We start from the raw sequence: 72,089 nt of genomic DNA, 5'->3' as shown, positions 1-72,089 counted from the left end.
GCGAGTCTGACACAAGTTCTCCTGCCCTTCCTCCGCAAGTGCGCTCCATGAGCAGCCCTTCTTGCATTGAAAGCCCAATTGCCCTCCTGTTTCCCCAGTGTGGGACACACACACCACGGAAACGTGAAGACTGTCTCATGCTCCACGTGCTTCAGGTACTGTGGGCATGCAACAGACATTTGCTGAGCAGACAGAATAAAAACAATCATTCTTTTCAAACCTCCACCTGGACTGTGTGATTTTTCTTTTTTGATGTACCCTTGTATCTATAAAAGGAAAAAAAACCTCCCCAAAGCTAGGCATGTTAAATCACCATCTATATATTTGATACATATTTTCATTAAATGAATGAGTTGCATAAAATCAGACCTGTCTTGGGGCTTCCCTGGTGGCTCAGAGGGTAAAGTGTCTGCCTACAGTGCAGGAGACCAGGGTTTGATCCCTGGGTCAGGAAGATCCCCTGGAGAAGGAAACGGCAACCCACTCCAGTACTCTTGCCTGGAAAATCCCATGGACAGGGAAGCCTGGTAGACTACAGTCCATAGGATCACAAAGAGTCGGACACGACTGAGCGACTTCACAGACCTGTCTTGGCTTCAGGCAGCCATTTGTATAATAGGAGGAGATATCACCCTGTCTCAACTTAGTTTTGACCCTGCCACACTCACACTACACCCTCCTATCTTCTGAAAGCCTGAGATGGGGTGCTGCTGCAGCTAAAAGCGAAGTATAACAAGGGCTTTAAAGGAAACACACTTGTCAGTGTTAACAGCAATTGACTATTCTCTCATATCAATGTTCCTCATGAAACCATTTTTCCTTAGATCCAGCTTATAATTTAAGGCTTCTGAGATCATGCAGAAACCCAGACATAAATCCTACTAATGGATTCATCCCTAGAGAATTCCTTCAGTGGTCCACTAAGAATGCCTCCTCCTTTCTTCTCACAAGAAGCCTGGAATGACCCTTTCGGAAGCCACAAATTTCAAGTCCACTTGGCCCCTGAAATCCTGCAAGTTGCCTACCCCTGTTCTCAGAGTCTCAGTTGCCCTGAGGACAGAGATCTGGTCTGAGAAGACTACATGCTGGCCATGATCAAGCTGTCTGAGCACAGAACCACTCCGGAGAAGGGTCCCATATTTCAAATCATCACAGATATTTCTTGATCCTTTAAAACTTATTTTCAGAAGAAATGTTCATTGTTTTACCTTTTAAAACCTTGATTACAAAAACCTGCATGAAATTTGTACTTCCTTATATCAGTATACTGATTTAGAAATAACAAAGCACTTCTAAATCCTGGCCTTATGTAACACTCATGACTGTGTAGAAGGATAGATTCCATTGATGAGGAACTCAAGGTGCAGAGAGATTAAGATATTTGTCAAAGTAACTTGACTAGAAAGGGGTAAAACTTTAATGAAAGCACAGCATCGTTGATTTTGATTTTTTTTTAAGTATTACTGAACCCATTTTTTCCTGCTTTTCAGATGCCATTCAAAGGCAAAACTAGAAGTGAATACTGGAGGAGACTTCTGTTAAGGATGTTTCCACTCAACTGTTTGCTCTGGAAATATCTGCTGTCATTTTTTAAGTAGGTCTGTGAATTGAAGATTATAATTATTCTTTTTGCTTATCTGATAACTCACTTACTGAAACTATCAATTAGTCTGTGGAGCAGAAATCTTCAGAATCTGGCATATAAGTCAGCATACACTATAAGATCTTCCTGCCAAGTCTGTGTCAGTGTCAGAGTCTGAGCCCAAGTGAGAAGTCAGGGTATGATTACAAATGTATGTAGCATTGCTGTATTACCAGGAATAGGCATGGGAAAAAGTCAACAAAATCGATGTGAACTGATGGACTCATATACAGAAAGGATTTCGTTCTAAACGGCCTTAACTTACAACCATCTGGGAATGCATCATGAGAGTCAGTGTGCCATGTTGGTGCAGAAATGACTGAAGGGAAGATTCCCTGGACTTTCCCTATCTCCCTCCACCGGCCAGGTCTGAATTACATTCAATTCAATTTGCTCTGACCTTTCTTACTTCTTAAGAGCAAATACGCACATGTAATTCTTTCCTTGAGGGTAGACTGCTGAAAGAACAAGCAGTCATTCATGGCAAAGAAACACTCATGAAAGCCAACACTTCAGGAAAGGACTTGTAACCAGAGGCCCAGTGCTGTGAACTGTAAACTAACGTGTTGCTTCAGGACGGGTCGAATGGAGTGGGAGTCAGATCCTGGCTCTGCCTTGGCGGTCCCGGTTTATCCGAGCCTGCCTCAGGTCATTACTCCCGAGGTGAGAGTCTTGTAACTAAGGAGATGCTACAGGCCAGCGAGGCCTGTCGTGTTCCATCTACTCTCCGGGCCTCAGCCTGTGTCTGCAGGTGTTTCTCTGTATTGAATCTCTCTGGGGAATCCTTGGCTTCACAGCAAAAGCCGGCTGAAGTGAAAGTGATTTGATTTGGATCCTATTACAGGCACTTTACCTCTTCTATTTCCGTGATAATAGCAGATTGGAGTCGATTATTGTACTGGGAGGGGAGTTAATGTGATGTCGAGAAACATTGGGAAAACTGGCACAGGGAGAGAGGGAGAGATAAAACTTTGATGCAGATTGAAATCTGCAGCCCAGGCCAGGCTGGCCACTGGTTAAGCGTCCACTGCAACCCGCGTGGTGTTTGCAAAGGGTCGGGGTCATTTCCCTTGTTGGTGCTGGTTAAAGGACAACGGGCGCTTTGGCTCCCCAACTTAATGGAACCAGCCTCTCATGCCCTCCTAATCCCTGCCTTTTCCTCTGCAGCTTTTCCCCAGCCATGTTGCCCATTAGCCCGAGGACTGCAGGAACCCCAGCCCTTGTGGCCTCCAGCTCTTTTCCCAGGAAGGCAGAAGGCGCTAGCCTTAAGCAACTCACCTCTGATGGTCACACAAGCCACAAATAAATCTAGGCTTAATTTACAAGTACTGCTTTATGTTCATTCCCAAAACAGAGAAAAGAATCTCCAAATATTCCTGCTTGGGATCCAGGCTGCATCCAAAGGCATGCCTGTCAACACTCCTTCCCCGTGGTCCCCAAACTAGCATCAGAAGGAAGCAACTGTGGGTTAGAAAAATATTATGCAGCACATCAGTTACCCCTAATAGAATGAAAGAGCGATGCTGGACCAGCTAAAAACTGAATTTGTCAAAAAGTAAGTAAATATCCCAGTATGATTTATCCCTTGCATTATGATACCCATCTCTATTTATCCATTGCCTTATGATGATATATCACCATCATCACAATGATCTTACATTGAACACAGTCATATACATTATCTTAGACTTGAATTTTCATTCCTGAAAAGTGCCCACTTACAATCCTGCTTTCTGAATGTGCCATCCTAATAAGATGCATTATGCATTTGAAACTAGATTTCCATGTCTCTGCACTTCTATAAAAGGGACATGGCAATTGTTATTTCAAAGGGTAATAGAATAAGGTGGGCAAAGAGAATCTTTTTCACTTTTGCTTCTTTCTTGTTTAACTTTGAAGCATGATATACATACAAAACAGCCCATGTTTCTGAACATATCTGAACACACTGAACAAACTGAACATATCTGGATCAAGAAGCAGAAGTAGTCAAGAATTTCAGAAGCTACCCTCCTGCTCCTTACCTCCATCACCAAAGTCAGCCTCTGCCTTAACAGTCAAAAGCACAGGTTAGTTTGGTCTGTTTTTGAACATCAGTAGAATCATTCACCATGGATCCTTTTGTGCCTGGTTTCCTGCACAAACTTGCTTATGAGATGCATACAAAATGTATACAACTGTGGGTTGTTCATTCCCAAAGTATCTCTTGTATGAATATACCCCAATTTATTAATCTATCCTAATATTTTGGCCATGTGGATAGTGTCCAATATCCAGCCACAGTAAATAGTGCTGTTTTTGGGCAAACATATAAGAATTCTTTTTAAAAAAATTGATTATTTACAATGTTGTGTTAGCTTTTGCTGTACAAGAAAGTGCATCAGTTATACATATACCCATGAGTTTTTAGATTCTGTTCCCATTTAGGTCATTACAGAGTGATGAGTCGAGTTCCCTATGCTCTACAATAGGTGCTCATTAGTTATTAGTTTTATATCTAGTAGTGTGTATATGTCAGTCCCAGTCTCCCAATTTATCCCCCACTCCTGCTTTCCCCCTGGTAACCATAAGTTTGTTTTATACACCTGTGGCTCTATTTCTGTTTTGTAAATAAGTTCGTTTTTACCACTTTTTTAGATTCCACATACAGCCAGCACATGGAAGCAATCTAAATGTCCATTGACAGAGGTATGAATAAAGAAGCTGTGGCATATACATATATATGCATATATATATATGAATATTACTCAGCCATAAAAAGAACTAAATAATGCCATATATAGCAACATGGATGGACCTTGAGACTGTCGTACTGAGTGAAATAAGACACATAGACAAATATCATATGATATCGCTTATATAAGCATTCTTATTGGGTATAGTCTTAGCTGTGTGATTGCTGTCACAAAAGGTAGGCATATGTCCAGCTTTAATAGCTACTGCTAAACAGCCTTCCAAAGCAGTTGTATCAGTTTTAACTTCCACCAGTAGTGTCTAGTCAAATAGTTTGGCCAGTGTCTCTAGAACTTTGGCCACCTGTTGTGAAAAGCCAACTCACTGGAAAATGTCCAGATGCTGGGAAAGATTGAGGACAAGAGGAGAAGGCGGCAACAGAGGATGAGATGGTTGGATGGCATCACCGACTCAACAGACATGAGTTTGAGCAAACTCTGGGAGATAGTGAAAGACAGGGAAGCCTGGCGTGCTGCAGTCCATGGGGTCACGAAGAGTCACACACGACTTAGCGACTGAACAATAATAACAAAGCAGTGTCTGGTAGATAGTCTTACTTACTCCATTTCATCACCAATATTTAGTATTTTCTGCCTTATAACCTTTTCTATTATTCTTGGTGTGTATCATACCTCATGTGAAATTAATTCCCATTTCTCCTGATGATTAAAAATTTGTGTAACTTTTTGACATATTTATTGGTTATTTGAATATCCTCTTTTATTTAACATATATTCAGCTACTTTACCAATCTTTCATATTGAATTGTCTCTCACTGATTTGTATGAATTCTGTATATATTTTGGATGAGTTTTCTGTGTGAAGACTCTGGTTCGATCCCTGGGTCAGGAAGATCCCCTGGTGGAGGAAATGGCAATCCACTCCAGTATTCTTGCCTGGGAAATCCCATGGAAAAAAGAGCCTGGTGGGCTACAGTCCATGGAGTCGCAAAGAGTCAGACATACTGAGCATGCAGATGCAGATGTGTACTGCAGATGCAGAATGCCGAGTGCCGAAGAATTGATGCTTTTGAACTGTGTTGTTGGAGAAGACTCTTGAGAGTCCCTTGGACTACAAGGAGATCCAACCAGTCCATTCTAAAGGAAATCAGTCCTGAATATTCATTGGAAGGACTGATGTTGAAGCTGAAACTGCAATACTTTGGCCACCTGATACGAAGAACTGTCTCATTTGAAAAGACCCTGATGCTGGGAAAGATTGAAGGCAGGAGGAGAAGGGGATGGCAGAGGATGAGATTGTTGGATGGCATCACCAACTCAGTGGACATGAATTTGAGTAAGCTCCAGGAGTTGGTGATGGACAGGGAGGTCTGGCGTGCTGCACTCCATGGGGTCGTAAAGAGTCAGACACGACTGAGCAACTGAACTCTACTGGACTGAAGCGAAAGGACAGAATTTCCACTAACTGAGATTGAGAAGACTGTGAAAGAATGGATTCGAGAAGAAAGATCCAGAGGCCAGCTCCTCCCCTTTTTTGAGTATAACTGCTTTGCAATGCTGTGTTAGTTTCTGATAAACATTTCTATTGAGCTTGCCAGAACTGATGAATTCCTTTGTTTATTGACTTGTAAATGTGAGAATACAGGAAGTTCCATGTGATCTATATGAGGAATGGCAGATTAGTGAGGTGGTACTGTATTAAAAAAATTACTAATAATTGTGAAATGAACTATTGGATGAAACATTTCCAAAATAATAAAATCCAAGTTGATCATAATGTTTCTTAATTGTTACAGCTTCCCCCCTATCTATCCATAGAGAGAAATGTAAATGGCAGGATGCTCCATTTATTTAAAATACTATGAAGTTTTAGAGGGAGATAGCTTTGTCTCCTTCCATAGATGCATAGTCCAGTTGCTGTCTTATTTCCTAATTCAATAACTTCTATGAAAATGTCAATGTGGTACAAAGACATCGCTCTTCTGCAATCAGCTTTCGAATCTTTTTCATAACTAGGATTAAATACAGAACAATGTGTTACCATGCAATGTTGCTATGTGTGTGTCCCTGAGTATAGTATTGCTCTATGTGACTATCTTTACTGGATGGGATATATTTGAATGTGGAGAGTGTGACAGAGGCTTATCTAGAAAGATAAGCCTTTTGTCCAGTTTGAGTGAGATGCTCACTCATTACCATTCCTTGCTCCAACGCCCATGCAGACAGCCACACTCCATAACTATAGACAGAAAGCACTGCCCAGAGCTATGGCTGCCAGATGCATAAAGAGGTACAGAGCAATAAAAATTATTTTCCTTTGTCATTAAAGAATTATAGAAGTAAAGAGAATTTATATAAATGGATGACACATGGGGAAGAAGCCAGCAGGTGGAAATGGAGAGGAAGGGAACTGCAGGCAGAGCAATGGGTGAGAAGTAGAGTGAAATATCAAGTAACTCGATCAAGTTGGAGCTGGGTGCAGAAGGAGTGCTCAGCTTCAGGTGGTGGAGGTAACCACGGAGCATATCTTTGTCTCTGCTTGTCGTAGCTTCCAGTAAGATTCCTCGAAGAGGGAATAATGGCCAAGAAGAGAAAAGCGAGTCAGTGAAGGGACAGGGATACAGCCCAGAATCACTCAAGGCCAATTTATCAGTAGGAGACGACTAGAAGGACAGGTTGGCAAATGCCGATAAAGGGCTCAGCTACAAGCCTGGGATGATGAATGGCTGAGGATGACTTCATGGGACTTTTTAAAAATTAATTCAGCTGTCAAAGAAGAGGCTGGATGATGTAAGCTGTAAGAGTGGGGTAATTTATGAGATTTCGGAGAGTTTTTAGCTTGATTTTTCAGTAATATCTGTAAAGAAGGTCAAGGACAAAAACTCTATACATTTTTAAAATTAAATGGTTTCTTAAAAAAGAAGTTGGATGTGGTTGTTATAAATCAGCTGAGTAGCATAGTGGCATGATGTAGGGTGTTATTCGGGGCATATAAATAAATTTATTGGAATTCATGCTTAAATTTTGACTAGGTTCCATAGCATGTGATTGCATTATCATGAAACACTACTCAGCAAGGATAGAAGCTGAAAACCTTCTATCACTGACTTTGTTTTCTTCCATTTTAGAGTAGCTATGTACCTCTAATGCATCAGATACTGTGAACATTTATAGATATCACATTCTAACACAGATAGAAGGGAATGACTGGCCAAGTTAATATGTCTTTAATTATTCAGTAAAGTAAATATTATAAGCAGCTAAGTCAAAAGGCATACGATAAACCTGGGAAAATATTTTCAATATGAGAAATTGTTAACAGCAGCTGATTACTTTTTGGAATCAAGGGTGGAGATAAAGAGATATTTTATTTTAAACATATCTCTCTGAATTGATTCAATTTTCAATATAAACTTGGTTTACTTTTCTAAAAAAAATATTAGTAGGTAGTTTGGAAAAAATGGAAATAAATTACATAAAAAATGCATTGTGAGATTCCAAGAGACATAGTGTTTTTGACTTGAGAACCAGGAACACTTTTATGGAATAGACAGGGTTCAGACTGTTTTGCAGAATGGATAAGCTTAGATACTCAAGTGCATGGCAAATAAAAGTTGCTGTAGAGTGGAAACATCAGGATAAGCAAGGCTCCTGAGACAGATGGATGGTTGTCATTCAGAAGAATTTATGTGAGTGATAAATGTAGCTCCAATGGGTCTACAAGAGGCTGTTATAGAATCTAGACTGTACAGGTCCTGACTACGAGAGGACATCGATCAGGAGACAATTGTAGTTGTCCAGGTGAAAGCTAATAATGCTGTAGACAGGGTGTGATAATAGGTATGTTTCAAAGGACATGGGATGTATATTTATTAATGGACTGGATATGGACTGTAAAGAGTGGGAAGAGTCAAGAATGACTCTAAATTATTTTGGGCAAAATAACTGGAAAAAAGTTGATGTTATCTCTTGAGAAGAGGATGAATAAGGGTGAAGCATATTACATGAGAGAAATCAAAGGGTCAATACTGGCAACCTTAAGTTTGACACAGCTATTGGACAATCAAATGTAGATGCTGCATCTGGATTTAAATCAGAAGTCAAAAAAAGTTCAGTACCAGAAGGAAGAATTTGAAAATCAGCTTATACATTTTACTAACATTAAAATATTATACATGTTGTTATACATATTACGACATAATATACATGTTACTAACATTAACAGTTATACATGTTACTAACAACTCACAATCCCAGAAAACTAACCAAACTAATCACATGGACCACAGCCTTGTCTAACTCAATGAAACTATGAGCTATGTCATGTAGGACCACCCAAGACAGACGGGTCATGGTGGAGAGTTCTGACTAAACATGGTACACTGGAGAAGGCAATGGCAAACCGCTTCAGTATTCCTGCCTTGAGAATCCCATGAACAAGATATGAAAGACGAACGCACCAGGTCGGTAGGTTCCCAATATGCTACTGGAGAAGAGTGGAGAAATAACTCCAGAAAGAATGAAGAGACAGAGCCAAAGCAAAACAACGTTCAGTTATGGATGTGATTGGTGATGAAAATAAAGTCCGATGCTGTAAAGAACAATATTTCATAGGAACCTGGAATGTTAAGTCCATGAATCAAGGCAAATTGGAAGTGGTCAAACAGGAGATGGCAGGAGTGAACATTGATATTTTAGTAATCAGTGAACTAAAATAAACTGGAATGGGTGAATTTAATTCAGATGACCATTATATCTGCTACTGTGGGCAAGAATCCCTTAGAAGAAATGGAGTAGACTTCACAGTCAACAAAAGAGTCTGAAATGCAGTACTTGGGAGCAATCTCAAAAACAACATAATGATCTCTGTTCATTTCCAAGGCAAACCATTCAAGATCAGAGTAATCCAAGTCTATGCCCCAACAACTAATCCCAAAGATGCTGAAGCTAAACCATTCTATGATGACCTACAAGATCTTCTAGAACTAACACCAAAGAAAAGATGTCCTTTGCATCATAGCGGACTGGAACGCAAAAGCAGGAAGTCAAGAAATACCTGGAGTAACAGGCAAGTTTGGCCTTGGAGTACAAAATGAAGCAGGGCAGAGGCTAACAGAACTTTCCCAAGAGAACACACTGGTCATAGCAAACACCCTCTTCCAACAACATAAGAGACAGCTCTATACATGGACATCATTAGATGGTCAGTACTAAAATCAGACTGATTATATTCTTTGCAGCTGAAGATGGAGAAGCTCTATACAGTCAGCAAAAACAAGACTGGAGCTGACTGTGGCTCAGATCATGAACTCCTTATTGCAAAATTCAGGCTTAAATTGAAGAAAGTGGGGAAAACCACTAGCCCATTCAAGTATGACCTAAATCAAATCACTTATGATTATATAGTTCAGTTCAGTCGCTCAGTTGTGTCCGAATCTTGGAGACCCCATGGACTGCAGCACTCCAGGCCTCCCTGTCCATCACCAACTCCCAGAGTCTACTCAAACTCAGGTCCATTGATTCGGTGATGCCATCCAACCATCTCATCCTCTGCCGCCCCCTCCTTATGTATTGTATTATACAGTGGAAGTGATAAATAGATTCCAGGGATTAGATCTGATAGACAAAGGGCCTGAAGAACTATGGACAGAGGTTTGTGACATTGTACAGGAGGCAGTGATCAAGATCATTCTAAAGAAAAAGAAAGGCAAAATGGTTGTCTGAGGAGGCCTTACAAATAGCTGAGAAAGAAGAGAAGCTAAAAGCAAAGAAGGAAAGGAAAGATATACCCATCTGAATGCAGAGTTCCAACGAATAGCAAGGAGAGATAAGAAAGATTTCCTCAGTGATCAATGCAAAGAAACAGAGGAAAACAATAGAATGGGAAAGACCAGAGATCTCTTCAAGAAAATTAGAGATACCAAGGGGACATTTCATGCAAAGATGGTTACAATAAAGGACAGAAATGGTATGGACCCAACAGAAGCAGAAGACATTAAGAAAAGGTGGTAAGAATACACAGAAGAACTGTACAAAAAAGATCTTCAGGATCCAGATAACCATGATGGTGTGATCACTCACCTAGAGTCAGATATCCTGGAATGCGAAGTCAAGAGGGCCTTAGGAAGCATCACTACGAACAAAGCTAGTGGAGGTGATGGAATTCCAGCTGAGTTATTTCAAGTCCTAAAAGATGATGCTGTTAAAGTGCTGCACTCAACATGCCAGCAAATTTGGAAAACTCAGCAGTGGCCACAGGACTGGAAAAAGTCAGTGTTCATTCCAATCCCAAAGAAAGACAATGCCAAAGAATGTTCAAACTACCACACAATTGCACTCATGTCACACGCTAGCAATGTAATGCTCAAAATTCTCCAAGCTAGCATGCAACAATACATGAACCGTGAAATTCCAGATGTTCAAGCTGGATTTAGAAAAGGCAGAGGAACCAGAGATCAAATTGCCAACATCTGTTGCATCATTGAAAAAGTAAGAAAGTTTCAGAAAAACATCTATTTCTGCTTTATTGACTATGCCAAAGCCTTTGACTGTGTGGATCACAACAAACTGTGGAAAATTCTTAAGGAGATGGGAATACCAGACCACCTGACCTGCCTCCTCAGAAATCTGTAGACAGGTCAAGAAGCAACAGTTAGAACCAGACATGGAACAACAGACTGGTTCCAAATTGGGAAACAAGTACATCAAGGCTGCATATTGTCACCCTGCTTATTTTACTTTTATGCAGATTACATCATGAGAAATGCCACCTGGATGAAGCACAAGCTGGAATCAAGATTGCCAGAAGAAATATCAATAACCTCAGATATGCAGATGATACCACCCTTATGGGAGAAAGCGAAGAGGAACTGAAGAGCCTCTTGATCAAAGTGGAAGAGGAGAGTGAAAAAGCTGGCTTAAAGCTCAACATTCAAAAAAACTAGGATCATGGCATCTGGTCCCATCACTTCAGGGCAAATAGATGGGGAAACACTGGAAACAGTGACAGACTTTATTTTCGTCGTCTCCAAAATCACCACAGATGGTGACTGCAGCCATGAAATTAAAAGATGCTTGCTCCTTGGAAGGAAAGCTATGACCAACCTACACAGCATATTAAAAAGTAGAGACATTACTTTGCTGACAAAGGTCCATCTAGTCAAGGCTATGGTTTTTCCAGTGGTCATGTAGAGATGTGAGAGTTGGGCCGTAAAGAAAGCTTAGCACTGAAGAATTGATGGTTTTGAACTGTGGTGTTGGAGACGACTCTTAAAGAGTTCATTGGACTGCAAGGAGATCCAACCAGTAAATCCTAAAGGAGATCAGTGCTGAATATTCTTTGGAAGGACTGATGCTGAAGCTGTAGCTCCAATACTTTGGCCACCTGACGTGAAGAACTTATTCACTGAAAAAGACCCTGATGATGGGAAAGACTAAAGGTGGGAGAAGGGGACGACAGAGGATGAGATGGTTCAGTGGCATCACCGACTCAATGGACATGAGTTTGAGCAAGCTCTGGGAGTTGGTGATGGACAGGGAAGCCTGGTGTGCTGCAATCCATGGAGTCGCAAAGAGTCGGACACGACTGAGTGACTGAACTAAACTGAACTGATACATGTTACTGAAGACTTTGGAATAGACATGTGCATCTAAGGAAAGAGAATCTGGTCACAGAGGACATATGAATTACTAGAACTTAGAGATCCATACTGAGGTGCAGGTGAACTCAGAGAAAAGAACTGAGAAGATAATTTGTAGAAAGAAAGAAATGTCATAAACCAGTAACAGTGCAAATAGCCTAGTAGCATGGGAGGCAATGGGGCTTCCCAGGTGGCACTAGTGGTAAAGAATCTGCCTGCAATGCAGGAGACAAGGGGATATGAGTTTGATTCGCAGGTCGGGAAAATCCCCTGGAGGAGGGCATGGCAACCCACTCCAGTATTCTTGCCTGGGGACTCTCAAGGACAGAGCAGCCTTGGGGGACTACAGTCCATAAAGTTGTGAAGAGTCAGACACGACTGAATCAACTTAGCATGCATGATTGTGTGCGTGTGAGGCAAGGATGAGGAAACCTAGTGTCTGAAGAATTAAATAGCCTTACCAAAATCTTACAACCAAATGTCACACAAGATCTATCTGCTCCCAATTTTAAACATGTTTTAGTAACAGCAAGTTTTGCCAAGGCATATGAGCAATTTTCAATTCTTTATCTCTCCTTCTGATATATATAATAATAAATATAAAAGAAAAAGATTGTAGTAAAATAACGCAACTGAAATTAGTTACACATACAAGAAGCAGCCCCAGATGGACTTAATATGTATATGCTAAAAAATGGAGAAATCTAATTTCAGCTTGGATAAGTAGAGAGCTAAAAAACAGAAACTCTTATCCTTGCAACAGGAAAAAGCTCACAGGGAGCAAATTGACCACTTTTCAAAATCCATCTGATAACTGAGGTCACCACAATGGTTAATAAATGGCCTTTCCAAAACCTGAAAGAAAAAAAATAATAAAGGAGATGGAGCTGCCAACCATAGCAAAACAGCTGTACAGAGAGAAAAAAAGACTTAAAAATTCTAAGGAGGATTTTGAATGAAGAGAGGGATTATTAAACAGTGTGTAAATATCTCCCCACATTACTTAATCATAGCAAGGGGAAATAGTACCTATATGTCCATAAAATATAATGTGGAAATCAGATAACACCTTGTCTGGGTGATGGATATTATCTGTCTTCTGATGAACGCATCTCTTATGTAAAACTCTGAACTGAAATCTGAATCTGACCATAAGGAAACATCATACAAACTCCAAATGGAAATGTTCTATTCTGCAAAGCCACCAATGTTATATTAGACTAAGAAAAACTGAAACATAAACTTCCAGTAATTGTATTAAGTATGCATTTGTCCCCTTGTATAGATAAAGTTAAATTTAATTCCTTTACTCCTCACATTAGAGGAAATAATTTAGATTTGTAAATTATGAATTCTTAAAGTTTTATTGTATGAAAAATTTCATGGTATTACATTGTAATATAACAAATCAAATCAATTTAAATGGATGGAAAAAAATTAAATCAAGATCTTCTTATTAAGCAGAGTCCTTTTAGTTTCATCTTGTGTGTTGGTCAGTGGCAACCCACTCCTGTATTCTTGCCTGGAGAATCCCATGGACAGAGGAGCCTAACAGGCTACAGTCCATAGGGTTGCACGGAGTCAGACAAGACTAAAGCAACTTAGCATAGCACATCGCATATGTGCTGGTCAGTTAAGAATAGCATATTTTTTTTTTTTTACCACTATCTTGCTTATTTTTTAAATGTAGGATGGATACAGTTGGGAAAGCTGGGGTTAAAAATCATATGGCAAATTCTCATTTCAACTAGCAGAAGAAAAGAGGATGGATATAATACAAATAGCTATCTACCATTTATGGAAGAGGTAATATTATTATGAAAAGTGAAAGAAAGTGAAAGTGTCAGTCACTCAATCATGTCTGACTCTTTGCAACCCCATGGACTATAGCCTGCCAGGCTCCTCTGTCCATGGAATTCTCCAGGCAAGAATACTGGAGCGGATTGCCATTTCCTTATCCAGAGGATCTTCCCAACCCAGGGATCGAACCTGGGTCGCCTGCATTACAGGCAGATTCTTTACCCTCTGAGTCACTGGGGAAGCCCCTGTATAATGGAAACATTTGGGCTATTACAGCAGGTCTAGAAATATAAAATAATGTGAAGAGAAAGAGATCTATTGTTGCAAAACTTGCATTACAAAGATATTACTGTACCCTAGCCAATCATTTTTGTTCTCGTTAAATTTTAATAATGAATTAGAGATAATACATTCATTTATCACAATAGACAAATTACCCTAACAAAATTTATTTAAAAATTAAAGAGCAACTACAAAGTAGATTTATTAAAAATAGGATATTTCCATGTATTTCTACGCATTACCATATAACCCTGGTTTCTGAATTTCTAACTTCATTCTAACCACATTTGCTTTAGGGTCCAACTACCAGAGTTATGCATCTAAGCTGTAGTTAACAAAGAAGCAAATTTTGCTAAATTCTGTTATTTTTATTTTTTCCTAAAACAACTTTCGTTAGAAAATTTACATGGATAATCTTTTTAAGGAATATATGTGTTTTCATGTGCATATATTCATACAACCTATTTAAAATGTACCAAGTATTTTATCAACATCAGTGTTTAAAACACCTTGAGACACACATCTATTTTTCAGGTTATGGGTTATGAGAATATTATACAATAGTTCCTTCTTTTACTCATGAGTTTGTAGGTTTAAAAATACAGCTTTGCCATTTGAGAAGCTGCATAATTCACAGTACACTGAGAGAAGAGTAGATTTGCCTGCGGTGTTCAGGGACTGGCTCACTTCCAGATACAAGCCACATCAACAAGGGAGCTGTGCAGGATGGGATGCTGGCATTCTCCCTTCCTCGGAGGCAAAGAAGATTCCAGAGCTCTGCAGGAGGTCCCCCAGAGGTCCGACTTCCCACGTTGTTATGGGAACTGTTTCTCACAAAAGACATTGAGAATGACAGTATCTGAATTAAAAAAAAAAAAAAAAAAAAGAAAGATATGCTGTTTGCAAGCCAGGTACATAAATTTGCTTACTTCCCTACTTGCAATGGGAAGATGTTTGTAGAGGTAAGAAGTACTCATTTCCCTTGAAGACGTGGGAGTACCAGTTGGAAGTCAAAATGGTGCCATTTCTTTCCTACCTGCACTGAAGTGTGAATGAATTATTTATTGCAGTGGCCTGGGGGTAATGTACCATGTAGTGCTCAGAAGGGCACTACAGACATGGAGAAATGCAATAGAAATGTACCAGTTTCTCTCACCAACTCTTGGCTTCAGAATAACTGTCTTCATTCTCTTGAACACCCTTCCTGATCCCCTTGTCTGTCCCGTTTCCCAGGCTTCTCCTAGCCTTGGATAAAACCTTTCCTGACCTATTCATGATGCTCACTTTATTTCTTCCATCACTCTTGTCCACAACACCCAACTTTTTGTCCAGTTTTATTGGGAGAGAATTGACACACAGCACTGAATAAGTTTAAGGCACACAGCATACAGATTGACTTACATATATCCAGGAATAATGACAACAAATTTAGCTAACATCCGTATCTCATATAAATACCACAGAAAGAAAAACAATATTTTTGCATGTCACATGAACTCAGGATTTATTCTCTTAACCTTCATATATGTCATGCATCAGTGTTAACTATAGTCATCATATTATACATTACATCCCAAGTATTTATTCATCTTATAATTGAAAGTTTGTGCCTTTTGACCATCTTCTTCCAATTTCCCCTAGCCCAACTCCTTGCTTCTAGTAACAACAGACCTCTTTTTCTGTGAATTTGGAAGCTCAACTCTTTCACAGAAATTTTGACAGCAGAAAGCAAATAAGATTTCTTATTTATTTATTTGTACCACACATCGTCTCAAATGACAATCTGCTCCTCGGTGCCTCCCTCCTAATCAACTTCTTTATCTGATTTGGATGAAAATCTTCCTGATGTGACTACTGTTGCTTTCTGCCAAACATCTAATAATTTTGTTTCTATCCAAGTTGATTCAATAATAATGTTCATAATTTTAAAAGAATGGATTTGCTTTGTCAAGTCATACAATAATGTTTAGTTCAGGGAATGCATGGAGAGAAATTGAATTCGTTAATAAGCAAGACTACTTCTGAAAAAAATAGAAATTTACAGCAGCCTTCAAATTGTAGTAGAAAGTCAGCAGGCCACTCATATTTACCTGATGCCACTTATATATTTTCTATAATAAAACCAACAATTAGAATTCATAACATAAAACATGCAAATCTGGTATTTTTTTAACTAATTTTTTTCATATATTTTTTCTGTGTCTACATCTTCATCTCTTATCAGCTGCCAAAAACTTGCATTGAGGTAGGAGGTAGATGGGCCTCCCCAAAGTAAGCAATTTGAGTTCATTCCCTGTAGACAGAAACTCCAACATATCAATAGCAGGACAGTCCATAGAGGAGGCTGGGCCCTGCCCAGATGAAAGATAGGAGACCAAATATTTCTCATTCTTGAAATCAAGGAAACCTTCCCAACTAGAAAGTTCCTTGAAGGTCAAAGAGAGAGGGGATGCCAGCCCCTAGTAAGCATTGCCAATCAACCCATTGTTGTTGTTTAATCGCTAAGTCGTGTACCACTCTTTGCAACCCCATGGACTGTAGCACACCAGGCTTCCCTGTCCTTCACTATCTCTTGGAGATAGCTCAAACTCATGTCCATTGAGTCAGTGATGCCATCCAACCATCTCATCCTCTGTCATCCCCTTCTCCTCCTGCATTCAAACTTTCCCAGCATCAGGGTCTTTTCTAATGAGTCACTTCTTCTCTGGTGGCTCAGATGGTAAAGAATCCACCTGCAATGCCAGAGACCTGGGTTGGGAAAGTCCTCTGGAGAAGGGAACAGCTACCCACTCCAGTATTCTGGCCTAGAGAATTAAATGGACAGACGAATGTGGTGGGCTACAGTTCGTGGGGTCTCAAAGAGACGGACATGACTAAGTGACTTTCAGAATACAGACGCAGAACCTGGCAAATCAAAATGATTGGCCAAGGAAACCCAGAAGAAATGCCCTGTGTAAGTGAATTAAACTACCAAGAGGGCACCTCTCTCTCTCTGAGTCTGTCCCGTGTCTATCCACATGTACTATACTCTTTTTTCTCCTCAGTTCAGTTCAGTTCAGTTCAGTCGCTCAGTCGTGTCTGACTCTTTGCGAACCCATGAATCGCAGCATGCCAGGCCTCCCTGTCCATCACCAACTCCTGTAGTCTACCCAAACCCAGTCCCATCGAGTCGGTGATGCCATCCAGCCATCTTATCCACTGTTGTCCCCTTCTCCTCCTGCCCCTAATCCTTCCCAGCATTAAGGTCTTTTCCAATGAGTCAACTCTTCACATGACGTGGCCAAAGTATTGGAGCTTCAGCTTCAACATCAGTCCCTCCAATGAACACCTAGGACTGATCTCCTTGAGGATAGACAGGTTGGATCTTCTTGCAGGCCAAGGGACTCTCAAGAGTCTTCTCCAACACCACAGTTCAAAAGTATCAATTCTTCGGCGCTCAGCTTTCTTCACCGTACAACTCTCACATCCATACATGACTACTGGAAAAACCATAGCCTTGACTAAACGGACTTTTGTTGGCAAAGTAACGTCTCTGCTTTTCAATCTGCTATCTAGTTGGTCATAACCTTCGTTCCAAGGAGTAAGCATCTTGTAATTTCATGGCTGCAATCACCATCAGCAGTGATTTTGGAGCCCAAAAAAATAAAGTCTGGCATAGTTTCCACTGTTTCCCCATTTATTTCCCATGAAGTGATGGGACCAGATGCCATGATCTTAGTTTTCTGAATGTTGAGCTTTAAGCCAACTTTTTCACTCTCCTTTTTCACTTTCATCAAGAGGCCCTTTAGTTCTTCTTCACTTTCTGCCATAAGGGTGGCATCATCTGCATATCTGAGGTTATTGATATTTCTCCCGGCAACCGTGATTCCAGCTTGTGTTTCTTCCAGCCCAGCGTTTCTCATGATGTACTCTGCATATAAGTTAAATAAGCAGGGTGACAATATACAGCCTTGATGTACTCCTTTTCCTATTTGGAACCAGTCTATTGGTCCATGTTCAGCTCTAACTGTTGCTTCCTGACCTGCATACAGGTTTCTCAAAAGAGAGATCAGATGGTCTGGTATTCCCATCTCTTTCAGAATTTTCCACTGTTCATTGTGATCCACACAGTCAAAGGCTTTGGCATAGTCAATAAAGCAGAAATAGATGTTTTCCTGGAACTCTCCTGCTTTTTTGATCATCCAGCGGATGTTGGCAATTTGATCTCTGGTTCCTCTGCCTTTTCTAAAACCAGCTTGAACTTCTAGAAGTTCATGGTTCACGTATTGTTGAAGCCTGGCTTGGAGAATTTTGAGCATTACTTTACTAGCATGTGAGATGAATGCAATTGTGCACTACTTTGAGCATTCTTTGGCATTGCCTTTCTTTGGGATTGGAATGAAAACTGACCTTTTCCAGTCCTGTGGCCACTGCTGAGGTTTCCAGATTTGCTGGCATATTGAGTGCAGCACTTTCACAGCATCATCTTTCAGGATTTGAAATAGCTCAATTGGAATTCTATCACCTCCACTAGCTTTGTTCGTAGTGATGCTTTCTAAGGCCCCCTTGACTTCACATTCCAGGATGTCTGGCTCTGGGTGAGTGATCATCTGGGTGATTATCTGGGTCATGAAGATCTTTTTTGTACAGTTCTTCTGTGTATTCTTGCCACCTCTTCTTAATATCTTCTGCTTCTGTTAGGTCCATACCATTTCTGTCCTTTATTGAGCCCATCCTTGCATGAAATTTTCCCTTGGTATCCCAAATTTTCTTGAAGAGATCTCTAGTCTTTCCCATTCTATTATTTTCCTCTATTTCTCTGCATTCCTCACTATGGAAGGCTTTCTTATCTCTCCTTGCTATTCTTTGGAACTCTGCATTCAAATGGGTATATCTTTCCTTTTCTCCTTTGCTTTTTGCTTCTCTTCTTTTCACAGCTATTTGTAAGGCCTCCTCAGACAGCCATTTTGCTTTTTTGCATTTCTTTTCCATGGGGATGGTCTTGATCCCTGTCTCCTGTACAATGTCACAAACCTCTGTCCATAGTTCATCAGGCACTCTTGTCTATCAGATCTAGTCCCTTAAATCTATTTGTCACTTCCACTGTATAATCATAAGGGTTTTGATTTAGGTCATATCTGAATGGTCTAGTGGCTTTCCCTACTTTCTTCAATTTAAATCTGAATTTGGCAATAAGGAGTTCATGATCTGAGCCACAGTCCGCTCCCGGTCTTGTTTTTGCTGACTGTATAGAGCTTCTCCATCTCTGGCTGCAAAGAATATAATCAATCTGATTTCGCTGTTGACCATCTGGTGATGTCCATGTGTAGAGTCTTCTCTTGTGGTGTTGGAAGAAGGTGTTTGCTATGACCAGTGAGTTCTCTTGGCAAAACTCTATTAGCCTTTGCCCTGCTTCATTCTGTATTCCAAGGCCAAATTTGCCTGTTATGCCAGGTGTTTCCTGACTTCCTACTTTTGCATTCCAGTTCCCTATAATGAAAAGGGCATCTTTTTTGGGTGTTAGTTCTAATAGCTCTTGTAGGTCTTCATAGAACCATTCAAGTTCAGCTTCTTCAGTATTACTGGTCCAGGCATAGACTTGGATTACCGTGATATTGAATGGTCCGCCTTGGAAACGAAGAGAGATCATTCTGTCGTTTTTGAGATTGCATCCAAGTACTGCATTTTGGACTCTTTTGTTGACCATGATGGCTACTCCATTTCTTCTAAGGGATTCCTGCCCACAGTAGTAGATATAATGGTCATCTGAGTTAAATTCACCCATTCCAGTCCAGTTTAGCTCGCTGATTCCTAGCATGTCGACGTTCACTCTTGCCATCTCCTGTTTGACCACTTCCAATTTGCCTTGATTCATGGACCTAACATTCCAGGTTCCCGTACAATATTGCTCTTTACAGCATCGGACTTTGCTTCTATCATCGGTCATATCCACAGCTGGGTATTGGTTTTGCTTTGGCTCCATCCCATCATTCTTTCTTGAGTTATTTCTCCACTGATCTCCAGTAGCATATTGGGCACCTACTGACCTGGGGAGTTCATCTTTCAGTATCCTATCTTTTTGCCTTTTATCCTGTTCATGGGGTTCTCAAGGCAAGAATACTGAAGTGGCTTGCCATGCCCTTCTCCAGTGGACCACATTCTGTCAGACCTCTCTACCATGATCCGTAAATACTTAATTTGTTTCACTACTTTTTGTCTTCGTGGGAATTCTTTTCTGTAAAGCTGAATGGTCAGGGCCTTGTCACTGACTACTGGTCTGGTGGTTAGGACTCAGCGTTCTCACAGTCATGGCCTAACCTCAGTCTCTGCCTGGGAACCTAAACCCTGCTTCAAGCTGCTACAGGCCAAGGCCGCCTGAGATCAGTACCACCCCTATTAACAGTCAGGCCTCATCAGCAGGCCTGGCCCTGGCTTAATTTCCTTTGCTAACACTAATTTTCACATGGTATTTAATCAAAACTTATTTAATGAGCCCTTACTATATTCCAGGGAAAAGAAATAGCAACCTACTCCAGTATTTTTGCCTAGGAAATCCCATGGTCAGAGGAGCCTGATAGGCTACAGTCTACGGGGTTGGAAAGAGTCAGAAATGACTTAATGACTGAGCACACTCAACTATACTCCAGACACTGTATAGGGCACTGGAAATAAAGCAGTAAACATGACTGTCTCTCATGAAGCTTGCATTGTGATGAGAAAAGACATAAAATAAACAAGAAAACAAATATTTACATGAGTTTCTGGAAGTGATCAGCGCATGTGCTGTGAAGGAAATGAAACAGGAAACATAAAAGACAAGCAGAATGGGGGTAGCTACTTTTGATACGGAAGTCAGGAAAAGACTCTATAGGTGACTTTGACTTCCGTGAGGGGAACTGCAAGTAAGAAAGGACAGGAGCAGCATGAGCAGGTCCACCACAATAGCCCAAGCAAGAGATCTTGGTGGCATGATTGGGGTAGCAGAAATGGCAACAGGAAGTAGTCAGGATCTGGACATATGTCAATGGAAGAGCCGACAGGATTTTCTGACCAGTTGGATGTGGGAGAGAAAAAAAATCATGGCAGATTCCACAGTTTCTTTTCTACCAGAGACACATGGTAAATTGGGAAGGGGAAGACTAAGATCAGGGAACTAAAAGGTCAAGCGTGTAAGTCGAGAGTTCCTCTCAGGGACTTCCCTGGCGGTCCAGTGGCTAAGATTCTGTGCCCCCCAATTCAGAGGGCCCAATTCGACCCCTGGTCAGGGAACCACATCCCATCTGCTGCAACTAAGAGTTCACGTGCCACAACTAAAGATCCTGCATGCTGAAATGAGGACTGAAAATCCTGCGTGCCTTAACTAAGACCTGGCACAGTCAAATAAATAAATAAATATTAAAAAAAAAGAGATCTTCCTAGAACATGTACCTTTGAGATGCCAGTGAGGGAAGTGAGAAGACTTAAGAGAGATGTAAGAGTTGGTAATTACTGAAATGTGTGGGCTGAGAGTGAGGGGGAAGGGAAGAGAAGGGGACACCCAGGTTTGTGCCTTAGTGAGCCGGGTGAAGGAAACTGCCATTCACTGAACTGAAGAACAGGTGGGAGAGAAGATGGAGACCAAGGGCAACCGGAACAAGCTCCATTTGGAACATGACAAGGTTGAGATACATGAGATTATCAGAAGAAGTTCAAAGGAGTGTAGGGAGGGATCTGAAGCCCTGAAGAGTTTCGAGGCTAGAACAGATTTGGTACCAGTAACCCATAGATGGGATCTGTAATCATTGATAGATTATGAGAGCTTCTAGTCACTGTTCTACATCCCTTCCTGTACTTATTGATCAATTCCCTGAAAAAGCTGTACATACTCTCAGTTTCCATTTCCTAACCTTCCACTTGCTCCTTGATCCACCATATGAATGAGAATGCTAGTAGTATCCCTTCAATGGACACAACAGATTTTCACCACAATGGCCACAATGTTGCTAAATCCAGCAGATGATTTTCAGTTCTCATGTTGACATCTCAGTGCATTCCCTCCTTTTCCTTTGATTTTCATGACACAACATTCTTCCGATTCTTCTCTGACTTATCTTTTTTGCTGCACCTTTGCTGTTTCTTTTGCAGGATCGACCTCTACCCATGCTTAATCACTCAGTTGTGTCTGACTCTCGGGCTCCTCTGTCCATGGGATTTTTTCAGGCAAGAATACTGGAGTGAGTTGCCATTTTCCTCCTCCAGGGGATCTTCCCAACCCAGAGATCAAACCTGTATCTCCTGCTCAGAAGGCAGATTCTTTACCCCATGAGCCATTTGGGGAATGACACAACATTCCTTCTATTCTTTTCCTACTTAACTTTTTTTGCTGCACCTTTGCTGATTCTTTTGCAGGATTGTCAGCCTCTACCCAGTCTGTATCATTTGGAGTCTCTCAACCTTGTGCTTCTCATTTCACTTTGTTTTTTGCCTTTAAAGAATCTCACTCAAGTCCATGGCTTCAATTACTAAGGCTTCAGATGCCAATGATCAGGGTTGCTTCGTGTAATGTGTGACAACACTATGCAGCCAGTTACACAAATGTCGTTACCCCTGAATTCTTTGCCCTGCACCTCCAGAACCATTCAATCCATTACACAACCCTTTCTACTTCACCTGCCAAATTATTATTGAGTCCATTTGTCTCTTCACTCTATTACCATTTCCTGGGACATTTGTATCCCTTAGCCCCTTATTCCTGCATCCCACATCTTTTCAAAGGACAAATATGGCAATGTGACTCCCATGCTTAACACTATTGAAAGGTATCTTAGGGAAAGAACAAAACCTTCAAGGCAGCACTGCATTGTCTGGCCACTGCTCAACCTTCCAGCTGCATCCCACACCTCCCTCCTTCAAATTCTCTCTCCTCCAACCCTAAAGTCTTTCTGGTCCTCTACTCAGTTGCTCTTCTTTCTTTTCCACCATTAGGATTTTACACGTGCTCATCTTTCTCTAACTCCCCCCTCATTCCATCCAGTTTTCTTCTACATCCCGTAGAGCTTAAGCAGCTCAAGCTACGTGTGCTTCAGGAAACGTTCTTTGAATTCCCTCCATCCCTAATCTACATTTTGCTGTTGCTGTTACTCAGGCACGAAGTTGTGTCTGACTCTTTGCCACTCCATGCGCTGGAGCACACCAGGCTTCCCTGTCCTTCACCATCTCCCAGAGCTTGCTCAAATTCATGTCCATTCAATCAGTGATGCCATCCAACCATTTCATACTGTCATCCCCTTCTCCTCCTGCCCTCAATCTTTCCCAGCATCAGAGTCTTTTCCAATGAGTCAGCTCTTCGCATCAGGTGGCCAAAGTATTGGAGCTTTAGCTTCAGCATCAGCCCTTCCAATGAATATTCAGGGTTGATTTCCTTTAGGATTGACAGTTTGATCTCCTTGCTGTTCAAGGGACTCTCAAGAATCTTCTCCAGCACCACAGTTTGAAAGCATCCATTCTTCAGCGCTCAGCCTTCTTTATGGTCCAGCTCTCCCATCCACACGTGACTATCTGTTCCCATAGCGCCATTTTTCTGTGTTTTTGCCTCTATATGCTTTCAGGTGCTTGTTCCTGGGTTTGTTTCTTGAAGCTGTGTTTACGCCGCAACAGAGACTGTCTGTTCACTCTTGAATCCAAGCACCTATCCCCAATCTTAGCACCTAGTATGTATTCATTAAATATTTACTGAATAAATTAAGGAGCCCTGGAGTAAGTGTTTTTAAAAATAAAAGGGACTGCTCTTTTGAACATGAGTAAGAGTTTTCTGGGCATCTGTATTATTCCACAAAATAGTCATTATGAGAAGAGATTGATTTTTGAGAATTTGATTTTAATACTGATAGTCAGAAGTCATGTGGTACCTTCAAGCTCCCCTAGTATAAAGAACTGGCAAATGCTCAATGACATATATTAAGTGCTGAAACATCAGTAAAGCCATTCAACAAAGCCTGATTCAATGACCTCTTTCCTGACCCTCTTGATCATACATATTTGGCCTGTCTTTAAGCCTTCACTTTTGGTCTGCTCATAATATTTTGGCTACCACATTTTAGGTCATAAAAGTCTATATCCCTGTCTTCAGGGGTTCATCTAGGTGATGCATATGGGCTCCAGGAACAGGAGGATAGAAAAAAGATACTATTATCTCATAATATCTATAAGGGGCTTCTGTACAGTCTTTTTTCCTGTCTAATTACATGAATAAATGTACTCACAGAGCATACTAGAATCACAACTATGAAATCTCCTACTTTAGGTCTTAACTTTCAAAAAGTGATAGATGAACATTTTTTTGAATCAAGATCTATGAGTTATAGGAGACACTGTATAGCACACAAAAAATAAAATATTTTTTCATATTAAAAAAAATGTAGGGTGGGATAGGAGAGGACAGAGAGGCTCAAGAGGGAAGGGACATATATATATATACATATATATATATATATAATTCCGGCTGATTCGCATTGCTGCATAGCAGAAACCAAAACATTGTAAAGCAATTATCCTCCAATTAAACAACGACAACAAAATGTGTAAACCCCCGAAGAAGTGGGGTATGATACTTCTTGAGAACATATTACATTCTAAGCACTTTTCCTGCATTGTAATTGTCCTTAGAAAATTCTCAATAAAGAGATACTGTTATCATTCCCATTTTTACATATGGAAACTGAAGTTTAAAGAGATTAAATACCTTATCCAAGGAGTATACAGCGTTAGCAAGTGGAAGTGCCCTGAATCACTACACGGTAATGCTTCCAGAGAGAAAGCGAATGAAAAGAAAGCAGGCAGACTCCTTATAGCCATAACTTCACTTCCAGAAAAGGCAGAGTCATGTAATTGAATGCCACTGAATTTAGAGTCAGAAAAAAATGGGTCTGAGTCTTCACTCTAATCCTCATTAGCTTTGAATTAATCACTTAGGCTTGGAAGGTCACTTTCCTCAAATGTAACGTGGGGCTAATAGTGTTCTTATTCAGGATGGTAGTGTGAATTATCACATGACCTGATGACATCACACAACATCTGTGATATCACCAAATTTTCACTCGTTACTCTGTCAACCTCAAAGGCATGACTTAAGGAGACAATGTCATTAAATATTATACAAGTGTGTATATACATATAATATATATACATATTTATAGCAGAAATGCTTTAATAAATTCAAGTATCTTGATTAGCTGTAACACAGCTCTCTTGTTGCCCAGAGAGAGAGCAAATTCCCCAACCATTTGACCATTTGCAAAATATTAAAGCTTCTGCCATGCACTTCACAAGTCCAGTCTTTTTTTCCCTAAAGCCCACTCGCTCTGCCTGAAGTGGGCAGGCAGGCTGCACATACAGCCCTGCCTACGGGAGGCTTCAGCGTAGCTATGGGAAAGCAGCCTCCAAAACACTTACGGAAAAAGCATTAGGTCCAATCTCGAAAATTAATGTTAACTTCAGATGTTCAGATTTGAGTGGGGAAGGCCCTGGTCTACTTCAGACAGGATCCAGTTATCTCACTTAATAACACAGTTGTAAATCTGAACAAAATTAAAAAGAGATCAAACCCTGTAGACAAACGCTTTGGCTAAATGCCGTCTCTTGTGATCTGAATACCAACTACTGTGTTGTATAGTCATTTATAAAGGGGCTTGGAGGTAGGCAATAGTAGGGGGAAGGGGTCATTAATTTCAGCCCACCCAGAAAGGTGTTAACTATGCCCCATCCTTCTGGCTAGATGATAATTAAGCCGCCTCTTTTATGCCTCCCCAGAGGAGGCATATATACTGTATTACTCCACAACACAGTTCCTGCAGTGTCATTGCAGTGAATCAAATCTTGTTTATCCTAAGGATGGGGCGGGCTCACCCAGCTAGGGGTTTTATTTTTAATTGGGGTTCACAGCAGAGTGAACACCCTTTAGCTGAAAATTCTAGATAGCTCTGGGGCACGTTTGGTTAACTCCCTCCCTGCCAGTCTCTTAGAGATTGCTGAATACCATCCATACAAATACTTCCCCCTACAAAAGGTCTAGCAGGCATCTCATGTGACAAGAATTCTCTCAAGTCTTTCCCAAGAGCGTGTGATATCCACAAGAGCTTCATTAGTCTTCACATACTGCTTTTCTATTTGGGGATCATAAACCAATTGTTAGCATCTAAGACAGTGTTAAGCATTTTCACGTTCATTTTGCACACTACAATCCCGAAGCCTTGAGATGTCCCGATGTGTCCAGGAAAAAGGTCAGTTAATTGGAAAGCAAAGTGTGGGATCTCTCCACATTCATGGGCTGGAATAACATGAACTCCATCCTGGGGACCTCTGAGCAGTGGTTTGGGGTAAAAAGAGAAACTGCCTTGGACTGCCTTTAATTTTGACCAAAGCCACAGTCTGGCCTTTCTGTCATTGCCAGTAGAGTTTGGAGCTGAAGGTTCTGTTTGCTTTGATCCTAAGAACAATGAAATGGAGGAGCAAGACCGCAAGTAGCCCCAAGATTAGGAAGATCTCTGCTTTGCAGTCCCCTATGGTGCTGTCTGGTACACCTTAGGCCTCCATGCTTCTTTGCTGTGTGGCTCGTAAGTGATGTACCAGATCTGATTCAATTAACTTTCCTGAAACTCAGTTTTGTCATTTGGTAAAAATAAAGGTAAAATATAAATTTTACCAACTTGCAATGATGACTCAAACAAATAATGAATGGAAATGCCTGGCACCTAACAGGTACTTCATTCATATCATTATTTTTTCATAATTCTCATTTCCATGTATGAATGTATACATTTCACCCCTTACTTGTCTGCAAGAATCTAAAAGGCAGGATGCGACAGATTCATCTCTGATGGCCCCTTCATGAATGTTGACTGAATTAGTGTTAGCATTCCAAGTGGTATCTAAATAGCACTTCATTCAGAGTAAGAAACTGTCAGACTGCATCATACACAATGAATAACAGTTAAGCCTAAGGCAGGGGTAGCCATTCATTATCAAAGTAGTGTCTAATGAATCTGTTTCAGAACAGAAGAGTGTTAACAGACCAGTTGAAAGAGAAATGTACAGGATTTATCATGATGGAACTGGAAACAGGCTAAGAATCTAAGGATTTGGGTGGGACCAAAACAGATGAGTAGTTGTTCTCTGGAGGAAAAACGTAGAGGAAAATTTTGGAGGCTAAGGCAAAATAAAATAAAATGATGCTTATATGAACCATGGAGGAAAATGTGTGCCTTAAGTACATGTAGTGTAATTATCTACATCTCAAAGAGATGGTTGTGAGATGCCCAGAGCAGTGAAGTTTGACTGGCAAGAAATCCAATCCATCAACATTCCAAACTAAATTCAGTGGGAGAATCCTCATAAATGGTTAGACATGTCTTAATGGGGCAGTCAGGAGGACTGAAGTGGACGGATCTAGGATCCTCACCCTTTATGCTCCTTTCCCATCCTCTCTTCAATCAGACCAACACACTTCTCATTTCACTCCCTTCAAAATTGATATTATACATCAGTTTGCATTGAGGAAAAAAAGACTTTATAAAAAACATACCATTAAAATGACTGGAAGTGAACAAAGAAGTTGTACTTCTGCTGCAGTGATGATAAGGTTTAAATTCTGAGCTTGGTATTTTTAAAAATTCAATGCTTGCATCTACCTAGAGCAAAACATCAACAACCACAAAACCTCTTAGGAGAGAGGAGTGAGAAAGCTAATTCAAATCTCTGGGCCGGTGCTTCTTTGGGTAATGTGTTACCTGACACGGGGCATTAATATTTCAGATGCCAGAGAGGAACTTGCCTGTCACACAACGAGACAGCGACAGCGACCTGACTTCTACTAGCCGGGTGCTCAGCAAAGGGCAACCAGGGAATGGGGAAAGGAAGAGATGGCCCTAAGGCAAGCTCAACATTTAATTGGCTTTAAAAAAAGGAAGGATAAATGTAGATTAAGGCAGCATTTAGAAGAAATTTAAAAAGATAAATGTAAAGGAAATTTAAATATTGCTTTTAGAAATGCATCAGTATGTTTCTCTGAGGGAAGATACGTATGGGTCTCAGCAACAATGTTGTGACTTATTTCTTTTAAAATTTACACGAGAACAACTCTTTCGGCTGTAATAAAGTGAAGCCACAGCAAAACATAAGGACAATGAATACCCAAAATGAGAATTAGAGTAAATTTAAAGACATTGAAATCTTTCTACTTTATTCAGTTTTTGCAACTCTTACCCATATATTTAAATATAATTAAAACTGAGTCTAAAAAAAAAAAAACAAAAAAAAAACTGAGTCTAATATTCTCTTTGGACAAGCAGGAAAAAAAATGCATTCATCTTTTCTAACCTAGATAGCAAATGTCATTTTGCTCAACTCAGACTTGCCTGAGTCTGCAGGACAAGTTTGGGGTAAATTTGGGCCAGGAAAAAAAATACCTTCACTTTTCTTAGTTTTCTTTCTTAATTATGAAAGGGACTTTATATTCAGCTCTATATTCTCTGAGAATAGTATAGCATATAGAATATGATAGATTTTTTTAAGTGTAATCATGATAAAATATACAATGATAAAGTTTACATTTTAACCCCTTTTAAGTGTAGAGTTTAGTGGTATTAAGTCCTATACATTCACAATAGTGTGCAACCATCACCAGTACCCAGGACCTTTTTTCATTTTGCAAACTAAAACTCTCTGCCCATTAAACACTAACTTTCCAGGCCCTTTTCCCCCAAGCACCCCACAATGACTCTGTACCATCTCTGAGAATCTGACTACTCTAGAACTTATGTATGTAGAATCACATAGGATTTGTCCCTTTGTGTCCAGATTGTTTAATTTAACATATTGCCTTCAAGATTCATCTGTGTGGCAGCATGTAACAGAATTTCCTTCCTTTTTAAGACTAAATAATATCCAATCGGATGCAAACCACATTTTGACTCTCCATTCATTGATCAATGGGCATGTGAGTCATCAGACATATTTTTTGAATGAATGGAGGGATGAAGGAATGGATAGAGTGAATGAGCAAAGGGGAAAGACTTACATTTTGGAGAAACACAGAGCCAGGTCAAGACCTGGTCTAACACTACCAACTTTGTAATCGGGGTAAAGGACTGCACCTCCCTGAATCTCATTTACTCATCTGTAACGAAGACAGGGAACTCAATTAGAAAACTAACCAGCACATGACTGGCCCTTGGAAAATGTTGTCTGCCCTCCATCTGTGAGGCCCCAGGGCCGGAAGTGTTGGTCATTCTCTCCTCAGCTACTTGCAGGGAACGACAGCAGAGCGGGCTGCAGGGATCTCAATCTCTGCAGCAGAAAAGGAAGCAACTGTTAAGGCCCAGCATACACCACGCCCTCTTTGAAACCTCTTTCACTGACTGTGAGAAGAGAAGTAACCTGTGAACTATCTGCACAAGGATAAAATTCTACGTAACAAATACATGCACACCAGTACTTATCTGTTACTTGACAATGTGATGTTTGTAGGATGATCTCAGGTGAATACAAAACACAAAATACAAAAACTCCTAGACTATTTCATGGCAATCCTTGAGGGGTAGAACCCCCAGTCAAGGTCAAGTGGACCCTTCCAATCATATACAGTAAACCTACCTCACCTGGGGAACGCTGTAATACCACCCTGCTTCTTTGGATGAGCCTTGGTCTAGACCTTGAGGGTATTCTGTGTCCAAGAAGATGTTCCCTGTGTAGTCTAAATCTATGCCTATTTGAATAACCACATCCTACCACCTTTCTCTTTTGGTCCCCAAAGAGCACCCGAGCCACTGAGGAGAGGCCAAAGTTGCTTCCATTTTTCCGTGAATCAAGATGGCTACTCTCTCCCAAGTTGGGTGGACAAGTCAAGTGCCTGGGGTTGGGTTTCCTGTCAGCCTAGGCACCTCTAGGAAAGGCAAAAGGACCAGCTACCTCAGTTTCCAAATATGTCAAAAAAGCACCAACCTTTTGTGCAACAAGTGCCCCACTGTGTGTAGATAAAGATGCTCTGAGGGCGGCCATCTTTCTTTCTATTTTTACTTTGCCTTCAGTGATTGCCAAAGCCCTCAAGTGCTTGATGTGCTTGCCTAGAAGCAGCAGTGCTCAGTCCCTGCTTGAAAGGGGTTGACAGTATCTAAGTAGTTAACCCTTGCCCTGCTGAGCGAGCCCAGTGTGATCACACACATATAAACATTTCCTCCATGCGGACGAGCAAAGAGGAGCAGCTATTTCTGCTCGCAGAAGCTGTGCAAAAGGTCAGCTCCACCTCAAAATCAAAGCCTCACAGGTAGTATAGGTGAAAACCCCATGGAGAAAATAAAACTGGAGCTACAAAGCTGATCTTGGTTCACAGACAGTTTTGAAAAACTGGCCCCATCTTTTGAAAGGCCGGTTAATGGTGCTCTTTTGCAAATTACCACTCATTGGGTAGTGATCAGACTGATCAAGATCATTTTGATCCCACTACTCTTGGGAAGTAGAGCACTTGAAATTCAGCATCATTCATTCTCGCTGCACATGCTGGAGCCCCAGGACTTTGATTTTCTTTCGGCTTCTGAATGTCCAGCTGTCCCTAAGGCCACATGGCTCGTAGGCTTATCTTCTTCTTTTTAATTTAAATCTAGATGATGCAACAACCACAAAAACCACTAACGCCCACCCTACCCCCCCACAAACAGACACACATGGTGCTGGATTATCGCATTTACCTCCCCCCTAATTAACGAGCATTGTCTAAGTCAACAGTTATTTTTCTCAACATATAAAAATCAAATACACAGGGAGAAATTGAGAACTATAAAGAAAATGTGTAAGAATTAACCAGAGAGACAATTTGCTCTGCTTAAACCAGATGAAAACTGAGGTTTATAAATTTGAGAGTAGAAGATTTATACATACATAAATGTGTGTATATATATACATACATATGTATATATATATATATATTTCTTTTTCCTTTTGGGTTTTGCAGCCTAATATATAAAAGTGAAATATTCAGTTCTTTGAGGGTGGATGATTTTTAGCAAAAGGGTTTATCATTTAGTAACTGGAGAAATAAAAGCCGCCTTTCCAACATGGCATTAAAACTCTCTAGTAAAATAGGGAAAATGAAGGTCTAAGATGACAGTCTTTATCAAAGTGTTTATAGAGACATTATACGTCCCCGTAATTGTTTAGGCCAGTGAATTAACGAATCCTCCCTGTAAGCCTCCATTTGAAATGATTTCGACGGTGTCTGCAGCGCGGCTGCTTCGGAAAAGCCTGTTGTCTGCAGCTCGGGAGAAGGGCCTTGAACCCTGACATTCAGTCCCTTTCAGCCCAGCAGCTGAGTCTAATTGCCAGAAAGCACACGAGACCCCCAAGCCTGATTGTTCCCCCACCTCCTTTGAGGTTTGGAGGCATGAAAAGCAAAAGGGGAAAAAAAAAAAAAAGCTCCCTTTTGATCTTCTGCTTCTCTCTCTCCCTCTCCCTCTCTCTTCCTTTTTTTGTCTGCCCACTCCTACTCTGAGAATGACACATTTCTTTATAAGGCTTCTTCTCCTTCTTATAAAGACAATAATTAATAAGGCCTTTATAAAATGAGGCTTGAATTGGTGTCACCTCAGGGGTGGTCTGGGGCTCTGAAGTGAAACCTCGGTGGGCCCCGGCCTTGTCCGGCCTCTGCACAGGTCAGGTTTAAATACCCTGACCCCAATTTTCAGTCTCTTTCCCTAATGAGGCGATTCGCACAAGGATACAAAATTATACGAGGAGGGAGAGGAGACAAAAGAGCCAAGGTGTAGTTGACACCACGCAAGCCACATTTTATTATTATCTTTGTGCCTGTGACATCACAGCTGTGGACGTCCTTAAAGCAAAGCGTTTTCCCCCGGTTCCCATGGTGAGCTGTGCGGAATGACTTCGCAGACCCCCGTGAGCTTGACAAGCTCGGAGAGGAGCGGCCTGGTGGAACCAGTGACCAGTGCCCGGGCCTTCCCCGACTACACAAGTATTACACGGGGCTCTTTCTGAATTTCTGCACCACTGCCTTCTGTCAATGGCTTGGATAAAACTGCATTATTTGTATCCATATAATTTTACAGGCTTATCATGTTGACATCAAGAGTTTAAAACGTTCTCCCGTGCCTGTTATCTGCCCTGGATCTGGCTAAAAGCAGGCTGGCTTTGAACGGAGCAGGATGGGAATACATTCTCTTGCCAGAATGTCTAAGAGGCTTTTAAAATAGCTGTGTAACCTTAGTGAATGATATGCGTACTTTGTCCACAGTTGCTAATCATGGGGTGGATGATTTGTATGAATTTATATCTTTTTGGCTTAAAACATTTTTTCACCAATAAAATGATGCGACTGAAGGAATGGAAGAAAGAGTACGTTGGGAGTTGTAGTGGGAAATATAAAGCTAAGTTTTTTCTCTTTTGCTGTGACTTCTTGCATCTGATACTTTTCAATCAATTTTGAGCTGATCTCAATTCAGAATCAAAAATAAATAGAAACAAAACTACACTAAGAGAACCGGGTGGAATCTCAATGTACAGCCAAGTTTCAAATGCTAAATGACTACCAGTCCAGAAAAAAAAAATGTGTTGCAAAATAAATATTCTAAATCCAGTTATACCAGTTATACACAATGAAATGAATTGAGATGTTTTTGTTTTTAAATGATGTTTTTGCTTTTTTGTCAAATGGGTAGATCTCTTTCATTTCTGCTCATAAAGAATGGTATCAGATACTCTCAGATAGATTATAGCAAAATAATCACCATCCCCAAAGAATCACTACACATTAACTTCATACAAATATGAGTAATTAAATAAGACCACTGTCTCTGAATAATGAAGGGAAGAAAATGTATCATAATATTAGATTTTACTATGATATGGCTGATCCTTAATGGCCTTTATTTAATAGGAAGTGTGGGCTATCAGTGTACTCTGTTTAAATTGCTTTTATCTTAGAATTCTGTTCACTAGTGCCATGATGGTCTAGGAATTTTTTTTTTTTTTTTTTTTTTGAGGTTTAGGCAGAAAGAAATGTCAGTGAACTTAAGGGAAAAAATCCTTTGAGTAAAAGAAATAGAAGAGGGTTTATAAAGAGAGAAAGAGATCTCTGCCTCCCAGGATGATGGGAGATGATGTTGGGAGATCCTTCTCCTTGTGAGAAGGAGGACCATGTAAAAAGTTCTGGCCAATGAGCTGTGAGCAAAGTGATGAGTGTCATTTCTGGATCAAACATTTAACTACCATGGCAAGACCTTCCAGAGACCTGTTCTCACTGGTGTGATGATTGATGATGATGGTTAAATGGTAACCGTCAATCTGGATGCTCTACTTAGAGCATCTGTGTCATAGCAGAGATATGTGTGAGGAATCAGCCTTAGCTGTTTCAAGCCACTGGCATTTTAGGACTGTGTGTTGCTGCAGCATGACCAGTATACTCTGGATGGACTGGACAAATTCTACCGGTTGAGCTGAGACAAAGCACACTGTACCACCTTGACTGAGGGACAGCAAAAAAGATGTGATCAACTTGAAATTGTTGATTATATGATTTCACGTACATGTGGAAACAAACAACAAACAAAACAGAAACACATTCATAGATAAAGAGAACAAGCCGCTGTTTATCAGGGGAAATAAATTTCCTGCTATAAAATAAATACGTCACAGGGACATAATGTACACCTAGGAACGACTGTCACTAATATTATAACAACTGTGCATGATGATAGATAGTAACTGGACTTACTGTGATGATTATTTCACAATGTATAAAAATATCGAATCACTATGCCATACACCTGAAACTAACATGGTATTGTATGCAAATTGTTAACAATTAAAAAAGCTACCTAAGGATGAAGGATGTCAACCAACCCAATTCTCCTTAAGCCACATAAATATTACATAGATTACATTAGATATGAAAAATATTGAAGAGCAGGAAATGAAAAAATAAATAACCATAATATTCTTGAGAGATCATTTTTGTTTTAGGAAATACTGCACATGAAGTTGTAAGGATGAACATGTATGATAAATAATATAGTACTTTGTTTAGTAAAATAGAAATCAGCAATTATAAATTTCAATACCTTGGTGGGATAAATCAGATAACATACATTTATGAATTATTAATCAGGAAACTGTAAAACAACAGAAGTGTTGCTTGTGGAGCTGGAAACACCTGCCAAGCCTGAAGGTATTCAAAATGACAATAATAATAGTAACACGATAATGGAATTTAACAATGGACAGACCAAACTTGTGGTCTAAATTCAGCCCTCGGATATCAGTTTTCTACCCCTAGGAGATGATGTCTCTGGACTGAAAGTATCTTGGAGACCCTCCATGAGCTTCAAGTATACATCACAGAATCCTTCATTCAAACAACTTTTTACTATGAAATTGTTTTAGAGTAGAAAGATTTTCATGATTGAGGACTGGTTTTGGCTCATGTGTGAGACCTGAAATACTTTCAAATAAATTGTTGTCAAATGCACCTGAGCTTTGATTCCAACTCTGCCACTTGGACTGATGTTACTTAGGGCATTAAACCTTTCTGAGTCCCAATTTTTTTTCCCTGTGTAATGGTGGAGGGGGTGGGGTGTACCAATTCTCAGACTAACATCTAAACAGTTAGAGAGCAGCTCTAAATAGGATGAGAGTCAGAGGTTCAAGCATTGGTCCAGAGGCCGTGGGTCCACAGCCAACTGGATAGCTGACTGGGAGTCAGAGTTGGAGATGCACAGATGCTAGTGGAAGAGGAACGTCGGAGCGAGAGGCAGCATCTGCGCCGCAGAAGCTACCGTGCCTTCTGAATCTGCACAGCCGAGGACAGCACTTTCTTCTGTGCTGCTCCAGGACCTTACAGCTTGGAAAAACTTATCTTCCAAGGGAAACCCCAAGTCTTTAGGATCATAATAGGTACACATCCCCCTCCATCGATGGTCTGGAGAAAGAAGAATTTTTATGGATCAAGTCCCTTTTTCTGTGCTACTTCATCATGCACACAGCAACTGGAAGGGAGCCTGACCTTTGGCCTTGTTAGCCAGGCACCAGCCCATTGAGCCGCTAGCTGCGCACTGAGCATCCACAGGCAGTCGCGCCCGGGATCTGCCCGCTTGTTAGGAGATATTCTATCGCTCCATCGTTTGTCAGTGCTGCAGGGCTGGCGGATATTTTTGGCTACAGTAGTATTCCTTAAAACAATTAGGAATATGGAAAATAAACATGTTTTAGAATAACTCTTTACCCTAAGAGTCTTTTTTTTTTTTTTTTACCTTTATGATTTCTGTCAAAATTTTAACTGGTTGTTCTCTAATTTAAGAACTGGATCCTTATGTCTCTACACATATCCTACACTTTTGAGTTTTTTAAGATCTATAATGGAGAAGACAGATCACTGGATTTCTCACTGAATAACTTCTCATACCGTAAAATGAATTTATGAGTTATCCAGAGATAATTGTTAAGATGCAGATTTCAACTCAGCAGGTCTGGGGTAGGATCTGAGTTTCTACATCTTTACCAAGTGTTTGGTGATGGTGAAGTTACTGGTCCCCAGACCACTTTGAACAGTAGGGATTAGACATGTTCCTCAATGTATCTGAGCTTTACTTACCAAATTTGTAAATGGATTTAATAGTACTCACCTTACAAAGTTTTGGGTAATATAAGTATACAAGTGAAAATGTGACTAATTTATAAATGAATATATCAAGTTGAAGGGATTCCCTGGTAGCTCACTGGTAAAGAATCCGCCTGCCAATGCAGGGTTCAATCCCTGGGTCAGGAAGATCCTCTGGAGAAAATAGCCATTTACTCCAGTATTCTTGCCTGGGAAATCCCATGCACAGAGGAGCCTGGCGGGCTGCAGTCCATGGAGTTGAAAAGAGTCAGACACAAGTTAATGACTGTGCATGCAGGCCCACATCAAGTAGGTAATACACAAAACCCAAGATTATCAGACCTAGGAGTGTTTTCTCAATAATAATCTAGAAGACTACTATGTAAAAAAAAAAATTGAACAATAAAAGGGATGCTGAGGAGTAGTACTTACTACCAAATGACAGAGCTCACTCACGGTTTAATCTTTCTGTTCACATAATAACAACTGGGAGAGAACAAACCATGCTAAGAAAAATGAGGCTGTCACCTTTGCCATGCCCAAAGTGAGGACTGGATCCTTCAGCAGTCAGCATCTCAGAGGCCAATGAAAGTGAAATAACCACCTACAGCTGTATGAAGATCTGTGAAAACTGACTTCACAAGGAGAACAGAAAGAATGGAAGTCCCAGAGGTGAGTATCATGGGGTCAAGAAAATGGTCAATCTAGCATAGATCACTGGAGACAAGACCTGGTTTGGGACAGAAAAGCAGGCCAAGCAATTGACAGGTCAAATCACTAACTAAAGACAGAAATTTTTGAAATGAAAGTCTGTAATTATTTATCCAAGATTCTCAGAGCCAGATATATTTCAGAATTCAGAGTCTTAAGATTTTGGAAAAGGATATTGACTGATAGGGAGAAGGCAATGGCAACCCACTCCAGTACTCTTGCCTGGAAAATCCCATGGACGGAGGAGCCTGGTAGGCTACAGTTCATGTGGTTTTGAAGAGTCAAGACATGACTGAGCGACTTCACTTTCACTTTTCACTTTCATGCACTGGAGAAGGAAATGGCAACTCATTCCAGTATTCTTGCCTGGAGAATCCCAGGGACAGAGGAGCCTAGTGGGCTGCCGTCTATGGGATCGCACAGAGTCGGACACAACTGACGTGATTTCACAGCAGCAGCATTGCCTGATAGCCTCAGTGAGGTCTGAGGTAACCCCCACTTCCCTACCATTATTCTAATGCAATATTTCTGATTAAAATACATACCAGTCACAGTAAGTAGGAGAAATAGAGATTGCAGTAGCCTCAGGGCAGTACACGTTATGTCTGTTACCAGATAAATTATGGAGCAACAAAACTTTTTGTTTTGAGCTTTTTGAACTTTGAAATTACAGACAAGGAATTGTATATCGATAGTGCTATAGAATTATAACTGAGTCTGTTTGTCACTCACCATTGCTCTCTCTCTCTGCTATCTATTCACATAAATACATAAACAATTTAGTAATCTGTTAGTACATTTCAAAGATGAGTTTTATCATCTTGTTCACCAAATTCCTTTATTAATGTATAAAACCTGACTTTCAAACCCCCACACTTGTTGAGACATGTGTCCTGGAGGTAATGAAGGCGATATGCCACTATACTAAGGAAGTGATCCCACAATAAATGAACAGAGCCTGAAAAGAACACCCCTAAATTCTTGCTGTCACTCTAACAGTCTCACATGCCCTTTGTAAACTATCATGTGCCCTGGCATGGGAGAGAATCCTGAAGATAATGGTGCCTCCCACCCCCTGCCACAAAGGGTGTATTTCCCAATCTACCTCTAGGACAAAGGGAGGGCTTCATTTTTATATACAAATAACTGTATTAAGGCCTATTTTACATTTTATATATGGGATTCCCTGTTGGCTCAGACGGTAAAGTGTCTGCCCGAAATGCGGGAGACTCAGGTTCGATCCCTGGGTCGGGAAGATCCCCTGGAGAAGGAAATGGCAACCCACTCCAGTACTCTTGCCTAGAAAATTCCATGGATGGAGGAGCCTGGTGGGCTACAGTCCATGGGGTCGCAAAGAGTCGGACATGACTGAGCAACTTCACTTTCACTTTACATCTTATATAATGGAGGGGGATACTTTATAAATGATCTTCACTACTACAAATTTACAACTTGAACACCACTTCACTCTCATGTGCTTGAATGGGTAGCTCAGATGGTAAAGAATCAGTCTGCAATGCAGGAGACCCAGGTTCAACCCCTGGGTCAGAAAGATCCCATGGAGAAGGAAATGGCAACCCACTCAGTATTCTTGCCTGGGAAATCCCCTAGACAGAAAAACCTGGTGGGCTACAGTCCTTGGGGGTCACAAAAAGATACAAGTGAGCAAGGGATACTAACGTTAACTGCAAACTCACAATTTGAACATCATTTCACTCTCGTGTGCTTGAATAGGATCGGCTAATCTGATCTGAAAATTCCAAAAACTTCTGATTCATCTGATAGCTTTTTCTGGTTTGTTAATTTAAAATAGTACTCATTTAATTTACTAAGTGACGTATGCTGTTTTTCCAACTTTGAGGACATTTGTGGCATATGATAATTAAGATGTGGGTTCTTTTCTTTCTGTTCTGTACATTGCTCTTTGTGGGTGTGTGTCTTCTGAAATGTTTTTGATGCAAAAAGTCAGGGAAGAGGATTGCAGAGAATGTGTGTAGAGAAGAGAAGTGTGAAGAACTAAGATTTCAAACAAACTTCTCTTGGTTCTATGTAAATTAATTCCCTAATGTAAGGCTATAACTTCTATATACTTTTTTAACAGAAAGAAATCTCCCTGGTGTCAAAGTACTAACTTTATAATTCTCTTTTCACCCCCACCAACTCCCAGCAATGGTGTCAAACTTAATTAACTTGTGGCTTAACCACATTTACAGTGTCCCTGGGCCAGTTTTTATTAAGCAAGTGACTCAGAGAGAGGGTCAAGGCTATTTTTCCTCCAAGTGAGTCACTAAATGTACTTTGCTGTGTAGGTGGACATAAAATCAGCGAAAATATGCAAACTCACTGAGTTTGTAATAGATTCTTTTTTAAAAAAAAGGTTTTAAAATGAGTTTTCCCTTTTTAATTTCCCCAATGAATGTAGGGGAAATAGTGACACAGTCATAGATTGAAAGTCCAACAATTAGGCGTTCCTTTTTCTGTTTGTGCTCATTGCCAACACAACAGAGATAAAATAATAGTGAACTCTAGTTCATGTTCTAATCTAGTTTTAAGTGTTTATATAACAGACACTTGAATGAAAGTGCTCCTCTCTCATTTGATATGAAATTTAAAATTAAACAATAAATGTTTAATTGTGTAACATTTGCTTTTCATTGAGAAACTGAAATGATGACACTCAAGGTAAGATTTAGAACTACTGCAAACGTGTGTGTGTGTGTGTGTGTATATATATATATATACACACACACACACACATACTCACTTTTCATTTTTATAGAATTTCTACCATGATGGTCAACCTCACAGAAATCAAACTACTTATGGCAAAGGATAAAGCAAATCAACTTGTCAATTTCCACCACTTCATACAGCACATATTTAAAATTATACCTGAAACAGCCAGAGTTAAAAGCAGACAAGCACTTCTCACAAGTAAAACTGCAGTAATAAAAAACTTCATTGCTTCATTTTTTTTTTCCAAAATGAACACACGGCTGAAATTCACAACTTGTAAAAATCTGTGTTATTGGTACAGCACTTTTACCCAGTGAAGTAATTAAATCAGAATGAACCGATTCTCTGGACTTCAACTTATTCCGGCTGGGAACACCTTATGACTTTTCTCATGATGTGGAAACTGCTGGTTTAAGGGCATGTTTAGTATAAGTGTTCTCATGATCAGCTCATTCTGAGAGTGTATATCTGGAAGCCCACATCCTTCCCCCTGCAGTCAACACAGATCTAAGAATCAGAGAAACAGCAATACCATGTCCCTCCTTGTGAGGTCACCCACCGCTAATGAGCTCAGTAATTAGCACATATCAGCCATCAGCCCACTAATGCTCATCCCCAGGGTCCCCTCCAGGGAAGCTACTCAGACTGGAGCCCAATAAAGACATCTGTGCTTGTCTCCCCTAGATGCAGCTCCTAAAGAAGTTGCATTGGTAAGTATTCTTTCTTACACATCATGATGTTCTTATATAGTAAAAACAATGTCAACATATCTGTGCACTAAAATATTTGAACACTGTATTCTCTGGGATGAGTCATTGTTCCTTTGATGATAGTACTATAATTCTCCTATGGACTTTCCTTATAAACTATGGGCTTCATACTTACGAAATAGGAAAAGTATGTTTCTCCCCACTAAATAGTATTTGATTATATTCATAAATAGAAAACAAAATGGGAATTTGGTATCATTGAGTATACATCCTTTAAAATGTTGACTGCAAACATACCTTTGGTCACTCAGAAAACTTTGCCTTAATTATTATGAAGAATGAAAGACATAATTTCTCATACCCTGAGATACAAGAAAAATCAAAGAATGCAATTTTAGATCTATTTTACTAGGAATACTGCCTAGAACTGCTTTCTCATAAAACATATGCTTGTAAACAATTTAATATGTAGATATACAAGGTTATGGGTTTGCCAGGTGGTGCAATGGTAAGGAATCCACTTGCCAATACAGGAGACACAAGAGATGTGGATTTGATCCTTGGGTCGGGAAGATTCCCTGGAGTAGGAAATGGCAGCCCCCTCCAATATGCTTTCCTGGAAAATTCCATGGACAGAGGAGCCTGGCAGACTACAGTCTATGGGGTCACAAGGAGTTGGACACAACTGAGCATGCACACATCACATCACATACAAGAGTCTATGCAAATACTTACACAGAGAGATTATTTCAATGACATCATGGGTTTATTTTATTGGGATTAATATAGTCTAGATGCTGTTTTTCAACTTGAGCCATCACTATAGAAAATGGAAAAGTAGGCACATTTCAGTTGAAATTCAATGGTCGGCCATTAGGTTGCACTTGAAACTGAGTTGGGTGCAAAGAACAGGGAAGCGAGAAGGCAAATGCTTTTAAAGTTCACCATCTCTGTGATCCCTGCTCTGTGGGGAAAGTAAGTAAATAAATAAATAGGTAAGAAACTTGAGCAAAAGGGGATTCTACTTTTAAAGCTCTGCTCAGAAGAGTCTTAGGTATGAAACAAACATTATTTCTGACCCTAAAAACTCTGAGAAAGATGTATATTTTTACTAAAGGGTTCCTTGAGGGCACAATAATGAAAAAGGGTTCATTCAACTGAGTACAGTAATACTTCCTAACAATTCTCTTTACCTGTCCATCTCCCTAAAGTTACTCTTTGTGATTTACTTAGGTCTTTCCGTCTTTAAAAATCCCATCCTCCTCTAATGCTCAGCCTCATCATCTCTCATCTCTCCTCTACCCTACCTCGTTTCCACTTCATCCTTTCCTCTCTACTATGCCTCTCACACTCCGGGTGAAGCAATTTTCCGTCCTCTATTCTCCAGCTATGCAGCTCTACCCATAATCATGATAGAGTCAATAAAGATCAGCAGCAGAGTCACAAAGGAAAGGCTGCAAACTGTGCTAAACTCAGGCTTATCAAGGTGTAATTTACATAGTTTATCCTTTTGAAATGTAGAGTTTAATGAGTTTTATAGATATGTATATTTATGTCACCACCACCATCAATAAATAAAGGTTAATTACCTGAAAAAGTTCCTTTATGCCTCCTTACAATAAATCCCCTCCTTCCATCCTCAGGAAATCATACATCTGATTTCTGATTCTATAATTTTGCCTTTTCCAGAAGTTACCTGTATTAGTTTCCTAAGTCTGCTGTAACAAAGTGTCAAAAAATTGGTGACTTAAACAATACAAATTTATTATCTCAAAGCCCTAGACGCTAGAAGCCTGTGACAGCTATCAGCAGGGTTGGTTCCTTCTGAGAGCAAAGAGAGAAAAAATCTGGTCCAGGCTCTTTCCTTGGTATGTAGACAGCCATCTTCTCCCTGTGTCTTCACATACCTTCCCCCTACGAATGTGTGTCTGTTTCCAGATTTCCCCTTGTAATAAGTACACTAGTAATTGGATTAGGACCGACCATAACCCAAATGACCTAATTCAACATGACTACCTCTGTAAAAACCCTTATCTCCAAATATGGTCACATCAGAGGTATTTGGGCTTAGGACTTCAAAAATGATTTTGGGGAACGCAACTCAACCATACATCACATAAATGAAATAATGCAATACATACCCGTTTACCTGGTCTTCTATCATATTGCATATTACTTTTGAGATTTACCTAATATTTCATTGCGTATGTCACAACTTTGTTCCCTTTTACTACTAAATAGCATTCCAATTTATGGATGTACCACAATTTTGTGTTCATTTACAAGTTTATGGATAGTTCAGTAATCTCTAGTTTGGTGTTTTTATTAATAAGTGACTATAAGCTTCTGCATGTAGATCTTTGCGTGCATGTATGCTTTTACTAGGTAATATCTAACAGTAGAATTGCTGGGACATATAAATGAATGTTTAATTTTACAAGAAACTGTCAAACTATTTTCCAAAGTGTCTGCAGTATTCTGCATTCTTATCAGAAATGTAAGGTATTTCAGTTCCTCCACACTTCACCAGCATTTTTTATTGTCCATTTTCTTAGGTTTCACCATTTTAGTAGGTGTATTGTGATATGGTTTTAGTTTCATGAGCACCTTTTCATGTGCTTTATTCTTTTATCTCATTTTTATTGGATTGCTGTCCCTTTTATTGAGGGGTGTTCTTTATAAAATCTCAATATAAGACCTTATACATATATGCTTTATGAATACTTACCCCATGATCTGCTACTTGTCTTTTCATTTTCTTAATCAGGTATCTCAAAGAGAAGAGGAAGCAGTTCTATTTTGATATTTTGATGTTGTCATGTAAACAATTAAAGAGGGACAATGTTTGAATGAGTGTTAACAAGAAAGTTTACTAACTTCACATACTGAATAAATGTTTAGTGAAACAACTGAGAATACTCTTCGGATAACTCCTTCTTCCCCCTGAGGATTCCTCGAATTCCTTGAAGATTTTCAGTTCAGTTCAGTTCAGTCGCTCAGTCGTGTCTGACTCTTTGAGACCCCATGAATCGCAGCACAACAGGCCTCCCTGCCCATCACCAACTCTTGATGTTTACCCAAAAACATGTCCATCGAGTCGGTGACGCCATCCAAACATCTCATCCTCTGTCATCCCCTTCTCCTCCTGTCCCCAATCCTTCCCAGCATTAGGGTCTTTTCCAATGAGACAACTCTTCGCATGAGGTGGCTAAAGTATTGGAGTTTCAGCTTCAACATCAGTCCTTCCAATGAACACCCAGGACTGATCTCCTTTGGGATGGACTGGTTGGATCTCCTTGCAGTCCAAGGGACTCTCAAGAGTCTTCTCCAACACCACAGTTCAAAAGAATCAATTCTTCGGCAGTCAGCTTTCTTTACCATCCAACTCTCACATCCATACATGACCACTGGAAAAACCATAGCCTTGACTAGATGGACCTTTGTTGGCAAAGTAATGTCTCTGCTTTTAAATATGCTCTCTAGGTTGGTCATAACATTCCTTCCAAGGAGTAAGTGTCTTTTAATTTCATGGCTGCAATCACCATCAACAGTGATTTTGGAGCCCCCCAAAATAAAGTCTGACACTGTTTCCACTGTTTCACCATCTATCTCCCATGAAGTGATGGGACCAGATGCCGTGATCTTAGTTTTCTGAATGTTGAGCTTTAAGCCAACTTTGACACTCTCCTCTTTCACTTTCATCAAGAGGCTCTTTAGTTCTTCTTCACTTTCTGCCATAAGGGTGGTGTCATCTGCATATCTGAGGTTATTGATATTTCTCCCGGCAATCTTGATTCCAGCTTGTGTTTCTTTCAGCCCAGCATTTCTCATGATGTACTCTGTATATAAGTTAAATAAGCAGGCTGACAATATACATCCCTGACGTACTCCTTTTCCTATTTGGAACCAGCCTGTTGTTCCATGTCCAGTTCTAACTGTTGCTTCCTGACCTGCATACAGGTTTCTCAAGAGATGGGTCAGATGGTCTGGTATTTCCATCTTTCAGAATTTTCCACAGTTTATTGTGATCCACAGAGTCAAAGGCTTTGGCATAGTCAATAAAGCAGAAATAGATGTTTTTCTGGAACTCTCTTGCTTTTTCTATGATCCAGCAGATGTTGGCAATTTGATCTCTGGTTCCTCTGCCTTTCCTAAAACCAGCTTAAACATCTGGAAGTTCACGGTTCATGTATTGCTGAAGCCTGTATTGGAGAATTTTGAGCATTACTTTACTAGCGTGTGAGATGAGTGCAATTGTGCGCTAGTTTGAGCATTCTTTGGCATTGCCTTTCTTTGAGATTGGGATGAAAACTGACCTTTTCCAGTCCTGTGGCCACTGCTGAGGTTTCCAGATTTGCTGACATATTGAGTGCAGCACTTTCACAGCATCATCTTTCAGGATTTGAAACAGCTCAACTGGAATTCCATCACCTCCACTAGCTTTGTTCGTAGTGATGCTTTCTAAGGCCCACTTGACTTCACATTCCAGGATGTCTGGCTCTGGGTGAGTGATCACACCATTGTGATTATCTGGGTTGTGAAGATCTTTTTGTACAGTTCTTCTGTGTATTCTTGCCACCTCTTCTTAACATCTTCTGGTTCTGTTAGGTCCATACCATTTCTGTCCTTTATTGAGCCCATCTTTGCATGAAATGTTCCCTTGGTATCTCTAATTTTCTTGAAGAGATCTCTAGTCTTTCCCATTCTGTTGTTTTTCTCTATTTCTTTGCATTGATCACTGAGGAAGGCTTTCTTATCTCTCCTCGCTATTCTTTGGAACTCTGCATTCAAATGGCATATCTTTGCTTTTCTCCTTTGCTTTTTGCTTCTCGTCTTTTCATAGCTATTTGTAAGGCCTCTTCAGACAGCCATTTGCTTTTTGGCATTTCTTTTTCTTGGGGATGGTCTTGATTCCTGTCTCCTGTACAATGTCACGAACCTCCATCCATAGTTCATTAGGCATTCTGTCTATCAGATCTAGTCCTTTAAATCTATTTCTCACTTCTACTGTATAGTCATAAGGGATTTGATTTAGGTCATACCTGAATGGTCTAGTGGTTTTCTCCACTTTCTTCAAGTTCGGTCTGAATTTGGCAATAAGGAGTTCATGATCTGAGCCACAGTCAGCTCCCAGTCTTGTTTTTTTCTGAGTGTATAGAGCTTCTCCATCTTCGGCTGCAAAGAATATAAACAATCTGATTTCGGTGTTGACCGTCTGGTGATGTCCATGTGTAGAGTCTTCTCTTGTATTGTTGGAAGAGGGTGTTTGCTATGCCCAGTGCGTTCTCTTGGCAAAACTCTATTAGCCTTTGCCCTGCTTCATTCTGTACTCCAAGGCCAAATTTGCCTGTTACTCCAGGTGTTTCTTGACTTCCTACTTTTGCATTCTAGTCCCCTATAATGAAAAGGACATCTTTTTTGGGTGTTAGTTCTCAAAGGTCTCTCACTGGAGAAGGGAATGGCAAACCACTTCAGTATTCTTGCCTTGAGAACCCCATGAACAGTATGAAAAGGCAAAATGATAGGATACTGAAAGAGGAACTCCCCAGGTTGGTAGGTGCCCAATACGCTCCTGGAGATCAGTGGAGAAATAACTCAAGAAAGAATGAAGGGATGGAGCCAAAGCAAAAACAATACCCAGTTGTGGATTTGACTGGTGATAGAAACAATGTCTGATGCTGTAAAGAGCAATATTGCATAGGAACCTGGAATGTTAGGTCCATGAATCAAGGCAAATTGGAAGTGGTCAAACAGGAGATGACAAGAGTGAATATCAACATTCTAGGAATCAGCAAACTAAAATTGACTGGAATGGGTGAATTTAACTCAGATGACCATTATATCTACTACTGTGGGCAGGAATCCCTTAGAAGAAATGGAGTAGCCATCATGGTCAACAAAAGAGTCTGAAATGCAGTACTCGGATGCAATCTCAAAAATGACAGAATGATCTCTGTTCGTTTCCAAGGCAAACCATTCAATATCACGGTAATCCAAGTCTATGCCCCGACCAGTAATACTGAAGAAGCTGAAGTTGAACAGTTCTATGAAGATCTACAAGACCTTTTAGAACACCCAAGAAAATTTGATAGGTTAATGACACTCTACTTCTGTTAAATTCAGCACTGATATCCAATACTTTTGTAGTTTCAAAACTCTCTCTCTCATTCTTACCATCACATTAGCATTCATTCTCTCTCTCAAAAGTCTCAATTAAAACAAATTCCAATATAAAATCTTTACACATGAATTCTCCCCAAACTGAAATACTGTATCCACATTCATATCAGAAATGTCTCCAATCTACTTGTACTAATATTTTATCTTCTGCTCATCAGAAAGTACTGAATTGTCCTTCATCTTTCACGAGAAACCCACTTTCCCTTTGAAGATTCCATTAAACTGCTCTGTTCTCTCACAAGAAGGAAACAAGTTCTCAACAGTAAATGATTTAAATACATACCATGTCCATACATATTAACAGACAAAACAAAATATATACAAACAACTGAATAATGGCTCAGAAGGATTATGATGTATAACCACCACATCCACACAACAGCAATAAAAGCTCAGGGCTTTTCAGACAGCAGACAACACAGAGCAGAGGTATGTGTTAGATCTACTGGATTTCATACTATTTGATGCCATTGATGGGGTAAAGTGTGAGGAAGGAGTCGATTACCCAGTAATGGATGTCAGGGATACCAACAACACTCTTAGTTTATGGAGACTCTGGTCCTAGGCATTGCCAGGTTTACCATGAGGCAGACAGATGGACTCTCTCGGAGAGATGAAAAAGAGTATGTTCAGAACAGTCTCATGAAGTAGAACCAAGACGTGGGAAGAAGATCTTAGCGCAGTGCCTTAACACAGCAGACCCTTCACAGACATCATTGCTAGTGATAGCAGGAGCAGAAATAGCTTATCATGCACCAGGCAGGGGTCTGGAGGCAAAGTGTTGTACAGGAGTGGGAGGGGGCAACAGGAGGATAAACTCACCAGGATTAGTGTAAAGCATATAAATGAGAGTAATGAAACTCACATCTTGAAGAAGACCATTTTGTTTTAAGATGACTCTAATTTTTCAAATCTTAATTTTTAGGAAAAATGAACTCTACATTACTAAATTTCAAACTTCTGGTTCAAATGGTGTTTTGTGAAGCAACCAGAAACATGTAACACTATCCTAAATATATTCAAGAGCCATAGAAATTTGACAATATCCCTTAGTAGTTCTTAAAGAAGTTTTATACTATGATATTTTATCCCACTTCTAAGATCTTTTCATCAAGAAATATTCAAGATATAGATAAAGATATCTATAAATGTTTATCTCAGTATTCTTTGTTATAGAGAAAACTAAAAACTGTTTTTTATAGAGAAAAACTACTTCATTATAGAGAACTAAAAGCTACTTAATGAGACTATAATAAATGACTGCTACTTGTGATACAGTCATGACAAATTGTTTTCTGTCTATTCTTAAGATTTTTGATAAAAAATAAATATACATACATAGAAATATGCAAATTCATACCATATCAATCACTGCTCATTTCTGGATTGTGTAAACTTGAGTAATGTTTGTCTTATTTTATATATGCACAAATATATATACACAAAAAACTTGTTTTTTCAAAAGGTTCTTTCACTGATAATGCATTTGTTTTATAAGTGATACCAATTAATTACACAGATAAGTTAAAACTGTAGAGGCATGTTATAAATTATGAAGTGGGCAATTAATGTGTGTTTTAATGTCTATTGAATGCCTACTATGTCTAGTCCCTGGGAATACCAAAATATATAAGACATTTTAAACATTCACATATAGCCCAGAGAGTAATAAAACTTCAATTAAAAGTTTTATTCATCTAGTCACATATGTTTACCCAGTCCATAGCTGTCTAGCATCAGTATTTATGTTACGTCCTTGACAAAATCCACCCTTTTGACAGAAAGAAAAAACACCATCAGCATCAATGATTAAGAAACTGATGATGAACAAAATTTGAATGCACAAAAATTATTTTAAAATCATCTGCATAGAAAAAGATAATGAAGATTGCTTCAAACAGCAAATATAAATGTTTTTACAGACAATCATGAAAAATATCACTTATAATGTTTACTAACAATGAGATCCAATACTAAATGTATTGAGGAATTCACTAAGATGCATTAATGTGTATGATGTAGAGTTCATTTTATGAATATCTTCATTTCAGATATATATTAGATTTTTCTGTATTTCTTACATATAAAATGCATTTAATCAATACATTTTGCGATCAAATTATCAAAATATTATTTTTTATTATAAAAGGTTATGTTATATATTTTAAATTTTAATCATTATATATTTCTTACGTTTCTTATTTATAAATCTTGTGACTGCTTTGTTTAATACAGCTAAAGGTCAAAAAGAAAGAAGGTGTGAAATTATTCAAGCAGAGTATGTGCACCACAAAGGATTCTCATAGAATTAAACATAGGGTCTGAAGATAATGAATTGGATTTTACTCTTTACCATGGTACCGATTTTAATATAACAAACTAAATATTTTTGGAAAAGTTTGCTTACATTAATAAACTGTTGGGTATTTTGTTCTTCAACACAGTGAAGCTATTTCAGAGAAAAAAGGGGAGCAGGATTCTGAAACTTTGTGACATAAACATGATCTCCTTTCCTTTCACTTCCAACTTCCCTAAAACAAACAAGCTAATGAAGCCCATACACAACTGGGCTCAATTGAAGTCCTAGGTTTTGTTGGATCTTATGAAGTAAAAACCAGAGTAACAGTCTTCTATCTCCCACAAGGTCTCCAAGATATCTTAGGAGACCAATTTTAAAAAGCCCTGATAGATGAACTTCTATTATAGTGCCACAAGGAGTAACATAGACCAACTCCCAAATAAAACTAGTAAAAATTATAACAATGACAATTTAGACTCTTCAGAAAATGACCCTAAAGATATACAAAAAATGAAAATATATTTAATTGAGAAAGTCTACTAAAACTAAAACATTTTAAGTGAGTCTGGGGCATCTGAACCATGGCCAGCCAGCTCAGTGTTTTGGAAATTCCACTCCAGATCTGTGCATGTGGAAGGATTCCTTTTCAACAGCTCTCAGTTAAAGGGCTACAGTATCTTTCCAGGCGAGGACATCAACATTTCTAATCATGCTTCAGTTACCTGTTGCAGACATTATGTTCCAGGGAAATTCAGTCAGGAGTCAGTTCTTAAGTCCAGTCTCTCCTTGTGGGATGGAGGCTCTATTTTAAGTGAAGAATACTGGGGCCCAGATCATCCATACTTCAGTTTGCTTGTCCTGCTTCTTAAGAAGCAAATGGAGAAACCAGAGGTTATAACCTGATCTACACCCCTACATCCCCAGTTGAATGCCTACTTTATAATGAGTACTCTCAGGGAGAAATATATCTTTGTCCCCACCCCCAACTTCAGAGCCCTAACTCAGATATTTTGCCTCAAGGTAAATGCAGTCCATAAAACAGAAAGCTCTGAATCTCTTCCCAAGAAACTGACTTAATCGAAACAGAGTATGGGGAATTGAACCCAAAGGAATTTTCAAAACAATGGAAAGTATGATGAAAAGTAATTAAGAGGAAACTGGTAGATTCCTTAGAAATATAAGGTGTACTATTATTTGACTAATTTTCCAGAAAAAAAAAAAACAAACAGGGAAAGAGACCAAAACAATTTCAAATGCAGATCTTAAAAACTGTCCTTGTAAAAGTGAAAGTGAAGTCGCTCAGTCGTGTCCGACTCTTTGCGACCCCATGGACTGTAGCCTACCAGGTTTCTCCATCCATGGGATTTTCCAGGCAAGAATACTGGAGTGGGTTGCCATTTCCTTCTCCAAGGAGGCTGAATTTCACTGAATCACTCTGTAAGCAATTTATGCCTCAGGTCATTTTTGATGATGGAGAAACAAGCCCAAAATTAGTGGAGTTTAACAGCTAGATGTTATTACAACAAACAAAAATCATTATCCCAGGATGTCAGTGCTCATGAAGACTTCATCTTCATGTGGCAATGACAGTGGCTCACATTACGGGCGTGAAATATACTTTGCTAAAATAATCTTCAGTTCAGTCGCTCAGTCGTGTCCGACTCTTTGCAACCCCATGAACAGCAGCACGCCAGGCCTCCCTGTCCACCACCAACTCCCAGAGTCTACCCAACTTGCTAGTCACTAAAAAATGTAAGGAACAAATAGCAAAAACAAGTCCCAGAGAGCGGAAAGGGGAACATCCAAACTTTCTACAACATTAAATATAAGTTGATAAGATTTCTATAGTATAACTCAGACACAATTGCTATCTTTTTTAATATCCAGTCCCCCCAAAATATATATCAAATGTACATACACATACACACATATACATTTATAAATATATATATGTGCTAAGTCACTTCAATCAGTGTGTCCAACTCTGTGTGACCCCATGGACTGTAGCCCATCAAGCTTCCCTGTCCATGGGATTCTCCAGGCAAAAATAATGGAGAGTGTTGCCATGCCCTTCTCCAGGGGATCTTTCTGACCCAGGGATCAAATTCGCAACTCTTATATCTCCTGCATTGGTAGGAGGGATCATTACCACTAGCACCACCTGGGAAGCACATATATATATACACACACACACACACACACATATATACACATTTTATATATCTATTTTGGGGGACTGAATATTAAAAAATGTAGAAACTGTGTCAATGTTATACTAGAGAAATTTTATCAATATGAGATGTATATAGATAGGTACAGATGTAGTTATAGGTATATCATGCAAATAAATAGGAAGTTCTAACACGTACACAGAAAAAAGCAACTAAGCAATGGAAAAACAGATACTCTGTGAGATCAAACAGATGTCAGTTTTAACTGACAAAAACATCAATATGGCCATTATAAATATATCTCACAAACTGAAGAGAACGATGCTAAAACAAGTAAAATAGATGCGATGATAATATTGCAGCAAATAAAAATATTAATACAGAAATAGAAATAATGTGGGCTTCCCTGGTAGCTCAGCTGGTAAAGAATCTGCCTGCAATGCAGGAGACCATGGTTCGAATCCTGAGTTGGGAAGATACCCTGGAGAAGGGGTAGGCTACCCACTCCAGTATCTTGGGCTTCCTGGGTGGCTCACACAGTAAAAGAATCTGTATGCAATGTAGAAGACCTGGGTTCGATCCGTGGGTTGGTAAGATCCTCTGGAGAAGGGCATGGCAACCCAGTTCGGTCTTCTTGCCTGGAGAATCCTCATGGATAGACGTGCTTAGAGGGCTACAGTCCATGGGGTCAAAAAGAGCAGGGCACGACTGAGAGACTAAGCACAGCACAGCAGAGAAATAATGTAAAAACTATAGCAATTTGGAGCTGAAAAATACAACTAGAAGAAACATTCCTTAGAGGGATCTATTAGTAGATTTGAATTGGCAGAAGAAAGAATTAGTGAACTTGAAAATAAATCAATAGAGCTTATGAAAGCTGAGTAACAGAAAAAAATGAAGAAAAATAAAAAGGTGCAGAGAAATGTGGAAAATCATTCACTCACCAATGAATGAAAAACAATTAAAAATGTAACAATAAGTACAGACCTATTTAAATGTAAATAGACTAAATACTCCAATCAAAAGACACAGGGTAGCTGAATGGACAGTAAAAGAAGACCTATCTAAATGCTGCCTACACATGGCTCACATGATTTAAAAGCACAAATAAAAAGTGTAAAAATGATGGGATGGAAAAATACATTCCATGGAAATGGAAAGTTGGGGTGGTGATACTCATATCAAACAAAACAGACTTTCTTTAAAACAAAGACTGTAACAAAAGAGAATAAACACAAAAAGAGGAAAAAAATATTTAAAGAAATAATAATTGAAATGTCTAAACCTGATGAAAAATTTTAATCCACACATCCATGAAGCTTAAAGGACTCTAAGTAGGATAAACTCAAAGATATACAGAAACATCATAGTAAGAAGATAAATAAGAAATAAAAGGCTTGAAAGTGCTATAAACGAAATTGACCTAACAGAGCTCTATAGAATACTTACTTAAAACAGTAGAACAGATACTCAAGTGCACAAAGAGAATTCTCCAGGAGAGACCATAGAACAAAATTCAACATATTTAACAGAACTGAAAGACTACAAATGTTTATGAGGGCCTGGCTCAGCCCAAGGTGGCTCCGAGTCAGCCAGTCACCTCAGTCAGTCATCTCTCGGCTGCCCCGGAGACCCCGCGGGGGCTGAGGGGCACGGAGCATCGCGAAACCCTGGTGGTGGCGGCAGTGGCAGTGGGGGAAGCAGGAGATGCCTGGGATGTTCAGTCACGACACGAGTGCTCACGGAGCAGATCCAGATGGCCGCGTCCTATTACCTCAAACGTCGGCAGTACGAGGATGTGCCCTGCCGGCAGAAGCAGGGCCTGCGCCGGTTGCAGAACGCCCAGGAGATGGCGGCCAGCCTTGCAGCCCAATCAGAATCTGGTTGTGCCTTCACAATGTCTGCAGCCTCTTGCCAGGGAGAGCACCAGCAATATGAAGTACAGTTATGAAGGCTGTGCAATTTTCTCACCGACTCTGACTCCCGGCAGAGCCGTGAAGTGAAGAGGCCGGCGTGGATGACGTCATCGAGCAGCTGTGCCCACGAGGACCAGGCAGGATATCCTGTTTATGTGTAACTTCCGGCTGCGGGGCTTCCTGGACGACAAGTACGTGGTCCGTTGACCGGAAGACAAGCTGCAACTTCTTTCGTCTCCGCCTCCAGAGGGACAACTCTGCGCTGGGCAGAGTCCTCGCCTGACGCATCATACCTGGATGTGCGGCCCGCCGAGAGGATGGACTACCAGCTCTACGCCTGCGGTGGCTCCTCCGGTGGCGAGGGCAGCAGCCTGGAGCCCACCGACATGCCGAGACCTGTCCTGAAGAATGAGGAGGCGCTGGAGGCCCTGCGGGAGAGCATCATGCGCGTCCGGGACGGCCCCCCGTCCCTCACCACCATCTGCTTCTACGCTTTCTACAACACGGAGCAGCTGCTGAACACGGCGGAGGTCTCCCCGGACAGCAGGCTGCTCGCCGCAGGCTTAGACAACTCCTGTATAAAACTGTGGAGTCCGCGTTCCAAGCAGTTCAAATTCGAACCTCCTCAAGTCGACGCGTCTGACATCCACTTGGCTCGTGATGTCCTGGAGGAGGACGAGGATGACAGCACAGTTCAGGAGTTGAAAGTCCTGCGGGGACACTGCGGACCAGTGTACGGCACCAGGTTCCTCCCAGACAGCTCCGCACTGCTCTCCTGCTCTGAAGACACGTCCATCAGGTACTGGGACCTGGACAGCTTCACCAACACCATGCGGTACCAGGGCCATGCCTACCCCGTGTGGGACCTGGACATCAGCCTGCACAGCCTGTACTTCGCCAGCGGGTGCCACGACCGCACGGCACGCCTCTGGTCATTTGATCGGACGTACCCGCTGCGAATCTACGCTGGGCACCTGGCGGACGTGGACTGCGTCAAGTTCCACCCCAATTCAAACTACTTAGCCACGGGCTCGACCGACAAGACGGTGCGGCTGTGGAGCACCCAACAGGGGAACTCGGTGAGGCTCTTCACCGGCCACTGCGGCCCCGTGCGGTCCCTGGCCTTTTCCCCCAACGGTAAGTACCTGGTGTCTGCGGGCGAGGACCAGCGGCTGAAGCTGTGGGACCTGGCGTCCGGGACTCTCTACAAAGAGCTGCAGGGCCACACAGACAACATAACTAGCCTCGCCTTCAGCCCAGACAGCAGCCTGATCGCGTCAGCATCCATGGACAACTCAGTGCGTGTCTGGGACATGGAGGGCACGCACAGCCACACGCCCGCAGACGGCTCATCGAGAGAGCTCCTGGGCGTCTATACCCGCCAGATGAGCAGTGTGCTGAGCGTGCAGTTCATGGCCTGCAACCTCCTTCTGGTGACAGGAACCACACAAGAAAATGAGCAACATTGATTTGTATATTTGATGTAATGGGCTGGTGCGTGCAGAGGGCATAAGACCGCAAGTCTTAGGACAGACAGATGGAATCACTACCTGACTGTGAAAGACCCACAGATGTCCCGAGCCCACCACCCTTTGCTCAGTCCTTCCCCAGTGTGGAAGGACGGGGAGGAAGGGTGGTGACGGGGAATGAACGTGAAATCTGGAATCACAGAGATACCGCTGTGTCCTCCTGTGTCTCTCTCCAGTCTGTGGCGCCAAGGCATCCTTGCCTCCCTGGGCCTGCACTCGGCAGGAGGATGTTTCCTGGGCACCCTCCGTAGGAGCAATGATGCAGGGTCACTGAGTGGAAGGGACTCTATCAGGGTAAGAATGCGGGGGTGGGAATTAGGAAATGGGGCAAATGTCTTTCCTTTTCCATGATTGCAGTGAACTTGGATTTTGTATTGTGGAGAAGAGGAAGCCTACCACTGGCAGAGAGAGCCTTCTCTGCTCTCATCTTTCAGGTTTTTCTCCTGGCACTGGCTGAGATACTTGGAATTTTGAGGTTCAGGGGATTCAGAGAACTTGGTTGCACAGTCTCTTGGGAGAAAGGAGAAATTTCTGGGTGACAGACCTATCATTCCAGCTGATGTTTCTAGAAATGGGTATGTGGATTTCACGGAGGAAGTCTTGGGCTCTTGCATCCATGGTGGGAAACAAAGATTATTTTGGGGATTGCACCTCTATTAGCAGTTCTATCCCCTGAAAGAGCAGATTGTAGTAAAGAAATGAAAATAATTGGAAGTGAAAAGTGGTAAGATAGGAAGTGTTGAATTTCCAGATGATTCTGAGGTGTGGCTTTTCCAACATCTTTTTCTTCTGAGATGGTCCCTTCTACCTTCTGCTTTGCAATAGCAGTTTAATGAACAGTCTGTGAAACATATCTTAAGTGTGAACATACGCGTCAAAAACTTCACTCTGAGGGTGAAGCAACTTCTAATTTGTTGTAAAAGGGTTAAATATTTCTGTTTCCTGAGGAGAGTTTTTTGTATTTTGTTTTCTATTAATATGTATTTAGTTCCAAAAAAATAAAGGTTTATGATCTTATAACCAAAGTGGAATAAAATTTAAGTCAATAATAGAAATGGAGGAAACTCATAAATATCTGAAAATTAAAATAGCACACTCCTAAATAACTAATATGCCAAAAAAGAAATGAAAAACTATAAATTACTTTTAATGAAATTAAATAAAGACACCACGTGCCAAAACTTATGAATTTCAGTAAAAATAATGCTTGAGGAATTTTTATACCTAGAAAGGTCTATATTAAGACATCAATAACCCTTCAACTTAAGAAATTAATTTAAAAAAATGAAGCCTATGTCCAAAAGAAAATAACAAAAAGATTAGAGCAGAAATTAATGAAATAGAAAGTAGAAAAACAATATAAAAATCAATAAAACCAAAAATTGGTCATCTGAAGAAGTAACAAAATGGCAAAGATTTCATTATGTTGACAGAGAAAATAACAAAGATTCAATGCAAAGAAAGAGAAAAGAGCAGATACTCCTTTTGACTCTATTAAAAGGGACAATGAAAACTGTATGAAAATAAAAAACTTAGGATAAATGTACAAATTCCTGGAAAAACAAAAACTAACAAAGCTGAATTCAGAAAAAAAAAAAAGTACAGAATCTGAATAGTCATATAACAAGTGAAAGGTTTTAATTAGGAACAAAAAACTTTCACCACCACCAACAAAAAGTCCAAGCTGATATGGTCTCACAGTTGAATGTTTGCCAAACATTTGAAAAATTAATTTTATATGGCCAATATTCTTTTTATAAGGCCAGTATTGCCCAGATATCAAAACAGATGAAGACATAATAAAAAATAACACTACACAATAGTTATCTATTATGAATACAGATGCTGCTGCTGCTACTGCTAAGTCACTTCAGTCGTGTCCGACTCTGTGCGACCCCATAGACGGCAGCCCACCAGGCTCCCCCGTCCCTGGGATTTTCCAGGCAAGAATACTGGAGTGGAATGCCATTGCCTTCTCCGAATACAGATGCAGAAGTGCTCAAAACAATATTAGCAAGTCAAATCCAACAGAGTGTAATAATAGGCTAATCTATGGAGACAGAAAGCAGAACAGTGGTTGCCGAGAACTGCCGGTATGGGTGATTGGCAGAGGATAGTTAAAGTGTATGAGGTTTATGATTTGAGATGATGAATGTGTTCCATAAATGATCACGGTAATGATTACAAACTTTGTGAATGTGCTTAAAAACACTGAATTGAACAATTTAAGAGGTTATGTGCATTGCATCTCAAAAAAGGTACTACCAAATTAAATACTTTATAGTATAATAAGGTGACATTTGACAGAAGCTTTTTATATGTCTGTTGAGATGATCATATGGGTTTTTTAATTTATTTTTTAATTGGAGGGTAATTGTTTTCAGTGTTGGTTTCTGCTGCACAACAATAAGAACTGGCCATAATTGTATATATAATTATATAAATATATATACACATATATATGTATATGTACATATGTATACACATATATACATATATGTATATATATACATATGTATATATATACATATACATATATATACATATGTGTATATATATGTATATATACATATACCTATGTATATATGTATATGTATATGTATATACATATATATACATATGTATATATATATGTATATACATATACATATACCTATGTATATATGTATATGTATATATATCCCCTCCCTCAAAAGCCCCCCACCCCTCTCCTATCCCACTACTTTAGGTCATCATAAAGTGCCAGGCTGGGCTCCCTGTGTTATATAGCAGTTTCTCACTAGCTATCTATCTTATATGTCAATGCTACTTTCTCAATCTGTCCTACCATCTCCTTCCCCTGCTGTGTCCACAAGTCCATTCTCTACGTCTACATCTCCATTACTTCCCTGAAAATAGGATCATTAGTACTACTTCTCTAGATTCCATATATGTATCTGTTAATATATGATCAGATGGTTTTTAGTCTTCTGTTAGTTAATGTGGTGTATCACATTGATAGATTTGTGAAAATTGAAAATCCTTGTGTCCCTGGAATAAATGCCACTGGATCATGGTGTATGATCCTTTTAATGTGTTGTTGAATTCAGACTGCTAATATTTTGTTAAGGATTTTAGGGTCTACATTCATCAGTGATATTTTCCTATACTCTTTATTTGTGATATCTTTGTTTGGTTTTGGTGTCAGGGTGGTGTGTTCAGAAGTGTTCCTTCCTTTGCAATTTTTTGCAAGAGTTTCAGAAGGATAGGTTTTAACTCTTTAAGTATTTGATCAAATTCACCTGTGAAGCCATGTAGTCCTGGACTTTGGTTTATTGAGAGTTTTCAAATGATTTAATTTCATTACTGGTAATTTGGTGGTTCATTTTCTATGTTTCTTCCTGGTTCAATCGTGGAAGATTGTACATTTCTGAGAAATTTTCCATTTCTTCTAGGTTGTCTATTTTATTGGGATATAGTTTTTGTAGTCCGCTCTTGTGATCTTTTGTGTTTCTGTGACATCAGTTGTTAGCTTCTCCTTTTTCGTTTCTGATTTTATTGATTTGAGACCTCTTCATTTTTTTCTTGATGAGTCTGGCTAAAGGCTTATCAACTTGATCTTTTCAAAGAACCCGGTTTTTAGTTTCACTGATCCTTTCTATTGTTTTCTTCATCTCCATTTCTTTTATTTCTGCATTGACCTTTATGATTTCTTTCCTTCTTCTAATTTTGGGTTTTGTTTATTCTTTTTTTCTGTAGTTGCTTGATGTTTAAGGTGAAGTAGTTCATTTGATATTTTTCTTACTTGCTTATATCATATTTTCCTAAGGTAAAATTATAATGCTATTAACTTCTGTTGTAGAACTGCTTTTGCTGTGTCCCATAGATTTTGGGTCACCCTGTTTTCATTTTCATTTGTCTCTACAAATGGAAGACTTTTGTCTCTATTTATTTTCTCTTTCATTTCTTCAGTGATCCATTAGTTACATGTTGCTTACATGTTGTTTAGCCTCTATTTGTTTGTTTTTTTGAAGTTGTTTTTCCTTGTAGTTGATTTCCAGCCTCATAGCATTGTGGTCAGAAAAGATGTTTCATATGATTTCAGTTTTCTTAAATTTCCTGAGACTTGTCTTGTGGCCAGCATGTGTTCTATCCTGGAGAAGGTTCCATGTGCACCTGAAAAGAATATGTATTCTTCTGCTTTCAGATGCAATGCTCTATAAATACCAATTAAGTTCATCTGGTCTAATGTGTCATTTTTTTAAACTGGCTCAGACGGTAAAGAATCTGCCTATAATGCAGGAGTCATGGGGTTCAATTCCTAGGTTGAGAAGATCCCCTGGAGGAGGGCATGGCAACCTATTCCAGTATTCTTGCTTGGAAAATCCCCATGGACATAGTCCATGAGTCACAAACAGTTGGACATGATTGAGCAACTAAGCATACACAGTTGATTTACAATGCTGTGTTGTGCATGCATGCTCAATCATGTCTGATTTTGTAACCCCATGGACTGTAGCCCACCAAGCTCCTCTGTCCATGGAATTCTCCAAGCAAGAATACTGGAGTGAGTTATTTCCTCCTCCAGAATGTTGTGTTAATTTCTGCTGTATAGCAAACTGGATCAATTATGTGTATATATATATCCACTCGTTTTAGATTCTTTTCCCATGTACGCCTTTACAGAGTATTGAGTAGAATTCCCAGTGCCATACAATAGGTTCTTATTAGTTATTGATTTTATATAGAGTGGTTTGTATATGTCAATCAAAATCTCTCAATTTATCCTTCCTCTCCTTACCCCCTTGGTAACCATAAGTTAGTTTTCTACATCTTTGACTCTATATCTGCTTTGTAAATAAGTTCATTTGTACCATTTTTTTTTTCGCTTCCACAAATGATATCACATAAGATTTGTCTTGCTCTGTTCAACTTAATTCACTAAGTATAACAGTCTCTAGGTCAATCCAGTTCAGTTCAGTTCAGTCACTCAGTCGTATCCGACTCTTTGCGACCCCATGAACACCAGGCCTCCCTGTCCATCACCAACTCCCAGAGTCCACCCATACCCATGTCCATACCCATACCCATACCCATACCCATGAGTCGGTGATACCACCCAACCATCTCATCCTCTGTTGTCCCCTTCTCCTCCTGCCCCCAATCCTTCCCAGCATCAGAGTCTTTTCAAAAGAGTCAGCTCTTCGCATCAGGTGGCCAAAGTATTGGAGTTTCAGCTTCAACATCAGTCCTTCCAATGAACACCCAGGACTGATCTCCTTTAGGATGGACTGGTTGGATCTCCTTGCAGTCCAAGGGACTCTCAACAGTCTTCTCCAACACCACACTTCAAAAGCATCAATTCTTCAGTGCTCAGCATTCTTTATAGTCCAACTCTCACATCCATACATGACCACTGGAAAAACCATAGCCTTGACTCGACGGACCTTTGTTGGCAAAGTAATGTCTCTGCTTTTTAATATGCTATCTAGGTTGGTCATAACTTTCCTTCCAAGGAGTAAGTGTCTTTTAATTTCATGGCTGCAGTCACCATCTGCAGTGATTTGGGAGTCCCCCTAAATAAAGTCAGCCACTGTTTCCCCATCTATTTGCCATGAAGTGATGGGACCGGTTGCCATGATCTTAGTTTTCTGAATGTGGAGCTTTAAGCCAACTTTTTCACTCTCCTCTTTCACTTTCATCAAGAGGCTCTTTAGTTCTTCACTTTCTGCTATAACAGTGGTGTCCTCTGCATATCTGACGTTATTGATATTTCTTCCGGCAATCTTGATTACAGCTAGGTCCATCCATGTTGCTGCAGATGGAATTATTTTATTATTTTTATGGCTCAGTAACATTCCATTGTATATATATGTACCACATCTTTATTCCTTTGTTGATGAACATTTTGATTACTTCCAGGTTCTGGCTATTGTAAGTTGTAGTGCAATGAACACTGGGATGCATCTGTCTTTTCCAATTATGGTTTTCTCCAGATATAGCCCAGGAGAGGGATTGCTGGATCATATGGTAGCTCTGTTTTTAGTTTTTTAAGGAACTTCCATATTGTTCTGTATAGTGCCTGTACCTGTTTAAATTCCCAACAACACTGTAGGAGGACTCCCTTTTATTCACACCCTCTCTAGCATTTATTGTTTATAAATTTTTTGATCATGACCATTCTGACTGATTTAAGGTGATACTTCATTGTCACTTTAATTTGTGTTTCTCTAATATTTAGTGATGTTGAGCATCTTTTTATGTGTTTTTGGCCATCTGTACATCTTCTTGAATGAATTGTCTATTCAGATCATCCACCTGGTGTTTTTGATTGGGCAGTAATTTTTCTTTTTTTAATATTGAGCTGCATGAGCTGTTTATTTTGGAAATTAATCCCATGTCACTTGCTTTGTTTGCAAATTTTTTTTTCCCAATCTGAGAGTTGTCTTTTTGTTTTGATTATGGTTTACCTTTGCTGTGTAAACGGTTTTAAGTTTAATTTAGGTCCCATTTGTTTATTTTTGTATTCATTTTCATTACTCAAGGAGGTGGATTGAAAAAGCTTTTACTGAGATTTATGTCAAAGGGTATTCTGCCTATGTTTTTTATGAGTTTTATAGTATCTGGCCTTACATTTAGCTCTTTAATCCATTTTGAGTTTATTTTTATGATATTAGGGTTTGTTCTAATTTCATTAATTTATATGTAGCTATTCAGTTTTCTCAGCATCACTTATTGAAGCAATTGCTTGTCTCCATTGTGTATTCTTGACTCTTTGTCATAGATTAGATGACTATAGGTGCCTGGTTTCAATCTATGGACTTTCTGTCCTGTTCCATTGATCTGTATTTCTGTTTTTGTGCCAGTACCATACTGTTTTGATTGCTGTTGCTTTATAGTATAGTCTGCAGTCAGGGAACCCCATTACTCCAGCTCTGTTTTTCATTCTCAAGATTGCTTTGGCTATTTGGGGTCTTTTGTGTTTCCATACAAATTATAAATTTTTGTTCCAATTCTGTGAAAAATGTAAATGGACTAAATGATTCATTTTAGCAATTATTGGTAATTTGATAGGGATTGCATTGAATATGTAGATTTCTTTGGTCAGTACAGTCATTTTCACAATATTGATTCTTCTAGTCCAAGACCATCTGTTTGTGTCATCTTTTATTTCTTTCATCAGTATCTTATAGTTTTCTGAGTGTAGGCCTTCTGCCTCCTTAGGTAGATTTATTCCTATGTATTTATTTAAGGCCAATGTTTCCTTACTAGAGTTTCTGTCTGGATAATGTGTCCATTGACATATATAAGGTGTTAAAATCCTTTACTATTATTGTTTACGGTTGATATTTCTTTTTATGTCCATTAATATTTGCCTATATACTTATGTCCTCCCATGTTGAAGGCATATATATCTACAGTTGTTACATCTTGTTCTTGGATTGATCACTTGATCATTACATAGTGTCCTTCTTTGTCTTTTGTAACAGTCTTTATTTTTAAAGTCTGTTTTTTTCTGATATAAGAATTATTCTGGTTTTCTTTTGATTTCCACTTGTGTGAAACACGTTTTTCCATCCCCTCACTTTCAGACGATGTGTGTGTCTTTAGATCTGAAATGAGTCTTATTGGCAGCACATATACAGGTCTTGTTCCTCTAGGTATTCAGATACTCTATGTCTTCTAATCAAAGCATTTAGTACATTTATATTTAAGGCAATTATCAATATGTATATTCTTACAGATGAATGAATAAAGAGAATGTGAGATATATGCATGTGTGCATGCTAAATCACTTCAGTCATGTCTAACTCTTTGCAACCCTATGCATTGTAGCCCATGAGGCTCATCTGTCCATGGGATTCTCCAGGCAAGAATACTGAGTAAGTTGCCATTTCTTCCTGCAGGGGATCTTCCTGACTTGGGAATCCAATCTGCATCTCTTGCAGCTCCTGCATTGTAGGCAGATTCTTTAACACTGAGCCATCAGATAGCCCCATGTGGTATATATATGTATATAAATACACTATCTATCTGCATCTATATATATTAATATGTATATTTATGTATTTATGTTTGTATAATACTACTCAGCCATAAGAAATAATAAAATTTTACCATTTACAACAACAATAATGGGCTTGGAGGGTATTATACTAAGTGAAATAAGTCAAACAGAGAAAGCCAAATCTTGTAGGATATCACTTATATGTGGGATCTAAAAAATACAACAAAGTAGTGAGTAGGCAATGGCACCCCACTCCAGTACTCTTGCCTGGAAAATCCCATGGACAGAGGAGCCTGATAGGCTACAGTCCATGGGGTCGCTAAGAGTCGGACACTACTGAACAACTTCACTTTCACTTTTCCCTTTCATGCACTGGAGAAGGAAATGGCAACTCACTCCAGTATTCTTGCCTGGAGAATCCCAGGGACGGCGGAGCGTGGTGGGCTGCCGTCTATGGGGTCACACAGAGTCGGACACGACTGAAGCGACTTAGCAGCAGCAGCAGCAGCAGCAGCAGCAGCAGTGAGTATAAGGACAAAAGCAAATTCACAGATGTGGAAAGCAAACTAATAGTTACCATTAGGGACTGGGAAGTGGAGAGAGGCAGCAGAGGTAGGGAATTAAGAAGTGTAAATTATTACATATAAAGTAAGCTGTAAGAATATATTTTTAATAACCCTAAGGGCATATAACCTGTAAAAATTGTGGAACATAGTATTGTAAGCTTGTAACATATAATATTGTACATAAACTATACTTCAATAAAAGAGACTAATTGTAGAGTAAAAACTAGACAGAAGAGGTCCTGGGTTATTTTCCATAAACTACTGAATCCTGGAAAAATCTTTACACAGATATTTATGGCCATCAGAGAGGGTTTTCATCAGCCCTGCGTGTATATACCTGATATTCTTATTACTGAAGAGACTGTATTTCCCCTAAGGAAAAAATTCTATAAGGAAGGGTGAAATAGGAAGACTATGGTTCCTTGCCTCAGCAGGAAACTGGCAATCTGCTAGACCTATGTAATAAATAGATGGTGGCATTCTTACTGTAGATGAGACACTCACCTTTTATGATTTGCAAACAATCAAACCAGTGTTTCAAACCAAAAAAAAGAACAGACAAAACTTCATCTATCACAGCTTACCAGTCCCTGTCCAGCGGCTATAAAGAAGAATAGATGGATGACAATGGAAAAGGAAAAATAATTAGAATAAAAACTTAAAATAATTAAATCCAAAATAAAAAAGTATCTTCTGAGCTAAAATAAAAATCTTCCTAATTAAGTAACATTTTGGATGTATTGAATGAGAAGCTTTAAATCTCTACAACTAACTTAGCAGACCAAGTCCAAGAAACACCTCAATCACATGAAGGAATGGAGTACAGAGATGTAAATCATGAGGAAAAAGATAAAAGACTTTGAAGATAGGCTCATAGAATCAGGATACATATTACACCAATAATAGGATATCCAGAAAGAGAAAATTATATAGTAAGACTCTTTGCTATTGAATCTTTAACTTAGCAGTGTGCACTTAAGGTTTGTCCATGTTTGGGGATGAAATGATGATAACACATTTCTTTTATTGACAAATAATATTCCATTCTATGGCTGTACCGTAGCTTGTGTATCAGTTTACATAATGAAGGTCGCCTTGATTGCTTATAATTTGAGGGAATTATAATAAAGCCACTGTAATCATCAGTATGAAGACTTTTGTGTATGACAGAAATTTTTTAACACATTAGGTAAGTACCTAACACCACATTGTTGAACCACAATTCTACATTAAGACATGTTGGCTTTGCCAGCAATAGTTGAACTCTAATCAGAAGTAACTGAATGAAGCATTTTACATTCCTACCCATAATGAATGAGAGTTCCATGTGCTGCAAATACTAACCTGCTATTGGTACTTGCAGATTTTTGTATTTGTTATTTTAATAAGGTATTTCTTTATATTTTTATTTGTGTTTCCCTGAAGACAGATGATCTTTATCAACTTTTCACAGGCTTTTTCATGATGAAGGAAACAAAACAAAAAGGCAAACTACTGAATGGAAAAAGACATTTTCAAATGATGTGTCTGATAAGGGATTAATATCCAAATTATGTAAGAACTCATACAACTTGTTATCAAAATAAGCAATCCCATTAAAAATGTTTGAAAGACCTAAATAGACATTTTTCCAAAAATGACATAAAGATGGCCAACAAGCACAATAAGAGGTGCTCATTATGACTACCATCAGGGAAATACACATAAAAACCACAATGAGATATCCTTTCATAAAGATGAGAATGGTTGTTATCAAAAAGACAGTTAACAAGTGTTGGTGAGGATGTGGAGAAAAGGGAACACTTGTACACTGTTGGTGGGACTGCAGATGACACAGCCACTGTGAAAAACAGTGTGGAGATACCACAAAAATAAAAAGTATAAATACCATGCAATCCAACAATCACTACTTCTTGATATTTGTCCAAAGAAAAGCACTAAATCAAAAAGATATATGCACCCCTGTTTTCATTGCAGCATTATTTACAGTAGCCAAATATAGAAGTAACTTAAGTGTCCACTGATAGAGGAAGGAAAAATACAGATGTGTGGGTGTGTGTATGTAGATCCAGATACACATACACTCACACACACATATATTTAGTGGAATATTACACAGCCAAAAAAGAGTTAAATCTTCTCATTTACAAAAACTGGATGAATCTATATGCCATTATGCTAAGTGAAATAAATCAGAGAAAGGTAAATGCTATATGATTTCACTTGTGCATGAATTCTGAATAACAAAAGAAACATATGACAAAACAGGTTCATAGATACAGCACACAAACTGGTGATTGCCAGAGGGGAGGGAGTGGAGGATAGGAGAAATTGGTGGAGAGGATTAAAAAATACAAACTTCCAGTTATAAAGTCAGTCACAGGATATAATGCACAGCATAGGGAATATAGTGAATAATATGGTCATAATTTTGTAAGGTGATAGATAGTAACTAATCTTCATAGGGTAATCACTCTGTAATGTATAAAAGTATCAAATCACTTTCTTGTATACCTGAAAATAATATAAGTCAGTTATACTTCAATTAAAACAAGTGCTACTGAAATCTATCTTAATTTTTTCTTTCATGTGTTGTACTGTTTCCTATCTAAAAGCTCATCACCAAGTCTAAAGTCACTAAAATTTTCTCCTGTATTTTCTGTATTATACTTGTTTCAGAACCTCATTATGTTGATTACTACAGCTTTATAGTACATTTTAAAACTAAAAAATATGAATCCTCCAATTTTGTTGTCTTCCAACACATCTTTTATCCTGGATCCTTTATGTTTTAACACAGAATTTTGGAAAATCTTACCAGTTTTTACAACATATATATGCCAGAGTTTTATAGGGAATTTTTTGCCTGTAGATTAACTTAGAATGAATTGCCACTTTATAATTTTAAAATACTAATTACTAAACACAACAAATATTTCTTTCTCACCTTATATATTCTCTTGGGATAACAATAGGATAGTAACATTGTCTCTGCTCTACAGAGCTCGCAGTCCTGGACATAAGAAATAGAAATTAAAAATTGTGCCACATTGTATTTATATTGTACTGACTCTTAATAAAGGCATGTGCATACTCTATTTTTGCACAAGGGGTGGGAGTGACCAGCTCTACCTTGTAGTGGAGAAAGGGAAGGTGACAATCTGATGCAGTTTGCATGAGTGATGATCAGGCTAGGTATTGAAGGATCAATGTAAATTTCACAAGTAATGCATGGCAGAGGTGGTTCTTGGGTGGTAGGAGTTGCAAGAAGTTACAGTAAATGGCCAAATATGAAGAATTTGTATTCCACACAAAGGAGTTTGAACATTTATTCATAAAATACTAAACTGCAGGGAGCTAGTGCAACATATGATCAGATTTGGTAGATGAACTGAAAGACAAATTCAACGTGCAGAGTGAAGAATGCACCAGAGGTATAGTGGGCAAAAAGACGGAAGCATAGATAAGAGAGTGCATAAAGGATAACCTATCGTGAATGAAATTTACTTTGTATGACTCATTTGTTTGACACATGATCATTGCTTTCCTTTTAATGATTGCTTCTAGAATTTTCCTGAGCTGTGACAAAACACCAGCTTCTCTAGACTTTGTAGCTCATCCCTCTTTATATTGGAGAAGGCAATGGCAACCCACTCCAGTACTCTTGCCTGGAAAATCCCATGGATAGAGGAGCCTGGTAGGCTGTGGCCCCTGGGGTCGCGAGGAGTTGGACATGACTGAGCGACTTCACTTTCACTTTTCACTTGCATGCACTGGAGAAGGAAATGGCAACCCACTCCAGTGTTCTTGCCTGGAGAATCCCAGGGACGGGGAAGCCTGGTGGGCTGCCGTCTATGGGGTCACACAGAGTCAGACACGACTGAAGCGACTTAGCAGCAGCAGCAGCCTGTTCATATTTTTGTTTTTGCATATTTCAGTTTTATATCCATTCTTTTACTTTACACCTCATAAAAACCAACATGTACCTAACCTCTTCAAATTTGATCAACAAATTATCTTAACATACTTTATCGTATTTATCTGGACCAGATATTTGAAATGTAAATTTTAGAAAACATTTTGATCATAATTATTTTAATAAAGATGTTCTTAAAATTATCTTACAACAATGAGATTTAATTTTATTTTACCAATGTTTTTCTCTTACCTGTTCTGAACAAGTATACTGTCTCCTCATAAAAAATAAATAAGATGAGAAAAAAGAAAGATAAGACTGAAAATAGCTTATTTAGGTTGGCTTTAGTTCAAGTAAAGCCAAAATATCCCAACCCTAACCCTGATTAAATTGAAACAGTTTTGTATATTATTTCGGAGGAAAGGACTCTACTGGAAGAAAAACAAAAATGCATGACAACTTCTGTGTAATTATTGACCTATTTGTTCTTAGTATACTTTCATGAAAAGCTCAAATGGCATTTCCCAAATTGTCACCAATAGACACAACAGATATTTGAGCAAGTTTGCATCTGAACAATTATTAAAATAGATTTGCCTAAGTTGAAATGATTTTAATGTTTTATATTCTCAAATTGTCCTTTTGAGTCAAGGACTGCATGATATGTGTAAAGAATTTAGAAGGAAAACTACCTTGAGTACTAGAAGGAAACAGAAATCCAAATCCTACTTTATCAAAAAGTCTAAATATAACTCTTCTCCAACACTGATACATCAGTCTTTGTTTGTCTTCCTTAGAGAATTCAAGTAGCTTTCTCAGCATAGCCTATAAATAACTCCTATTGGAATATCTTGAGAGAGGGGTTAACATATTGATAAATGCACTTGAGAACAGCTAAAGGAATTTGTGATTGATATAGTTCCAGAAGGAAATAAAGGACCTGGAGATAGGTTCAAGCATACAAATATGCCAATCATAGCAAATGGATGCACAGGGTGGTAAATGTGGGTTACTGTCAGAGCAGTGGGCTGTGTCAAGTTACCCAAGTGCCATAACTGGATATAATAATCACACACTTGTCTTAATGTGTCACAATCTTAACAGGAGAAACCACTGTCCACTTCAAATGGAGACAGTCTGGCAAACCTGATCAGATTATTGCTGTCATTATTTCAAGCAAATTAACAGGTTACAAGATTGTTCACCTTGTCTGACACCATTGTGAAGTTTGACAGCCTGGGTGTCAAATGAGAAAATACATCAGACTGATTTGCAAAGAGCTCACCTAAGATGACTCATTCAGTCCAAAGGGTGTCTACTTGGATGAATGGTTAGCAATGAGACGCTTCCCTGGGGTCAGTTTAGCACTAAACACAGTTGCTGTTTCCTGCAGAAGTCCCTGGAATAGTTATGCTCTGGGGTAAAGCTTTTGAAAAGGGCAGCCTGACCATTTAAACCCAATACAGTTGCCCTCTTTGTACCAGGGATTTCTCACTGGAAATAATGGCTTCCCAGGCATCACCAGGGAACCACAGCTATATTTACAGGAAAAAAAAGTTTTGAGTCATTTATTAATACTATCACAGCTTAGCTAAAGGGGAAAGCTTGGTCAGTGAGTTTTAGAAGGGCAAGATCCCTCTTTAACAGTTATGTCTTCTGTATCAGGAAACAGCATAACTCTACACTGTCCTGGCTCCCTCACTGTCTTTTAACTAAGTCTCAGCTCTGTATTTCTGGAATCTCTGGCACATGTCAGCGTGTGTGCAGGGAGCACTGGTACCATACTTTCTGTGTGGGTGAATGCATGCATGCATTCAGTCGTGTGTGACTCCTTAGGGCCCTATGGACTGTAGTCCTCCAGTTCCTCTGTCCATGGGATTTTTCAGGCAAGAGTACTGGATTGAGTTGCCATTTCCTCCTCCATGGGACTTTCCTCACCTGGAGATCGAACCCTCATCTTCTGCTTCGGCGGCACATTCTTTTACCACTGAGCCACCTGTCCCTAATCCTAATCCTGAACCATTCCTAATCCTAACCTTGTCTCAGCTTAATATGTCATGTCATTCAGGATGCAAAAAGGAGTGGTAGATAGCCCCAGCCTCCCATATGCTACTAAGTCAGGGGTAACTGACTTTTCTTTCACACTGTCGATAGTGCTAAGGGAGTTCTGCCTCCTCTTCAGTATCTTCCCTCTTAAATTCCTAAATTCCTTAAAAAAATTTCCATCATCACCAAGTTGTCTTCACCATGTTATCAAAGCAAAAACTTAATAAAAATGTTGATAGCAACATTTCTAATACGTGAACATTGTCACTACTGATATATCTGACTTTTACTCCGTCTGTTATTTTCCCTGTATTTTTATGCACACTTTTTAAACTTTCATTTTCCCCTTTCTGCCCTCCACTAGATTTACGATGCATTGTTTGTTCTCATTTTCTCTTCTACTGTTTGGAAAAAAAATTTCTCTTCTACTGTTTGGAAACTTTTCTCCACTATTGATTGGAAATTTAGGATCAATACAATTAGAATTTGATTCTAAAAATTCAAAACCAAAATAAAAACTAAACTCTCAGATAAAATTAGGCTAGATTTATCAACAAATAATAGTACAAAAGGAAAGAATATTAAAAGTAAAAAAGGAAATATAACCAAATAAAAAAAAATACAAAGTAAACTATACCAGGATACTTGGCCCATTAAAATAATCTTGTACTTTTAAATATTTAAGTTAGTTCTGTAGCTTGAAATAGCACATTGGAGGGGATTTGTAGAGTAAAAAAGACTTTTTAATTTGTTTCTATTGCTTATTAATGCTACTCGCTGTAGTACTTCCCAGGTGGCACTAGTGGTAAAGAACCCAGCTACCAGTGCAGGAGACCAAAGTGACACAGGTTCCATCCCTGAGTTGGGAAGATCCCCCGAAAGAGGGCATAACAACCCACTGCAGTATTCTTGCCTAGAAAATCCCATGAACAGAGGAGCCTGATGGGCTACAGTCTATAGGATGCCAAAGAGTTGGACACAACTGAAGCAACTAGGCCTGTACACAGGCACCTAGTACTGTATTTCATATACTATATTACATATACTATGTTTATGCTACTTGCATGCTAACGAGTTAATCTGCCTCCAGTTTTATAAATGCTGGTAGAAGACACGAAACTCCTGGGTCAGAAACAAAAGACTTCTTTACTTAAATCATAGCAGGCAGTATGAGCTTCAGTTTCATGGCAGTTACAATTGTCCATCAAATCCCAAAAGGCCAATAGGAACATAGAGCTAGAAGGATGCTGTATACAAAGTATTGTGCATCATGGCTGAGGAATTTTGAGCTCAGGAAATCCTATTCGTTTATAAGAGTTTGCTAGAAAATCTGTCCAAACCTTGCCCCAGGAGAAAACATTATCTTTATTATGGTTGTTGTTTAGTTGCTAAATCATGTCTGACTCTTTGCGACCCCATAGACTGTAGCCTGCCAGGTTCCTCTGTCCATGGAATTTCCCAGGCAAGAACACTGGAGTCAGTTGCCATTTCCTTCTCCAAGGGATCTTCCAGACTCAGGGACTGAACTCTGTCTCCTGCATTGGCAGGTGGATTCTTTACCACTGAGCCACTGGAAAGCCCATTATACTCATTTTTAAGCAAATAGTCCCTCTGCTTTCTGGAAGGAGAAACCATCTCCATATCCCAAGGCTGTGCTTTATAGAAACATCTTTGAAAAGATACTTTGGAACAAAAATTGTCAGTGACTCTACTCACAAGATATAGAGAAGTCTGAGAGATTCAATGGAAAGTTGATTCTCAAAACTTACTTGTGCTGCTACTGTAGTATAGTTAAAATATAAGTGTAAGTTCTCCCTGGGCCTTTGCTATATCCCCCTGTGATATCCTGAATATCAGGAGTAGCGCTGAGAAAGCTCACCTTTCCTATCCAAACAATACCCCTCATGGCGGGTAGGGGTTTGGGAGCAAAGCACAACAATTACTTCAAATAGTTGTTGTTCACTCACTGAGGTGTGTCTGACTCTTTGTGAACCCATGGACCGCAACATGTCTGGCTTCCCTGCCCTTCACTATCTCCTGGAGTTTGCTCAAACTCATGTCCATTGAGTCAGTGATGCCATCCAAGCATCTTATCCTCTGTCATCCCCTTCTCCTGTCCTCAGTCTTCCCCAGCATCAGCGTCTTTTCCAATGAGTCAGCTCTTTGCATCAGGTGGCCAAAGTACTGGAGCTTCAGCTTCAGCATCAGTCCTTTCAATGAATATTCAGGGTTGATTTCCTCTAGGGATGACTGTTTTGATCACCTTGCTGTCCAAGGGACTCTCAAGAGTCTTCTTCAGCACCACAGTTCGAAAGCATCAATTCTTTAGCACTCAGCCTTATTTATGGTCCAACTCTCACATCTGTGCATGACTACTGGAAAAACCATAGCTTTGAATATATGGACCTTTGTCAACAAAGTGATGTCTCTGCATTTTAATAATCTATCTAGGTTTGTCATAGCTTTCTTTCCAAGGTGTAAGCATGTTTTAATTTCATGGCTGCAGTCACTGTCCACAGTGATTTTAGAGCCCAAGAAAATAAAATCTGTCACTGTTTCTAGTTTTTGCCCTTTTACTTGCCATGGAGTGATGGGACTGGATGCCATGACCTTGGTTTTTTTAATGTTTAATTTTAAGTCAGCTTTTTCACTCTCTTCTTTCACCCTCGTCAAGAGGCTCTTTATTTCCTCTTCACTTTCTGCTATTTGAAAAATTAACTGTCCAGATGTTTGCTAGAGGTAGTTGTTTGCACTCTCTTCTAGAAAACACCCAAATAGTTAGTTACGATATTTAATAACTGGGTAAACTTTCATCTGAAATTTCCAAAATTGTTTCAATCTCTTAATAGTAGAATGTTCTTTGCTAACATATCCAGAGTAGGAAAGTGGTGTGGGTACACTCATATTTCCATCTAAGAGCTACCTCTGCAAATCATCTTGAAGATGATGAGATGTAGAATATAATCCTTGTTTAAAATATATAATGAATGCAAAATATATGCATTATTGATCTAATGGCAGCTCTCCTAAAATGTTTCATAACTTCTATAAATGTTAATACTTCTTGCTATCCTCAATAACTATCCTCTTGAGCAAAAAAAAAAAAATGTTGCCTATAAACTATTCATTTCTTAACTCTGTGGTTCTCATGTATTTCCAGAAACATTAAAGTCAACATTAAAAATAAAGGCATGGTGAAAGATAATAGTTGCTGTGACTTTTGTTTCAAAAAATATAAGCCTCAATTGTGTTTCTGAAAGCATTACACGGGAGAATATATTTGAGGCGGTAATAATTCTTTTCCATGAACTCATGAACCTGATTACATCATGTACTCAGTGACCTTATGCTTCTAATTTTCTTTTTACTAAAATTAGTAGTAGCAATTTTCTATATTTTAAATTTATTGTGTACAGAATTTTGCTGCTATGTCTCACGATCTCCCAAAGTATTATTCAAAAGTATGAAGTACTTTTAAAATATCTTTTGTGACTATTCAAATCTCTGTTCTATAAACTGAAATTGATAAACTAAGATCTGACAAACTTGCAGTTTGAATTTGACTTAACATTTTATGCTAAAAGTAATAAAAACCATGACTGTGTTTGATATGGTGATGATGATACCAGGACAGTCATTCAAGGTGGTT

General features: G+C 39.4%; 1 pseudogene across 1 annotated transcript; it reads left to right on the top strand.

Moving 5' to 3' along the window:
• Positions 1-46,623: 46,623 nt before the first annotated feature.
• LOC145528618 (TAF5-like RNA polymerase II p300/CBP-associated factor-associated factor 65 kDa subunit 5L pseudogene) lies at positions 46,624-54,945 on the top strand (annotated as a pseudogene). The gene is made up of 2 exons (XR_014070526.1): positions 46,624-46,633; positions 52,052-54,945. The product of XR_014070526.1 is annotated as a TAF5-like RNA polymerase II p300/CBP-associated factor-associated factor 65 kDa subunit 5L pseudogene (transcript).
• The last annotated feature ends 17,144 nt before the right edge of the window (positions 54,946-72,089 follow it).

This window comes from Giraffa tippelskirchi, chromosome 12 (genome assembly GCF_054371585.1).
Source record: "Giraffa tippelskirchi isolate mGirTip1 chromosome 12, T2T-mGirTip1v1.2.pri, whole genome shotgun sequence".
Classification (NCBI taxonomy): domain Eukaryota; kingdom Metazoa; phylum Chordata; class Mammalia; order Artiodactyla; family Giraffidae; genus Giraffa; species Giraffa tippelskirchi.
This window is presented reverse-complemented; position numbering and strand designations above follow the sequence as displayed.